Source organism: Mus caroli, chromosome 2 (genome assembly GCF_900094665.2).
Source record: "Mus caroli chromosome 2, CAROLI_EIJ_v1.1, whole genome shotgun sequence".
In the NCBI taxonomy this organism is placed as follows: Eukaryota; Metazoa; Chordata; class Mammalia; order Rodentia; family Muridae; genus Mus; species Mus caroli.
In genome coordinates this window covers 88,713,857-88,783,687 of record NC_034571.1, presented here as the reverse complement: position 1 = coordinate 88,783,687, position 69,831 = coordinate 88,713,857, and the positions used below count along the sequence as shown (strand labels likewise).

Sequence of the window (69,831 nt, the reverse complement as noted above, 5' to 3'; positions counted from 1 at the left end):
GGTAGGGAAGTGGGGGGCGCTATGGGGGACTTTTGGGATAGTATTGGAAATGTAATTGAGGAAAATATGTAATAAAAATATATAAAAAAAAATAACATACGAAACTTCTGAACTGCAAGCCATCTTCGATTAAATGTTTTCCTTTAAAAAAAAAAAAAAAAAAAAAAGAAAATACAATATAGTCATCAATACTTAAGTCATATGCTATAGGAAAAAGTAGGAATACACAGAGGCATGCACTTCCTGCTGTGTAGTCTGAGCTGCATTCTGGCTTTGGTTACCCACAGCGTTGCTACTGAGAGGGAAGGAAAGGGGGACAGCTATGGCGGCTGTTATTGCCAGACAGTATTGAATTGGAGTGGTTGACTGTGGAAGCTGTGAAGGTCAAGGATGCCATGGAGAGCATGATAAGAGTAATGGCCAACTATGAAAAGAAAGGGAATGGGAGGAACGAACGAACGAATGAACAAAGACACATAAAAGGCTGAGGAGAAAGCTCTACCAGGAAAAGTCTCACTGCATGAGTCTGAGGGCCTAAATTGAGACCAGACACTCTCATAAAAAGCTGGGCCTGGGCTGGAACTGTGACCATGAGGGGAAAAGCACTTATCCTGCAAGCATGAGGATATGAGTTGGGAACAACAGGAGGGAAATCAGGGATGGTTGAGCATGCCTTTAACCTCAGCACTGCCAGGCAAAAATGAGTGGATGCCAGATGCTTGTGGCTTGACAGTCTAGAAAAAAAAGGGTGAACTTCAAGGTTGGGAGACCCTACATCAAGGGAATACTGTAGAATGTGATAGTGAGAGTCCACTATACTTGACGCTCTTCTCTAGCCTCTGTGTGTGTGAAAACAGGGACATGCACCCCTGTGCACACACAGAAACACACGCACATACACACACACTTCTAATTTCAGCAGTGCTTAGGAAGTAAGTGTGGGCTTTCTGGCCTTACCAACCAGCCTAGCTTAATCAGTGAGCCTTGGGACAGTGAGAGATTCTGTCTCAACACACAAGGCAGATGTTTTCTGAGGAATGACACCCAAAGCTGACCTCTGGCTTCCACACACATCTCCACACATGCACACATGCACACACACAAACATGCCAACACACACAAAGAAGGGGTGAGTACACACAGCATGCTTCCAAGTTATTACCAAGAAAAATTCCAACTGGGATCATTAAAGCAAGTCTTATGATGAAGGTGGCCATATCTACTTGACCTAGAAGTTACTGATATGTGCAGAAAGACCAGAGAAAGGACATTACTGGTGAATAAAACCCTATAAACAAAAGCAAGCAAACAAAAGTGTGAGGTATGTCCCAGGATCACAAACAGCCTATGCTAACTAAAAAGCAGACATAAAAATTAAATTGGAAAGAAAGGTAGAGGTCAGTTTGTAGAGAATTTTGAACTTCAACTAAGATATTTACATTTTAGTTAGTGTAGACACTCACGAGAACCCTGGCAGCTGTCCTGACAGGAAGGTAATCTTTGCAAGAAAGGCTTAGGTCCCAAAGCAGGGTGGTAGTTTAATAAATTTCTATTACTATTATCACAGAAAAAAATCAATAACTCTACAGTGTATTCCATGCTGGAATCATGCCTGCTAACTGTCAACCATAGAGAAATGACTTCTGGCAAGCAGAAACAGAAGTTGAGGGGAAATGTGTTTATTGATGCTTGCTTTAATTTATTGCTGCTCCGGGGCTTGACAAAAGAGGAGGCAGGCTTAGAGGGAAACAGCTAGGGCGGGAAGGGACCCAGATCGTTTTAGGAAAGAGAGGAATATCAAGACACAATATCAAGTTACTACCGAAGCAAGCTCTTCAAGGATTGAGAAATTGAAAGAGATTCATGAAACCAATCCCAGGGTCACAGAATCAGGGCTTCCCATGAGCGGCTACCTAGTTATTTGCACTGCACCTAATTAAATATAAATGCTTATAAAGTGAGAGGCAGAGAGAGATTTTCTAAAACACTTCACTTATGTGCACTTCTTGTTCCAGCCAGGGCTTTCAGCTACAAGCAACAGAAGGCGATCTTCCACAGGCAGCACACGAGCTACAGCTCCTAGGGAATCAGATGTAAGTAACGCCTACTGCAAAGATAATGTCTCCCAGGATCCCCCTTTGCCATTTGCTCGGCTCTACTTTCTTCTGGGTTGGTTTCCATCCTGGGAATAATTTCTTAAGAAGCCAAGAATGGGCAAAATAATTGTAGCTTAATTTCACAGAGCAACTGGCAAGCAGAGAACAAGGCTAGAACAAGGAGCTGGACTATGACCTCTGAATACTCACTCCAAGAGTATACATACTCCTGCCAGGTAGACCCCACCCAGCAGAGGCCCCACAGCCTTCCTAAACACCAAATGGTGCCACCATCTGGAGAACTCCAGTTTAAAATATGAGTCTTTAGGGGGACTTTTCAGAATCCCTATGAGCTACTTCAACCTGTTACGTATAAGTTAGCCTCTAGCATCCATGTTTCACAGATGATAATGGCAACACCTGTGTAATGCATTGCAATAAATCAGTGTGGGGAGTGGGTTGTGCAAATTGTTAGAGGTTTGGCATAACAAGAGGCAATTTCTCACGGACTAGAACAAGGTGGCTTAGCTATGAGAGGACATGGGTCAGTCATGAACTGTGAGCACTCTTCTACTGGGAGTTCCACTGACCTCTAAGGCCTTAGGATCCTGCCAAACCAACTGTAAGCTGGATGCAAGAAACAAACTCACTCGCTCAAGGTGTACCAGTGCTACAGTCTCACTTATCACCTAGCAACAGTCCAGTGATGCAGTCATACAGCCCCAGGTAAGGGCAAAGGAGGCTAGGCATGTGATCTAATTAAGCTTTAGAGAAAAAGAGAAAATAGTTTTGTGAGCAACAAGAAACAGTGTCTGGCACAAATTACATATTATTTCTCCCCACTTTTTCTACTGTTTTTTCAATGTTTTGCTACATCAGCGTAGCTTTCAATACTGACAACTTTTCTATAGTGCTACATAAATTGACCCACAGATATGAGGCTGATTCCACATCTCTAGTGAGCAAGAAGCCTACATTATGGCCATGAAGTGGAGCTCTGATGGCTGTGTCTGTGTAAGTCAATCAGGGGCACCCATCTGGTTGCTGAATTGAGGCTCTGATCTGGAGTGGTAGCTAAGAGGGGTCACAGGTCATATACATGTCTCTTCAAATGGCCAGCAACCTAGTGTCACTATTTCAGATGCCAGATTCCTATAAATATAATGTTTACAATTAATCAGAATTCAGTTTGTTATACGCTGAACATTCAGGGAGCTCTTGCATGTATGAAAGCAATGAAGGGGAAATGGGAGAAGCAGGAGTCAGTGCTGGGGAAACTGTTTCATTTGTGTGGCTTCAGTGCTTCTAGTAATTGCCGGAGAGGCACTTGGGTAGTGATGTCACCTTTCTCAGAGGTTAGATGAATCCTGACTGACTGACGATCTAGTTTGGAGGTGAAAGCAACTACCTAGGCTTTGCTCAAATCCTTGGTCCATTTTGCTTTTAAGAGTTCTTCAAGGAAACCTTCAAGTTGCTAAGAGAGAACAGAAACCTCTTGGACGAATTCAAGTAAAATATATACTTGGGAGTAAATATTCCACCATGCCCCACCAAGGAAAGGATGCATAAACATACCTCTGTAGCAACAAAAGTGAAGAAGTCCCTGCAAGCAGTGACTGCCTCCATCACACCCTCAAAGCCCTGACTTTCTGCTTCTTTTTTGAAGCCCCCTTGCTATCCTTTCCTCTCCCAGCCACATCCCTACCCCATTACCTTGGTGTTTGGGAATCCTTATGTCCCATTGTGCCTACCTCCACTGAGATATCCTGTCTTTTAAATTCAATTGCTCTTTGTAAAGCTCTCCTGACTCCACTTCAACATTTCAGACAGAAAAATCTATTTCTATCAGTTCAGTTTTTAAAATCACTCCCCCAATCATAATACATTATCTGGGCTGCACATCCCTCAACCTGAGTTTCTTAATTCTAGTTGAAGCCACTGTGGCTAAGGGGGATGCTCTGTACTTGAAATTACAAAAAAAAAAAAAAAAAGGCTCTCCTCCTCAAATTCTATCCCATTAAGACCAGGAGAAGGTACAAAATATACTGAGGCTAGATTATCTGCTTTATTGCTGGTATACCAGGTAGAAAGCAGGACTCCACACTTACCTCAGCCCTGAATTTACCAATGTGACTGTACAGAAAGCATAAGCCAGAGAACGTACAGGCCTAAGGAGAGGCGGGCAAACACACACATTCACACACACACACACACACACACACACACACACACACACACACACTATATATATATATTTTTTTTTCAGAGTATTCAGAGACAGGATTCTCTTTCTGTAGTTTGAACTATATTTTACATTTCAGGATGCAAAGGAATTACAATCTCCTTAAAATCAAAATAACAAAAATAAGTATGGGCTCCAGAAACTTTGGGGAAAAGATGGTTAGGTCCTTCATTCATTTGCTTGTTTGTACTTCCTGAATAAGTATTAGTATGTCTCTCTAGTTAACTAAAAGGCCTCTCATCTACTGTTAAAGACATCACAGTTTGGTTCCAGGATGTGGAGAAATCAATTTTGAACCGACTGAGACTCTCTCTCCCTAATGGCTCCTTTAATGGTTGCTAGGGGTAAAACAATATCAGTGTCCTTATCCAGCACTGGACCCTGCATGCTGCACTACTGACCTGCAAAGCAAAATATGCCCACTGGTGCAATAGTGGCGAGACTGTTTATGGAGGTAACAAACTGCTTTCTTGATTGGATTTGGGGCCTACGCTATAGGAGGGAATCTGTGCCTGGTACTATAAACAAGGTCAAAACCCATGGCGCGGAAGATCCTAAGCCTTAGAGGGGAACTTGCTGGCTTTGTCTTGCTGAATGGACATGTTGTCAAACTGCCTTCTAAATATATTCAGATCCCTATATTTGTGCTACTCCCAACCGTGGTGAGACCAAGAGAAACTTCTTTCTGCTGTGGGCAATGGTTAATACAGAGACTGGTGAATGTTCAGAGGGCTGAGAGAAGTGACCAGAGTGTGCAGCTGTAGACAGGACATCCATACCAACCCCACACTACTTTCCCACCCAAGGTTCAGGGAACACCACAAAGGAAAGGGTAGAAGAAAACTGATAGGGCAGAATAATGGGGAGGGGGAGCAGCTGCCCCTGGACTAACAACACCTGTGCTGGCCTGATTACAATCACCAGCATGGGCAGAGGAAGGAGTCCAGGGGCCCACCCTTAGCTGAGAAGCAACTGAGAGTTGATTGCTACTGGGGTAGGGGTGGAAGGAACATCTTTATTTAAAGCTACTTAAAGTGCATATTTCTAACTTTTAATGTTTCTCTTAATTATTTGAGAAATTCATACAATGTATTTTTTTTTACCATATCCATCCGCCATTCCTCCCAGGACTTCTGCCTAATCTACCCCCACCTTCCTACACTCCTCCAACTTCATGTCCTCTTCCTTTTTAATTACAGAAAATGGCCACTGGTAGGTTTCCTGTACCCCAGTGGATGGCCCAATATACATGTGCATATGGACAGGACTAATGGGCCTCAGTGGATTAATAAATTTATTAATTTAAAAGGAGAGCATGAAGTTCGAAGGCAGATGTGATTAGGGGACCAAAAGGGAGTTGAGGAGAGGAGTGAACGTGAATATAATCAAGATACATTGTATACACTACGAAATTTTCAAATCGTATTTAAAATAATAATATAATAAATTTTGACTTACAAAATAAGGTCTTTCAACCCATGTAATTTGTTAGACTAAATAATATACACATGAGATTGTATATATTCAAATCACTACTTTTTTTTTCCGAAGTGAGTATGATACAGACAAATGACTCCTCTTTTGCTGGCTCTTCATCTCCCTAATTTTTCTGAAGTGGGAATGCCCACCCCATCAAACTCTTCCCAAAGTATGGTAATTCTCCAGGTGATGTAAAAACAAACCTCATGTTTTTAATGTCATCAATTTCAGATGGATCCCAAAAGTGCAACTCAAACTAAAGCCTTCCTGTTGAATTTGAGTCTAGAGCATTTCATTTTTTGACTGGCCACCCCATTCTAGTATGTATAAACAAAGTAGGCCCAAGCTTAAGTTTCTAATCTTCTGCCAAGCACGCTCTTCCATAGCTTTTCCATCTGTAGTAGCAACTCAAAGAACAAACCCACAAGCTTAGTTCCTCCTCTGGCACATACCCAGCACCTAAAATAGTCTTTGGGAAAGAATCACTGCTCAACAAATAAAACACATATGCCATTTGATATATTCATCAAAAACTAGTAGCAGAATTTCTTTTAGGAAGAAAACGGATATAGTTGTCAAAATACTCTCATTGGTATTGATACCATTGATTTTAAATTAAATTTGTTTTCACTGATATCTAAACACAAATGACGGAGTGCCTTGTGGATCTAAATGTATTTAGAAAGATATATTGTCAACATATGCCACTCCATTATATGTAATGATGTCTATTTGGGTCCCTGAGTGGCAAAGAGAATGGATAAGGTATAGGGTGGTTAGAAAATGGTGCTAACAGGAGAACAGTTAACAGGAAAGCCAAGTAGCTGGCGAAAAGTAAAACCTAGCATAACAGACTATAATATCTCCTTCAGTGTTGTTACACTGAACCTCCCAGGCTTCTGTGTGCAAGTTTATTATATATGTCTGCTTTAGCAAATAAGGTTGTGCTAAATATACGGCTGACATTTCTGCCTGGGTCAACACAGGGTAGGTAAGAACAATGAAACTTACAAAATAACTCAGAACTGCCAGAGGCTCAGACCCAGGTATGCTCCAGTTAACACAGGTGCTCTTACATGCAGACTCCTGCCGTTCAAATATGTCCTAGGAAGATTGTGCTTGCCCATGAATTTAAGCTGATTTTATCTGAACATCACAGAGATGGTATTTGGGCTCTATGGAGATTTGAGTGGAAATAGAAAAGAAGAAATGGCTTTTTAAAATCCAGATTATGACATTTGGGGCATTGAGTATTGCTCCAATTGATAAAAGCTAAAGCCATAACCATTACTTTATAGAGTTTCTGGGTTTTCCTACAATTAAAGGAGTCCTGATGTGTGAAATGTTGGGAGTCAGAGTTAGGCATAATCTGTAACTTTTAAGTAGAATAATTAGGTAATCGCCTAGGATATTAGGCTACTGCATCTTTTTATATAACACAGTCATAAAATATTTAACATTGAGCAAACTATCTTGGTGATGTTATTAACAATTTTCTCCACCCCCTCCAACCTCTCATCTGAAACACATTCCTTTCAAGGTGCAACATAGCACTAATTCATTTTTATTGATTTTGTGTGGTTGCTACCCAATTAATATCCAATTCTTAAAACAACATTGACACCACACACAATAGTACATGACTCTTAAGCAAAACACTCAAAAGGCTGAAACAGGGGCCATGAGTTCAAACCCAGCCAGGGCTCCCTTGTTGCAATCTCTAACAAACAAACAAGCAAAAAACTGGGAAGACTGGGGATGTAGCTCCATGGTAATGCACCTGCACGGCATGGGCAAAGTCCTGAGTTCGAGCCCCCGCCCTGAAAAGAACACCCTCAGTTTCTGAATGATCCTTTTTTTATAAATAATTTTGGGGAGGAAGCATGAAATATCTAGTAAACTTACTCTGCATTTCTGAAAAATAATAGTATATAAAACACACAAACAGCTTATCACTCTCTTTACTATGTCCCCCAACCAAGAAGACCTTCTAAGTGTAAAAGGATTGGATGGTTAGTGTATATGACAGCTTGACTTAGCTAAAGTGTCCCCATGTCAGGTCAGACAACTACCCAGGTGATTCTGTGGAGACATTTTTTTTTAAGATTGGGGTGAAATTTGCAATTGGTAGGCTTTATTAAGCGCATTACCCACTATAGCATGGGTGAGCCTCATTCAATCTGTTGAGCAAGGACTAAGATTTTAAGGAAGAAAGTAAGTCTGCTTCTAGACTGTAACATAGCAACCCTGGGTTTCTCAGCTGCAAGCCTGCTCTATAGGACATCAGATAGAAATGTTAATTCTCCACAATATTTCCAAAATGCTAACTGCCTTAACAAGTTTCAAACAGGCCAGTTCTCCAATTTAAAAGGTACTAATAGAAACACAGATGAATAAAACATCTGGGTCTCCTCCCACTGTTAGACCAACAAAAAGTGAACTCCATGGGTTTGTTAGTTGGTTGGTTTCGTGGGGGGGGGGGTGTGTAGTGGATTTTTGCTTCACTTTTTGTTTGTTTTGGTATTTTTTGTCTTACTGGTTTAGCTGGTTTGACTTTTATTTTTGTGTTTTGTAGTTTTGGGGGTTGTTCTTTTTTTTGAAGGAGAGAGAACATAAAGTGAATGGAAGAGGGATAGTGAGGGTCTGGAAGGTGTTTCAGGGAGGGAAAAATCAAAATATACTCTCTCTCTCTCTCTCTCACACACACACACACACACACACAGAACATCTGGGTCTAGAAACCTAGTGATCCAGATGAATGCAGAGTCAAAGTTCAAAAGGAAGAGAAACCAAACAACCATAAGGCAATCGCCCAATAAGAAAGGTCTGATGTTCCCTCTACTTGGCACTGATTTGTAACTTCCCCACTGTGTGCTACTTTCCTACTTAGTCCCAGGTGTGACACTCCTAACTGACTCCCAGTCAGTCATCAAGCTCACTGCAATTATCAGTATGTTTGACCATAACAAATGCCAGAATGGTTTCAGCTTCACTTCCTTTTGGCTTTGTGAGCTCAGCAGCTGGAATGCAGTCATTTGTAGCTCCAATTCTGTAGGTCTGTGAAAGGCAGCCTATTTTGGTTGAGTGAGGCTTACTCCTGCCACCCAGTAGAAAACTCTACAAGGGACGAAAAAGCAAACCATGTTCCCTGACACCACAGAGCCAACTCTATAATTCTGTGACTATAAGTCATGCAGACAATGTTCCAAGCTTCTGGCATTCTGGCTAGACTCCACCCCCACAGTTACCAGACTGTAGCCAGGTATGCTCCTCCCCACAGTTACCCTGCAACTGCAAGATAGCCCAGCCCACTATAAAAGGGGCTGCTTGGCCCCTCTATGCTCTCTTTTAAGCTCTCACCTTTCTTACTCTCTAGCCCTTCTTCTCTCTCTCTCCTTTCTCCCCTCTCTCCACATGGCCATGGCCGGCCTCTCTCCCTCTTTTTACCTTCTCTCTTTCCCCCTGCCTTTCTACAATAAAGCTCTAAAACCATAGACTGTCTCTGCTCATCAAGGCCCACCGTGCTTGAATGATGGGATAGGCTTTTCCCTAACGAGCCACTTCTAACTTCCTGCCACAGACCAGACCAAGAACTCTCGCCTGTTTAAGAGCCATCCAGTGCCCCCCTTTGGTCCTGCACCTCTCCTCACTTCGGCCCCTGGGCTGACTGAGCCACCCCCCCAGGACCCCCCATTCTGTTCTCAGCTCTTATGCATGGTGGTGTCTGGGATGCCTGTACTGAGAACCTGGTACCTAAGACTGCCCCTTGTCCACCACCTGCCAAGCTGGGGTCCAGTGGCTTCCCACAGCTAGATACCTACCCAGGGCTGTGTGGAAAGTGTGCGGCAGCCCTTCCGTGTCTGCCCACTCAGAGCTCCAGAACTCTGGTGGGAAGCAGGTTTTCCCCCACTCCCTTTTTTCCCCCATGCCCACTGCCCAACACAAATGTATAAAACACAGAGAAGAATTTGAGTCATTGCCTGCTCTCAATCAATCCCAATCACTAATGAAGAAACTGAAGCATTACAAGTGGCTAAGCCTGGGTCAAGTGACAGAGTATAGGACATGGGGAAAGCAGCCCTGGTGGGAGCACTTGGATAAACGGGTGCAGAAAGCTTCTCCAAGAAGGTAACTGAAAGAGAAAGATGCTGCTCTGAGCAAAGCATTTTTCTGAAGGAGAAATATTTAAAAGAGCAAAAAGAAGGAGGAAGAGGAGGATGATAGAGAAGGAGGGGGGGAAGGAAGCTGAAGAAGGAGATGGAAAAAGAAGACAAGGAGGATTAAGAAGAGGAGGAGGAAGGGGAAGGAAAAGGGAAGAAGAAAGAAAGGAGAAAAAGAAGGAGGGGTAAAGTATGGGGTCATGGAAGGGAAAGAGGAAGAGAAAGAGGAAAATAGGAGAAAGAGAAAGGAAAGATGAGGAGAAATCAGATTGAGGAGGAGGAGGATGGAGGCGAAAGAGGGGGTAGATGAAGAAAAGGAAGGGAAGAGAGGAAATGAAAGGAAATGGTGGCAGGGGTCAAAGAAAAAGGATGTTAATGACAAAGGGGCTTTCGAATGTGTGGAGTTGCAATTTTGTGAGACTTTTGCAGTGGATTTCACTATGAACATACCCAAGTCTACCTCTTCTTTTCTCTTCCAGAAAACAAACTTTGTAAGATGGCTAAATAATTATGACAATTTTAATGCCAATACCTGACTTGTGCTGTTCTAAAATGCAGTAATGAAGAAATGTTATATTTATACAAATATACGATGGGCTTTGAGACTGGCTGACAGTAGTTTTGAGAATCTTTTGTCTTTTGTTCTATCATCCCTAGCCTTAGCATGGGTCTTAAGCTCAGATGGACCTCACATTCAATCACAGTGTTATCCAGCAAAAGAAAATAGATCATTTATGCCTGTTCTCTCAGAAAAGAGGAGTTCATTCCAAAGCTCTCTTCAGACTCTCTCACATCTCAGTGAACAGAATTAAGTACACTGAGCCACCACTGGCAAGTAGAGGAACCATTTGCCCTTAGAGGTAATGTCAGCTTTTCCTGAAGTATGTGTCTACAGGAAGAAACAGAACTTTCTGTTAGGGCATTGTGAGGATTAAGATTCATTGTCAGTTTGATAGCATCTCAGATTGGCTAAGAGACAAATGCCTGGGAATTATCTGTTGAGGGAATTTCTAGAGTGGGTTGATTAAAATGGGAAGACCCACCATAAATACACGTGGTAGCATCACATGGGCTGAAGGCCTGGACTGAACAAAAAGGAGAAAGAGTGAGATAGCTCTGAAACTCACCTCTCTGCTTTTTGACTGTGGGCACAGTGTGGCCAACCACTTCAAGCTTCTGCCTTTAAGACTTCCTTCCATAATGGACTATACTCCCTCAAACTGTGAGCTGAAGGAAACCCCTCCTTCCTGAGCCTGCCTTAGTCTAATACTTTGTCAAAGTGATGAGGAGAGTTACCAATATAACTGGGAATAGAAATGGAAAACATTGAACCAACGACACATCTGACCAGGACCATCTCCCTGTGGAAGGGAGGATGGCAGAGTCCAGTCCCAATACTTCATCATTAAACTCCCATTGCCAAGAACAGTATATCAGTGTGTAAAAGACATGTTTGGAAAGAGTGAATGCTCCCAGCCAAGAAGTGTTTAGCCTTTAAGGGTAGTACATAGCATATAAAAAAATTAACAGAAAGATACATGTCAAAAAATTTTAAAAATTAAATAAAAACAGAAATTCATGTATCCCGGAGTTTTGGAAGACTGCCAATTTCTTGCATTTTATTCTTTTAAGTAAAATCTTCTTATTAAATGTATAACTAGAAATGACTGGACCTTATGGCTTCTTTGAAGTGCTTCAATTAAATAAATGCCCACACTGAGCGCACGTGTCTTTAGGGCATGAAATACACTCCTTTTCGGTGTGCATGTGTCCTCCCAGTGCCCGGGAATTTTATTCTCCTCAATCTCTTTAGTTTAATGTTCGAAGCCCAATTAAAGTACAAAAATCTCTGGGTGATGTACAGTCCTCTTTGGTGTCTTCTAGAACATCAGTACAAGGTGCATATTAACAGCCTGACACAGGTGAAAGGATGTTTGTTAAAGTAAGCACTTGATACATGATGAAGAATTTCTATTAGTGACACATGTGTATTGGTCTGTCTTACACTGTGTAGTTGAGCTCTATTTGTCTGAACTCTATAGAGAGAAATGTGCCAAAAAAAAAAAAAAACCCTGCTGGTGGTATGTTATAGTTTCTGCCACTTCTGCAGACTCAGGCTGATTGGCAGAGTGATGTCAGCTAAGACACATGTTGAGGCATGACCCATGGAGGGCACATGATGTTTGGAATGAGTATAAATAGGCCAAACAGACAGTGATGGAGGATGAACTAGGCCTGCTTATAGAACTAGTTGTACAACACTTGTTGGTCTCTCATCTTTGCTGATCATTGATTCGCTGAAAGAGGCACAGTTAAGAACTTTCCCTGGCATCCCTCCTGGTTGTTCCTCTTGAGTCTTGTTGAGGCTGAGGCATAGCTGTCTCTGCTGGGTAGCTCCACCACTGCTGATTCCTGTTTGCTATCTCAACTCTACCGAACAGGACTGTTGATATATCTGTGAAGTGTTTGCAAGTGGATGGAACTGCCAGTGCTGACTCCTGTGAACTGAACTGCTGATCTCCTGACAATTCAGATAGTATTTACTCCAAGGAACTATTTCTAAACAGGCCACTTCCTCTGAGTCCTTTCTCTTCCACTACCTCTGGTAGGTGGTGGGATAGAATGGAGATTAAAGTGTTTAAGAACCATCATTTAAAGTATGCTTTGAAAAAAATTAAAGTTACACTCAGTGGCTTTATAGCATAAATAGGACAGTTCACAAAGCCCCTCCCATATCTCAGAATCTTTAGCTGCTGGAGTGTACAGTTCATTTTCCTCAGGAATCAGGCCCCTGTTAGCTGGCCCATGCTCCAGTGAGTGGCCCCATACTCATGCACATATGAACAGCACTGGCTAGATTTAGTGGGCTAAAGGAGGACATGAAGCTATAATGGGGACATGATGGTGTGAGGAGGCATCTGGAGGAGTTGAAAGCTAAGTAGGGGTAGGTATGATTAAACTACATTGTATACATGCATGAAGTTCTCAAATAGTTAATAAAATTTTTTTTAAAAGATCTGCTGAAAGTATCCTTCTCACTTAAGGACATGGAATATAGAGTCTGATCAATCAACCAGTCTGCTGTAGTTTCTCTATTGCATCTGGCTCTCCAGCAAAGCTCTGTGGATCTACCTCTGTGGTTCTTCATTACCCCACTTCCCAGGACTACTACTGATGATTTAAGAGAGGCAAATCTCAGGCCCTTCAAAGTTATGCTCAACCAGTGATACCCCAAGTTGAGTTTTTGGCAGCTATGAGTCTATTGACCCATACCTGTGGTCCTCAGAAGGACACAGACTCGATGGCCCCACTTTTAAAGGTAGCCTCTGGCCCCAGGAGTACTAGCTCACTGTTGGTTCACCACCCTTTGCTTATCAGACCTGATATCACTCATTCTTCTTCCTCCCAGTGTTCATAAGTAAGATGGGGATTTTTAGGATTTTAAAAGCCAAAAGAGAAGTCTGAATAGGTGCTCTGCCACAAGAACATGGAGTTTCTCATCTCATCCCCCAAGAGTAGACTCTCAGATATTTGAGGAGGGAAATACTACCATTCTAAAAATTAATCAGAGCCTGGGAACTCTTCCCTTCAAATGGGTAGTGTGCTCCCTAAGTAGTGCTACAGGGATGACACCTATCCTCTCTCTGACTCCATTGTGATATCCCTGGAACCTAGAGAAAAAATATTAAAAATCTTTTATTTACTGCACGCTGATATCTCCAACTTTATTACTAAAATATCATATGCCATAATGTGAAAAATATTTCATTAATCACGGCACACTATTCTGACAGTAGTTGTAGTTCAGAAAGATGGATGAAGCAGTTTAGCCTAGTGGAAAAAAAATAAGCCATAAGATAAGGAAATTAGGAAAACAAGTCCTACCTGCAACTTATGAGCTACAACTTTTTCATGTCATTTAATATCTGCAAACTCATTTGCAAGTTGAAATGTGTGAGTGAGTGAGTGAGTGAGTGAGTGAGTGAGTGAGTGAGTGACTGACTGACTGACTGACTGACTGACTGACTGACTGAGTGACTGAGTGACTGAGTGAGTGCGAGAGAGAGGGGGGTATTTATAACAATCTCTTGGAGGTAGAATAAATCTCAATCAAAATGACATAGATAAAATATCTGCGTTGTCTCCAGGCACATAGTAGCACGTGCTCAGTGAATTAAAGCTACTATTATGGTGCTTGTAGGTTTGCCCTAGATACTGTTTTGCTGTTATAACAAAACACCTTAGGGTGGACAAATTGTAACGAATGGGACTGTTCTCTCATACTGGATGTTGTGTAGTCCATCAAGACATTTATGATTAGAAAAGGTTTAACTCATCTTTCTAATCAGCAGAAGGGACATTGGGGACCAACCACTCCCTCATACTTCTATCAATCTCATGTATAAGGGTTATATCCTCACAACTGAGTAAATTTGAAAAGACCAACCTTTTAATTTTATGATATTGGTAACACAATTTTAACAAAGATTTGGGAGGCCACACAGACACACAAACCAAGCCAATATACACTCACATGGGTGGTGAATGCAGGGACAGTGATGCACACTTACATGGGCAGTGAGTGCAGGGACAGTAATGCACACTCACATAGGTAGTGAGTCCAGGGCAGTGATGCACACTCACATGGGTAGTGAGTCCAGGGCAGTGATGCACACTCACATAGGTAGTGAGTCCAGGGCAGTGATGCACACTCACATAGGTAGTGAGTCCAGGGTAGTGATGCACACTCACATAGGTAGTGAGTCCAGGGCAGTGATGCACACTCACATGGGTAGTGAGTGCAGGGACAGTAATGCACATTGACATGGGTAGTGAGTGCACGGACATTAATGCACACTCACATGGGTAGTGAGTACAGGACAGTGATACACACTCACATGGGTAGTGAGTGCAGATGCAGTGATACACACTCATATGGGTTACTTGCTTTGATGTCATCAGTGTCAAAGTAATTACAATGCTTACTTTTCAGATAAGATACATAAGGCCTAAAAAGAGGATCGACTATCCAGAGGTCTACATGTAGACTGCAATGAAAGAACTATTTATATTCAATTGTCTACACCAGCTACATAGCAGACCACTTCTACAATCAGAGACTTACAGCATCATTTATGTCTGTCCTCCAGAACCTACAGGTAAGGTGTTTCAGCCAGTCTTGGCTTTTCTCACTTGGATAACTTTATTTCAATATCTCATCTTATGATAGGCAGGTCCTTTCCCTTGCAACTAACCAATGCACAAGAGGGCAGGCTCAACAATCAGCATATTTCAACCCTCTATTCCCATCACTTGTGCTTATATCCCCAAAAACTATTCACATAATTGAAGCCAGCATCAGGGTACAAGGGAAACCTACTGCTCATGCTGGTCTAGCGAGGAGTGGGTGGATATCCGTGGCACATGCTGCACAGAGCCTCGCTGTGTCCAATAGGTGCTTACCTACTGTCTCTCAATTGGTCTAAGATGAAACCTCACCAACCCTCCAAGATTATTAAAGCACTTCTTCACTATTAATGGGCATGAGATTGGCTCAGTCACCGGGCTCTTAGCTCTTCCACACCCCTGAGAGCACGGCTGGAGGGTAGATGTAAAGTTGATCACCCATCATCCCATGCTCATCCCAAAGGCCAGGCTGTGTAGCTCCAATAAGCAACCTGCTGGGCCTACAATTTCGCCATGCTTCGCTCCGTTAAAACTTTATTGGGCACAGTATGTTAACTCAATTAATACTGAGAATGACACGGGCAGGTGTCACCAGAATTGTTAATTTTTTTCTTAATATCTTTTAAAATCACAAGCTGTCAAGCTTAACACGAGCCGTGTCCTTTCACGCATTGTATTTAATTTGGTTCTGCCTTCCCCATTAGCTTCCACTAGCAGGGCCCCAGGATGCTGTCACCAGTTATGGGTTGCTCTCTGCTCCCAACAGTAGAGCAGTTTCCCTCCCTAGAGAAGCAAATTGAAAACACAAATCAGGCTGTTTAGTAGAGTTTTGTGTTGTTGGTAGCTTTTTAAATTTTGTTTCTTCCTTATGAATCAAAAATTTGCTGACTTAATTCCTCCACACGGTGATCCTGATTTAGAAAGCCTAGAGCCTAGACACAGAAGCAATCCCAAAGCCAGCCTGAATAATCACCTAAAAAAATGCATGAGAATGGATTCAAAGACATCCCTCCTATGCTTGCCCCAAGATGGCTTTAGCACCTGTCCTTCCAAGGTGCCCAGGACCCCAGCTGGCCTACAATACTTCCACACTTTCAGCCCAAAAATGTTACCGGGTGACTAATTTTCCCAGAGGCTTGTCCATCTGTGACCTTCAGAAAATGAAACTACATTGTATACAACATTCAACATAGAAAGAATTATCTCTTGATCGGAAGCTACACATTACTTCTTAAGCTGGCTCTTGTTCTAGCGCTTGTAAGTGAAACTCCACATGGTATGGAGTGACCCTCCATGTTCGATGTGTATCTGTCAAGGTTTGAAAGAGAAGGGTGTCACTGGGAAAAAGAAAGTAGATGCACCTGAGGACTTCTCCCTCAAAGGAACTTTCCGTGTTTTTCTCCTGCGTTTGGATTCTGAAGATTATTGATGTAAGAATAGCCGCGTGTATAAATTCAGACACACTTAGGGAGACTCCGGGGAATGCCCTAGCCTCATTCTTGATTTTTCTTGTGCCCGTGAATCCACATAAAGAGACCAAGTTCTCTGCTCCTTCTGTTCATGACACGTTTCTGGATCTGCTTTGTCTTCAGGACTAGTCCTGAAGACCAGATGTCAGGAATGACCTGTCTCACTTTGCCCGCTATCTAGTAGCACATCTCTGTAAAATCCTTAGCTGGCTCCATGGACCCTTTATTCAACCCATGGTGTACACCCAAACCCAGCACCCCAGAAAAAATTCTTGGCCCCGAATTGGTCAATGACTTCTACATTAAAGTCAGTTTTCTGGGCTCAGACTACTAAAACAGGTGCACTTTGATTCTTTCCATAGCTTGAGAGTATCTTTTGATTATCTGACTTTCTTACTTCTTTAGACCCAGTGCTTCAGCAGACACTGATATTTGCTGTCTGCACTGGCTGCAAGAGTAAAGACATCTACTGAGGTAAAGGCACTATTGGTATAGGCTGGTGTGGAAACTCACCTATCATTCATTCCAAGAGAAAATGTATATTTTTGCTGCCTCCTAAAGTTTTCTGTCCCCAGAAAGACAAGAGGTCTCTGCCTGCTGGACACATACAGTTCTAAGGCTATTCTAGATAGTATTTACATCAGAAAATGGAATCTAGGAGGGGTTTGTGAATGTAGGCATTGACCTATTTCTTATAGCTTGGCTTTCCCAATAAAATGTCAGCTATTGGATGGATCACAGGGCTCCCAATGGAGAAGCTAGAGAAAGTACCCAAGGAGCTAAAGGGATCTGCAACCCTATAGTTGGAACAACATGATGAACTAACCAGTACCCCCCAGGAGCTCTTGTCTCTAGCTGCATATGTATCGAAAGATGGCCTAGTCGGCCATCACTGGAAAGAGAGGCCCATTGGACTTGCAATCTTTATATGCCCCAATACAGGGGAATGCCAGGGCCAAAAGAATGGGAATGGATGGGTAGGGAAGGGGGGATATGGGGGACTTTTGGGATAGCATTGGAAATGTAATTGAGGAAAATACGTAATAAAAAAAAAAGAAAAAAAGAGATATTTCAAAAACCCACCTAAGCAGTGAGTGCTAATCTCAGAGATTTACTTATACACTTTTAGAAACTGCTTTTCAATGTTAGGGATTAAACCCAGGGCCTTCATACCCTATGTTAACACTGGGCTTGGACATCCCCATCTGTATTTTAATTGCTTTTTGGAGTAAGGTCTCTCTAAATTTCTCGGAATAACGTTGAGCTCACTCTGCAACCCAGGAGCCATTAACTTGCATTTCTCCTGCCTTGGTCTCATCAGTAACTGGGATTACAGGCATATATGATCATGTCTATCTTGGAAACTTTAATCTGACACCTATCACTTTAGCTCCTCAGTTTCCTTTAGAAGATCTGGTGTACTTGCTATCCAAGGCACTAAAGAGAGTTAAACCAAGGTGTCTCATTGAATGATTTAGATACTGGCTTAAGTTTGCCATAGCCCCAAAGATGTTTCTTATATTCTTTGTTTAGAAAGCAGTTTTACTGTTCACTGGTAATCAAATGGTATGCATGTGGTAACTCAAGAAACATCTATATGCTACAAATTACATAAAGTAGATTGATTGCATGGGACTGTGCAGCAAAGTACAAAGGATATCTAGGATCTGTTGTGAATATGTCCCCACAAGACTATATAAAGTTGCACAGAACAAAGGAAACTTACAATTGTGCCTGCCCCTGATGTCACAGCTTAAGGAATCTCCACTCTGGATATAAATCTTATAGGTGCAAATTATAGGCAAAGCTTTGAAGGAGATATCAACTTACAACTTACAACTTCCTCAGGAGAGGAAGGCAATGGCCAGAGTCAGTCTTGGTTTTATTTTTTCATTACTGGAAACTGTACACTCCCTGGAAAGAAACTGGGAAAAGCCTGAGCTACTTCAGGCAGTTCTTCCCTAACTCAGAATATGGTATTTCCAGTCCCTCCAATAGTTCTTAAAAACTATGCACAAGAAAGGAGAGGGAGGACTAGTCAAGTTGAACCAAGATTACCACAGAATCACCCTGTGCTTCCATAAGTGACAGCAAGCAAGTTTCACATCTGTGTGGCACTCACTCCCAGGCCAGGAACTCTTATTACCTACATTCTCTCCTCTCTAACAAAGGGTGGTGTGGGCCTTTGGCTTTTCTGTGAGGTATTTTCCTGGAGCTCCTACGGTGAGGAACTTTCTAAAATGTTATCTTCCCTGTGACCTTGGCTCTATCTCCTTCCTGATTCTCCATATCACCTACATGCAGCACCTCAAAATTTTTATGGAGGATTCTGGTCTACAAGCTACATGGCCTCATTTTAGAATGTTCTCAAGGAGTCTGAGGTGCAAGGTCAGGGAAATCTCCCACACTGCCCACTGCTTTCTGTAGAACCTTTATAACCAGGAGATTGGCAGGTTTCAGGTCTTCTGCTAATACTTGAGTCAGAGCTCTCAGGGGGCAAGGTAAAAAAAGGACCACACCCAGTCTCAAAGGCTAAGAGGAGAAGTCAGATTCTACTGCAATTTCCATGTCTCCACAACTTCCACGCCTCCATACTTGAAACGTGGCCACTCTGCCATGGGTAAAACCCCTAAGGTACCATCTGGAGGTAACAGCAGCTTTGGGCCATGGAAGTGGTCACTTCATAGAGAAGTTCTGCTTCTGGGTCCCAGGACTGCAGCCCAAAAGGTGCTTCACACTCTGGTGTACCACAGTATGTGTTCTTTGAGGCTCCTTTGGGGCAGCTCTTTTTGTTTGGCTGGCTGGGTGGGTTTTGATACAGGGTTTTGCTGTTCTACCTACCACAGGCTGACCTAGAACTTGGGTCCTCTTATCTCTGCCTCTTAAGAGCTGGAGTTACAGATTTACTCCGGCACCCCTAGTTTTGTGGGGCAATTCTTAAACAGAAGGCCAATTTAGTGACTTGTCTGACAGCAACTGAATATTTCTAGGCCTGGAAAGATATCAGTCCCTGTTTCAAGAATACTTCTGTAGTCTGTAGTGAGCTCAGGAAAAATAAAGCCCCACAGAGAGACAGCATTTTTCTTTGCATGGAGATGTCTTGAGGAAGCTGCCAAGTACTCCCATGTCCTTGTCTCAAAGTTCAACACACCTGAAAAATACACAGCTGATTTATTTTAACACAGGCCAACAGATCCTATTCCTGAGAGTCTAGTTCAGTAGATGAAGGACAGAGAATGGACTTTACCAGGTGACATGATTCTGGTCCTTCTAGGATCTAGAACTCTTTGATAACCCTGCTCTGACTACAGGATATTCAGGGGACAGAGCGTTGAGGAGCCCAAAATGGCAAGGTTTGGTGCCATCTTCCTCTTCCTTCAACCAAAGTAAGATTTTTTTTCACTTCACACATCTGATCACAGTGTGAAATTTCATTTGGATCAAGGTTTCAGTAGTAAGCACAGTTTGAAAACAGTTTCTCAGCTTGTGTCAACATGTGGGATCGTACAGATTAAAGGCAGAGAGAATAGGTAACTGAGGCAAACATCCGTTCATACAGCAAGCTAAATGGTCACTATTCTACTCAGGTCTCTGTTGTGCTAAACACCATGACCAAAGCCACTTGTGGAAGAAAGGGTTTCTTTCATTTTGCTGTTCATCACTGATGAAAGTCAGGGAACTCAAGCAGGACAAAAACTCCTCAGAGGCAGGAACTTGAAGCCGAAACTTTGGAACAATACTGCTTTCCAGGTGGCTTTCTGGCTCATAGTCAGCTGCCTGTTGTAGACAGCCCAGGCTCATCTGCCTAGGTACAGTACTGTCCACAGTGAACTGGGTCTTTCTACATCAGCTAGCAATCAAAACCATGCTCATAGGTCAGTCTGATGGAGGCAATTCTTCCACACAGGTCTCCTTTTCCCAGGTAAACCTAGGTTCTGTCAAGTTGGCAAAACTAATCTATATAGTCACTACAAGCTAAAACACTATGCAGGGCCTTGTGTGTGTGTAACAAAATAAATCTACCAACAAATTATTCTACGTAGGGTGATAGATATGCTAACTAGCTTGATTTGCTCTTTCTTTGGTGTCGATGTGTATAAGGCTTACCTTGAGCCTTCTGAGTATATATAGCTGTTCCTTAGTAGCCATGAAGAACTGGTTACAGGACATCTGAGAGTATCAAAATACTTACTTACTCAAGTCTCTTCTACAATACAGTATACCATGGTGTTTAAGCAACCTCTTCACATCTTCTCATATACTTTTAATCATTTACATATAAATACCTAAGATTTTAAAATACTTGTTATTCTATATAATTTAGAAAATAATGATAGGATATAATAATAATCCTGGTAATATATTTCTATATAATGTATTATTTTGATAATAATATAAAACATAAAATGATAATATGTTCATTCCTCAGTAGGTTGATTGCACAGGAAAGGAACCTACAATTATAAAAGACTGACTGTACAATTATTATTCATCAAATGAATAAATAACAGATGAGCATGAGTAATGTCATGAAGTTGCAGTGATGAGCCTCTTTGTTGTATGCATATTTCATATGTGGCTCACATACCATTCTCTTACCCATTTCAGGAAAGGGTTTGCTAACTTCTAATAGGTTTCAGATTTGACATCTTTCAACACACTGGGCTACACACAATCAGCTAACATCAGCATTCAAACTGAAAGCTATGTGCTATTCCTAATTCAGGTTTCAGCAGAAATTTTTAGAATTCCATCTGTGTAGGTTTAGGAAAGCATTCATAGGTGGAATAGTATTTGACAGTAACTTGAAAGGTGAATAAATGATAGAAAGGCATCAAGGGAGGTGGAAAAGCTGAAGACAGCCATGGGGTTTGTCAGAAGATAGAAAGACGTGAACCTCATTAACCTCTCTAGGGACGGGGGATCCCTAGAGAAGAGTATACCAGGATCTAAGGGATGTGAAAGAGAAATGGGAAAATCAAGGAGGGAGATTTTAACTGGGAAGTGGGATGAAGGTCAATACAAGAGGAGAGGGAGAGAGAAAGAATACATAACACAAATGATATTTGAAAACATCATAAGGAAACATTGGTTTTGTCTATTCACATTTACACAAAACTAATATAAACATATATAGTGGCTTAACATTTATGCCACTTGAACTGACATTGTCCCCTCCTCCCCCACAAGGGCTGTAGACCATCTAAGAACCTCAGGACAGGGCATCACAAACCTCTTTTCCAGTTAGTCATTAAGGAAATCCAAGAGGCTCTCAAAACAATAGAGGCTATTGCTGTTGACTTTGTTTGCCTCCCAGAGGTTGAATAAAAATCTCTATTGCTAAAGACACTGTGTAATTTGGACACAAGATTCAGAAGATATGAGGTGGATCTGACCTGAGAGCATTTGCCACTGAAAGCTGCCAATGAGGGGAAGTGTTCAATGGTCCTATCTAGCTATGACATCCTGTAAGATACTCCTAAAGATGCAATAATGGCATTCATATCTTGATGGTAATCAACAGCTGTCTAATGAACTTAAAACCTGATCAATAAGAGGGGAATTATGCTGTTATTGAAAACCTAGTCAACTATCAAGGACTAGTGAGATTATGAATCTTAAAGGAGAACCACAATTACTACTTTACTATATCAGTATAGTTACTAGCTGCATTCTAAATACTTATCTTTTTACCCATAGTTATGGGTAGCTTTCACTCCTATCAAAGAAGCTTATGTTTACAACACATGGAGACCATCATAGACAACCACACTGGTCAAAACACAGAGAACAACTTAATGTAGGCTATCCAACCCCAGAGATAGATCCACAAAACACCTTCTGCACCTAATGTTCAGGAGACATTGAAGAAGAGGAAGTGAAAAGATTTTTCCAGAAAGTAGGAGTGGGTAGATTGGGGAGCAGGATAGGGGAAGGGTATAGGGGACTTTCAGGATAACATTTGAAATGTAAATGAAGAAAATATCTAATAAAAAATAAATAATAATAATAAAAAAGATGTTGAACCAGACAGAAGTCTGATGTGAGGTTGTGTCTCCTAGAAATAACAGGGGAGCTACACTCACTTTGACAATACAGCTGTCTTAAGAAGACTCAAGCGATGACAATACCAGTAGACATGCTATCATGGAAGGGGTAGATCTTATAGTTAGACACCATTAAAGAACTATAGGCTAAGAGAAGGAGAATTGTCTTCCCCTGGGATGAGTACCCTAATTGGCTATAAATACCAAGTGGTTAACCCAGAAAACAGAACACACAGGCAACACTAAACAGACTAAAACAGCAGCAGGTTGTATTTAAATATTATGCACCTATGTGTGTGAAACATTAAGAATTAAAGAAAAGGAAGCCATGAATTTAAGAAGGAATGAGTGGGGATAACATGAGAGAGTTAAGGAAAAGAAAAAAAGAGGATAAATGAAGTAATTATATTTTAATTAAATTGTGTTATTATTATTATTAGCATTATTATTTTATTATTCACTATACATCCCACTTACTGTACCCCTACTGGTTATCCCATTTCAAAATCCTTCTCCTCAGCCCCTTCCCCTGTCCTCTGAGAGGGTGGGGATGCTCCTGGTTATCCTCCTACCCTGGCAAGTCAAGTCTCTGTGAGGCTATTTTCTAGCCCAGTTAGAAGAATATATCCCATGTACAGGGACCAGCATTTGGGATAGCCCCCACTCCAATGCTTCTTTATTGATTCTATTTCCACTTTCAGGTCTTGCATAGTTTATGATTTTCTTTCAACTGTTTAATTGTATTTTCCTGTATATCTTTGAAAGGTAATTTGTTTCCTCTTTAAAGAACTTTACCTGTTTGGTTGTATTTTCCTGTATTCCTTTAAAAGATTCATTTATTTCCTCCTTAAAGGCCTCTATCATCTTTATAAGATTGAATTTAAGTCCATTTTCTTGTGCTTTGGTTGTGTTAGGATATCTAGGGCTTGCTGTAATAGGGTAGTTGTGCTCTGAAGATGTCATATTTCCCTGGCTTTTGTTGATTGTGTTCTTTCAAGGGCCTTTAATCATCTGGATGGCTTTGGTCCCTAGATATTCCTGTTGTAGTAGGTATTGGGAGGGGAGTTGACCTTGATGGTCCTGATATGACAAGCCTCTGATGGGTAGGTATCCTTAGGCTGTATGGTTCTGGATCTTCAGGTCAGTATGGTATAGGGTTCACAGGTCTATTTGGTTCAGGATCTGTAGACAGATGAAGATGTGCAGAGAAGTGGTGGAATAATTGAAGACTGCCTAGCAGGCTGCTCAGGACAGCTTGGCTTGCCCATAGGACTCAGTGAACAAGGAAGATGTGTAAAAGAAGGGAAGCTTACTGGTATGATTCTAGGTCCATAGGTCTGATAAAGGTGGGTGGAAAGGTGAAGGGAGGAGAATAGATGTTCCCCTGAAATAACAGACTGCTCAAGGCAGCTCTGCTTGCTCCAGAGGACTCAGCAAGCAGGGAAGATAGGTGGTAGAAGGGAAGCCAATCTGTATGGTTCAAGATCCATAGGTCTGATGAATGTAGGCAGATAGGTGAGGGGTAGATTATTTTAATTAATTTTAAGATTAGAAACTGTGAAAGGAGATAGTGATCAGGTGTCAGGAGGAGGTGATGTGGGAGAGTGCTAGAAGTGAGAATGATAATTGGTAGGGGGCATCTCTGGTGACTAGCTGGAGGCCTACAACAGGGGAGAATACAGGGTGTCTATGGGGGTGACCCTAGGTGAGATTTGTTCAAGCAGGGTATATAGAGACTGAAGTGGCTACCTCCTGTAGCTAGGCAGGACTTCCAGAGGAGGGAGGGGAACATCAACCCACCCACAAAACCTTCAAATCAAAATTGTTCCTGCCTACAAGATGTGTAGGGATAAAAATGTAGCAGAGACTGAGGGAACAACCAACCAACCACTGCCCCAACTTGAGATCCATCCCCCGTGAGACAGCCAATCCCCGATATTATTAATGATATTCTGGTATACTTGCAGACAGGAATCTAGAATAACTATATCCTGCTGAGAGGTTTCATCTGGCAGTAGTTTGAGGCTTATACAGAGACCCACAGCCAAACATCAGGCAGAGCTCAGGAAGTGGTGTGGAAGAGTGGAGGATAGAAATGGGCAAGCAGGAGAGGACAGGGACACCACAATAAGACTTACAACATCAACTAACCTGGGTCCATATAGACAGGGCCACCAACCAGAGAGTATGCAGGGGCTGCACCCAGGCACCCTACACATTTGTAGCAAATGCCTTGCTTGGTCTTCATGTGGGTCCCCTAACAAGTGAAGTCTGTCTCAGTCTTTGTTCCCTGACATTGGATCGCCTTCCCCCTACTTGGACTGCCTGGTTGGGCAACAGTGGGAGAGTGTGGGGCCGTGAGAGGCAGCCTGTTTTGGTTGAATGAGGCTTGTTCCAGTGACCCAGTAGAGACCCAGTAGAAAACTCTACAAGGGACAGAACAGTGAGCCACGTTCCCAGAGACAGGTGCCTGACACCACAGAGCCCTCTGCCCAGACAGACCCTTCTAGCTTTTAGAGTCTCAGATGAGAAATCAGATATAATTCTGACAGGTCTGCCTTTATGTTACTTGGGTTTTTTTCCCTTGATGCTTTTAAAATCCCTTCTTTGCTCTGTATGTTTAGTGTTTGATTACTGTGTGATGGGAGGATTTTCTTATCTGATCCAATCTGTTTGGTGCTCTGTAAGCTTTTTGTACCTTTATAGGCATCTTTGTTTAGGTTGAGAAAATTTTATTCTATGATTTTATTGAAGATATCTTCTGGGCCTTTGAGCTGGGAATCTTCACTCTCTTCTCTTCCTGTTTCTTAGGTTTGGACTTTTCAGTGTTCTAGATTTCCTGGAAGTTTATGTCATAGGCTTTTTAGGTTTTGTGTTTTCTTTGACTGATATTGATTTATTCTATCATATTTTCACCTGAGATTTGCTCTTCCATCTCCTATATTCTGTTGGTGATGCCTATGTCTGTAGTTCCTGTTCTCTTTCCTAGGTTTTCCATCTCCAGGATTGCCTCACTTTGTGGTTATTTTTTTTATTGCTTCCATTTTCTTTTTCAGGTCTTGGACATTTTTATTCATATCCTTCACATGTTTGATTGGATCTTCCTGTATTTCTTTATATTTATTTGCTTAATTTTTTTTCCAAGACAGGGTTTCTCTGTATAGCCCTTAGCTGTCCTGGAACTCACTCTGTAGACCAGGCTGGCCTTGAACTCAGAAATCCTCCTGCCTTTGCCTCCCAATTACTAGGACTAAAGGCGTGTGCCACCACTGCCTGACTTGCTTCTTCTTTTAATGTCTCTGTTTGAATGTATTTTCCTTTTATTTTTTTTAAAGTATAGAATAGAGTTTATTCAGGGCATGGTGAGGGGAGTCAAGAGGGTGGTAGAGGCAGAGAAAGGCATACATTGAGAAAGAGTAGAGAAGTAGAGGAGTAGAGGTCAGCCCTGAGCACATGAGGGAGGGGGGGAGATGGGGGAAGGGGCAAGGGGACAAAGCAAGATCAAAAAGGTAACAGCAAGAGCTTCCTATGTTTCCTTAGGGGATTTATGTCCTCTTTAAAAGCCTCTTTCATCTTTATAAGATTATATTTAAGATCTTCTTGTGTTTCAGTTTTATTAGAATATCTAGGGTTAGTTATAGCAGGATAGCTGGGCTCTGGCAGTACCATATTGCTCTGGGTCTTGTTGATTGTGTTCTTATGCTATCCTTTAGGCATGTGGTATTCCCTAGTGTTGGCTAGGTCATCCTAATGGCAGCAGGAGTTCTCTGGAAGGTGTGTTGAGCCATGGGCCAGACACTCTGCTGGCTGTCTAAGGCAGATCAGCTGGGGTAGCAGATGGATCCAACTAGAATGGATGGTCAGGCAAGGTTCCAAGCTAGTTAGTTTTAGGGTTGCCAAAGGTTTCCATGGCTTGGGGGACAGGATGCTTTTGGGGTCCTGCAAGTTTTCTCCAGACTGGGGAGCAAGGCCAGAGTAGACAATGGGGCTCCAGGGACTCCATGCACCATTCCCTGCCTTTAATGGGAACTTACTCTGACTTCCTCTGTGGTTCCATAGCACTTTGTCCTAAAACTCCAAGTTCTCACTGCACCTGGTCATAGCCATCCACCTATTATTAGGTTGAACAAGGCAAGGGAAACCATGATTTTTGATGTTAACAAAAACTGGTACAAATTCTAGTTTTGTCTGTTCTTTTTTTTTTAAATATTTTTATTAGGTATTTTCCTCATTTACATTTCCAATGCCATCGTAAAAGTCCCCCATACCCTCCCCCCCCCACTCCCCTACCCACCCACTCCCACTTTTTGGGCCTGGCGTTCCCCTGTACTGGGGCATATAAAGTTTGCAAGTCCAATGGGCCTCACTGGAAAAGTGATGGCCAACTAGGCCATCTTTCCATACATATGCAGCTAGAGACAAGAGCTCTGAGGTACTGGTTAGTTCATAATGTTGTTCCACCTATAAGGTTGCAGATCCATTTAGCTCCTTGGGTACTTTCTCTAGCTCCTCCATTGGGAGCCCTGTGATCCATCCAATAGCTGACTATGAGCAACCACTTCTGTGTTTGCTAGGCCCCAGCATAGTCTCACAAGAGACAGCTATATCTGGATCCATCCCATAATCAGCTTCCAAACGCTGACACCATTGCACATACTAGCAATATTTTGCTGAAAGGACCCTGATATTGCTGTCTCTTGTGAAACTAGGTCGGGGCCTAGCAAACACAGAAGTGGATTCTCACAGTCAGCTAGTGGATGGATCACAGGGCTCCCAATGGAGGAGCTAGAGAAAGTATCCAAGGAGCTAAAGAGATCTGCAACCCTGTAGGTGCAACAACATTATAAACTAACCAGTACCCCGGAGCTCTTGACTCTAGCTGCATATGTATCAAAAGATGGCCTAGTCGGCCATCACTNGAAAGAGAGGCCCATTGGACATGCAAACTTTATATGCCCCAGTACAGGGGAAGGCCAGGTCCAAAAAATCAGAATGGGTGGTTAGGGAAGTAGGTGGGGAGGGTATGGGGGACTTTTGGGATAGCATTGTAAATGTAATTGAGGAAAATACATAATAAAAAATATTTTTTAAAAAACTGCATGGTAGTGGTATAGAGACAGACAAGTAGACCAATGGAATAGAATTGAAGACCCAGTAATGAACCCACACACCTATGGTCACTTGATCTTCGACAAGGGAGCTAAAACCATCCAGTGGAAAAAAGACAGCATTTTCAACAAATGGTGCTGGCACAACTGGCGGTTATCATGTAGAAGAATATGAATTGATCCATTCCTATCTCCTTGTACTAAGGTCAAATCTAAGTGGATCAAGGAACTCCACATAAAACCAGAGACAGTGAAACTTACAGAGGAAAAGGTGGGGGAAAGCCTGGAAGATATGGGCACAGGGGAAAAATTCCTGAATAGAACAGCAATGGCTTATGCTGTACTGCTTGTGGACGTTGTACATCGTGGTGCGCACTAGGCTCCGCACCACGATGTACAACGTCCACAAGCAGGAGGGCATCATCCTGAGTGAGGTAACCCAATCACAAAAGAACTCACATGATATGTACTCACTGATAAGTGGATATTAGCCCAGAAACTGAGGATACCCAAGATATAAGATACAATTTGCAAAACACATGAAACTCAAGAAGAATGAAGACCAAAGTGTGGACACTTTGCCCCTTTTTAGAATTGGGAACAAAACACCCACGGAAGGAGTTACAGAGACAAAGTTTGGAGCTGAGACAAAAGGATGGACAATCTAGAGACTGCCATACCCAGGGTTCCATCCCATAATCAGCCTCCAAACGCTGACACCAATGCATACACTAGCAAGATTTTGCTGATAGGACCCTGTTATTGTTGTCTCCTGTGAGGCTATGCCGGGGCCTAGCAAACACAGAAGTGGATGCTCACAGTCAGCTATTGGATGGATCACAGGGCCCCCAATGGAGGAGCTAGAGAAAGTACCCAAGGAGCTAAAGGGATCTGCAACCCTATAGGTGGAACAACAATATGAACTAACCAGTACCCCCCAGGAGCTCTTGACTCTAGCTGCATATGTATCAGAAGATGGCCTAGTCAGCCATCAGTGGAAAGAGAGGCCCATTGGTTTTGCAAAATTTATATGCCTCAGTACAGAGGAACACCAGGACCAAGAAGTGGGAATGGGTGTTTAGGGGAGTGGGGGAGATGGGGGACTTTTGGGATAGCATTGGAAATGTAAATGAAGAAAATACGTAAAAAATAAATAAATAAATAATTGGACACCCCTATGACTTTCTTTGTCAAGGAAAGAAAACAAAACAAAATAGAACAAAAACTTAATACATGTGCCAAAAAAAAGAAAAGAAAAAAGAAAACTCAAGATAATAAAGACTATAGTAAAAGTTTGATGAGATAATGATGAGAACTAACACATGCAGTTGTTATATAGTTTGGCAAAATTTACATAGATGTTGGGAAAATAAAAGGCAGCTTCCTCTCAAGCCATATTCACCCATTTCTTCTCACTACTTGAGGTGACTTAACTTAGTCACAATGTAAATTGTAAAGTAAAATAACACCCATTTAAGAACGACATACTTTTTACAACCATATGCTTATAGTTGGGTAAGACAACCTCCTAAATATTTCTATAGTTATAAAAACAGATCCCCAAAATGTTGGCTTTCCAATAGCTAGTTTAATTTAAGTTACTATACAGCTTTAAAAACAACAAAACTAAATTGTCTTTAAATGGCTGATTAATTTCTATTAAGTTAGATTTCAACCTCTTCTAATTAAGCTCAGTGAGTAAATTTTTATTTCGTTTATGTTTCAAGTGCAGAAGTAAAATAAACCAGACATATGAAACTAGGTGTCACTACGGAACAAAAGAAAATACTTTTATCCAGATCACCAGAAGGATAATAAGGCTTCAAAAATACACTGAGATGACCTCTGTCAACAGAATGCACATCTTCACCTAAAAACACAGATAACATAAGAACGGTCACATGGATAAAAGTAATATACATGAATTCATTGTAATACCTCTTATGGGGAATAGAGGTGTTTGAAATTTTTCATAATGAAATCTATTAAGTATGTAGGCAAGAAAGGCTCCCCTACAATTCAGTGCCTGGGCAGCTGACATAGGAGAGTTGCTTGGGAGCTCAGCTCCTGCCCACGTTGTTAACAGACCTCACCATTATGTGATGCAGGCCTACCAGCTACGTAGAATGTGCGAGTTGAGAGACCATGAAAGCTTCTTTTCTGATTTCAAAAGACTAGGGAGATCAGGCAATGAGTGACAGGCTCAGAGCTCCTTTAGGTAGCCTCTGAGAAGGACTATGTGAAAGTGACATCTAAGCTAGAGTAGAAACCCTAGGACACTGGAGATACCAGGAGCATGAAACATCCTTCCAAGGAGAGCCAAAGGAGAAGATCCAGCCCCAGAGAGAAGTTATGGGACCATTTGAAGTACACCATGATTCAGTACATAATGTGATTAAGGCTGGTTATAGAGATTGGAACATTACAGATCCAGAGACAAATTTCAAATTCTCTTGAAATATGTCCCTCCAAGTTCATTGCCTACTCCTGTGAGTAACTGAACACCTGTGACCTACCATTAGGTAAATCATTAGGTGTATATGAGCAGACTCTTGGTTTCTTCCGCCCCAAACTAAAGATAACACCAGACAGCATCTGAAGCCTCCAGCAGACTTTCCTTCACTTTACTCTAACCATCTATCTAATCTACATCCCAGTGTATTTGGAAACACTTCACTTTTGTGTTTTTCTTTATTCTACATTTATTACTACATAAATCATTATGAAAGCATACCACATTGGACCACGGGTTTTGAGGTAACTGAAATCTGTGCCTCCCAACTCATGGTCACTCATGCTTGGCCCCAGAATAAACTATCATTAAGGTAAGAGCTGTTTCTTTTACATTGACTGCTGCAAATGGCGTGGGTAAAGAGTTAAGCAGCCAGCCCTACTAGCAATTACATCATGCCATTATATGTCCCAGAGGCTAAGCATGGAGTTATTTGCCTTACTATAATTCAATCTTTCCTTGGTCCTACCCTTTTTGTTCCCCCATTTCTCCACTTTGGAATATTGATATTTATTCTGTGTCATTGTGTCTTGGAAGGGCATAACTTTTTTTTTAGCAAGGCTCATAGTGAAAAGTTTGCCTGGAGTCTCAAAAGAGACTTTGGGCTTAGAATTAAACTCTCTTAGAAAAAAAATGTTGAATATTATCAGTTTGAGGACTCTTGGGAATGGACTAAATGCATTTCTCAATAGGAGCTATCCATGAGCTTTGTGTCCCAGTGGTGTCATGTGTTTTAGGTTATATGAAATGTCCCCCACAATCTCTCATGTTGAATACTCAGAACCTAGCTAGTGGCACTATTCTGCTCTGGTCTAGCATTGCCCCTTTAAAAGCAGTTAACAACACCTAGGATAGAGCTGAAAAGTCCATAAGTGGGTTACATGCAAGGACCACAAAGTGAATGAATGAGCACTAAGTCTCAGAACAGTGTTGAGGATAGCATCTGAACAGACACCTGAAAGAGAGAGAGAAAGGAATCACAGAGGAAGTAAATGAGAAAAGACAACTACAATCAAAGTATGCATAGAAGACTTGGACTTATAAAAGAATGTTACGAAATGTGTGTCTAGTATAATGCTACATGTTAAGTAAACTTAATTTAGCACTGATAAAAAATTATGTGTCAGACATTCTTGGATATCTAGGAGAGTTTGAAGAACAGGTTCAGTGATACTATTAAAGAAGGAAAATGTAAATATAAATGTACTGGAAAGAAAGCAGAAGGGATCAGTAATTTCCAGCTTTCCCTAAGCTTAAGCTAAAAAGCCATCATCTTCAAGTAGAAGTGAAATATCAAGAATAAAAAGACCAGCCATCGTTGGTCTATAAAAATCATTGTGATGACTCTGTCTTTATATGATTTTGAAGCTAAGTTGCATATGACTTTGTACTCAAATTACTTTTACATTGGCACATTGGTATATTGGCACTTAGAGCATTGACTCTGTCCCAGGAATTAAAATTCCTGCAAAGGAGTAGCTTTGTTTGTGGGTGCCCATAACTTTGAGAGACCTAATGAGTCTTCATGGAGAGTTGTCCTTTGGTAAGATAAGCAATCAACTTGCTTTAGCTTTTCCTTCTGGGTTATATAATCCTGGAAATGCACAAATGTGTGGATCTTTCCTGCTGTACATGCACACACACACTTTACAACTGGGAAAGAACAGTGTGTGATGCCTAAAATAGATGGGGCTTGAGTCCTAACCTTGCCAGTTGTCTTCTGTATGACCTTGACTACAACATCACCATGGCCCATTTGTGTGTGGACCATACTCTATCACTTAATTATATCCCTTGATGGCAAAAGCAATGGTTTCTTTTCTTTACATCTTCATCAGCTCTTGCTGTGACTGTCACTCATCAAATAAATATTGACTGTCCTAGATGGAATAAATCAATAACATTTGCAATGTGTATTTCCTATTCACTGGGAAGTTAACCAAAACATAAACAGCAATTATAGGGGGAAAGGCATCTATAATCAAAAATATAATATATAAAAGAATGTAAAGCAAAATCATTACTCAATTTCCCCTGAGATTCCTGCCTGCTCATTCCTTCAGCTCTTTGAATAATAGGCATATATGATCATTTTCTAGTGTTTTTGTTTTGTTTTGTTTTGTTTTGTTTTGTTTTAAAGGCAGTTGTAGTTTTCCCTTTTCAGTCATACCATTTTTCCAGTTTGATACTTTCATTTGGTTCCATGTGCTAAGATCCTACTTCATTTTCTTACATATGTTCTCTCACTCCCGCTTCAGATGAGGAATGTGAAGCATCTTTGTAACAGGTCCCTTTTGAGGACATTGCATTCCCTAGTGTACACTTACCTTGGTCTGTGAGCTTGTGTTTCCCTAGAGGTCTAGCCAGTTATTCTGAACCTATGAACTGAGAAAAGTACCAACAACCAAGTTATTCATTGTCACAATATGCAGGGATTAAGGAAAAGGCAAAGGAAGAGTCCACAGAGCAGAAAATACCAACAGAGCCTGTTGATGTTTGCAACCATTTCTCCAGACTACTAGTTTCCCAGGTTCTGCGGAAGGTGTTGAGAGGAATGAATGACCAAACACCCAGCATGTTATCCCATGCCTACGTTCATGGCATCAACAGGGCGCCTTCACTTACAGATCAGCCCAGCACTAGCAGAACCGGGCCTGGATAACACTGGGGAAGGAAGCTGAGTCCATAAAGATTTCCTCTAGCTCCAGCTTTCACTGTGCCCATAGCCACAGACAGCAACCTCCTGCACTAACCCTTGAGATGGCCTTCTGCCAGAGCTCCCACTGTCTTGTTTCCTGGAGTTTACCACCCTCTATCCTTACTTCTGTAGATTCTCTAATTTGATCTTGAAGTTAGTTTCTAGTTCACTGATGATATAAATCCATACTTATGGTAATAAATTGTATACTCTGTAATTATTGAATAATTTTATAAAATAGTTCTATTTGTACAAATGAGCGGAAGGGGAAGTCTGGCTCACACACAGCAAAACATTACCGGTGATTGTCTCTGGGTATTTGGATTTAATTACTGCTGCCTTTCTCCTTTATGATTTTCTGTCTTCTTTGACATTTAAACATGCACTTTTATTAGCTTTGTGATCAGAAAGAAACATAAGGCTATTTTCCTTTTCAAAAATTAAAAAAAAATAACTATTCCTCCAATTGAAACTGAAGGTCAAACTTCGCTGATGACTTAAGTCCCCTTCCTAAAAACAGCAAGGGCTTCAGAATGATCTGCTGCAGACCTGCAATAATAATTTACTTATTTTATAACTTAATAGCCATTGCAACCCAATGGCCCAATAAAATACATATGCTAATTTCCTGGAGCTGAAAGAAGATTAATCATCCTGGGGAGAGGGCATCCCCTGATCTTAGTCCCCTGTAACCCATGGTAAGACCACCAGGGCAGAGAGCCACTACACGCTGATGAACGATCCATCTTAAAGGCCTGGGGAGGTTCACTGAAGCATTGTTTAAGCTGCAGTTTTCAGTATGGCTGAGCTGACCACTGAGCTGATGTTTGGTAAGTGAGGAGCACTGAATATAAAGGTCAAGGGTGAGTACTGAAAGCAAAAACTGAGAGTCAAGTGTCCTGACACCATGGCCTTGTGATCTCCGGAGACTTATTTTAAAGTCTGAAGTTTTAATCTAATGGAGCTATGGTCACCCCTGAAACAAAAAAGCTTTGGGTCTCAATGAAAAATAGATAAACAGCTTTGGCCTCCAGAGCCATTAGGAAAGAATCAATACTTGGGCCAAACATAATCTGGGAGTGGCTTAGCCTTCCACTCTTACCAGTGGTAAACTATATTTCTGATTATAGGAAATTTTCAACAAAAAACATGCAGCATTTCTCCCAACTTTCCAAAGATGAGTAGCTGAGAATAAAGAATCAAATTATATCACAGGGTGCTTTTCCCACTGTGTAAGGAGGCTTGGAGGAACTGTCACAGCTTTTGCAAGTGGACTAAATGACCCAAGAAAAATCATTATGCTGATGATTTCAGAGTCAATTTAGCAACTAGAAACTGAGAGAGAACGTAGATTTCCCCTGTCTTCTTTGCCAGGCACTGTGCTGGACATTTGGTGTTCATAGCCTGACTTACTGCTCATGAAATAAAAAATAACATAGAAATAATCACCAGCATACAATGAAAATAATGAGGGTCAAAGAGTAAAAGGTGGTCCCCAACTTTCCACTTTTTACCTTATAACTTGTCATCTGATTCTTAGGTTTCGTGAGATTTTTTAAATATTATAATGACGAACAAAGTGTCAACCTGGATAAAAGAAATGTGAACACAGATCTGAGAGATGGAGAAGCAAAAGGGACCAACTGCTGACTTGACTTGATTCTCATAAGACGTTGGCCTAAATTTCTTGATGTTACAGGAACATTTCAAAAACCACTGTGCCAGTCTCAGCCACGTGGACAAAACTCCTCTAGGCTTCATTTCCTTATTCTAGACTGTCCAACGGTTTATCAGAAGTCATCCCTATATTGACAACAAATGACCCATGTTTTAGGAATGCAACTCATTTGTATATGAGTCATTAGTAACCGTATCTTCTGTGTCATCTTTCAGCTGTCATTTCAACATAGGACCACCACTGAATTTTTTTCAAGGATTTTGGTTCAATTACTTTAAGGGTACATCTGCCCAAGATATATTTTTCTAATAAGTATTTATCAACTTGCAAATTCTACATAAGACTCTACTAATTTATCCCTTTTGTGGAAACTTCCTTTTTTCCTTGCTAGATATTTTTATGTGTGTATTTTGAATTTTCTGAGTACTAAAATAGATTTTTTTTAAGTAAATTAGACCATATTTAATATTTTATCAGACTTTCTAGCTAAGAATCTCTCTCTTGGCTTCTTTTCTTGGTGCTGTGGTAAAATCTCTTGATAGAGGCAACCTAGCAGAGAAAGGGTTTGTTTTAGCTCAAGGTTCAAGGGTGCACAGTCTATTATGATGGAGAAGTAGAGGTGTCAGAGGCAGGAAACAGATGGTCACATCACATGCATAGTCAGAGACCAACAGCTGTGTGCCACTATTCAGTTCTCTTTCTCCATTTGTACTATTCTGGATCCAAGTCAAGGAACAGTATAACTTATCTTTCCACCTTAATATGTGTCAGATTGTTGTTGAGTTCCAAAATTTGGTCTCAAAGTTTGTTCCTCTCTCTCGTAATAATCTACATGTGCACAAACACTCCACAGCATCTGTCATTGCAAACTTCTGTGTTTTTCCTTGACATTCCTTAAGTTATCTTGATTGGTCTAAGTACACCATGATGACTCCCTTCCTACAAAGAGTTAAAAGGGAGGACACTCATACCCTTCCCTTTAAGGATATATTTGAGAATTTATATATGCCATATCTACACCATCCCACTAACCAGAACTTAGCCATATGGACACTAGGAAATGTCTTTATTTGAAGAGAGATGACAACAAGTTAAGCTCTATGGATCTTTCAATTGAGAAATTAACTGAGGACAGAGAAGAAATGGGCTTGTCTGCCAAGAAGGCAGTTTAGTTAAGAACAAAGGCCTGGAGGCTGTGAATCTGGCTTAGTATCTAGATGAACCATCAATCATCAGATGACCTTGGCAAAGATATTTGATTCACAACATTGCAGCTGACAACACTACCATTTTCATTAGATTATTGGCAGGGCTAAAACTGCTAACACTATTTCTTATCAGAGTTCTGGGCCCCCAGTAAGTACTTTAGTGACTTCAAACCTTTGACTAACAAGAATATGGAGTTCAGTTCCTCACTAGATTTCCCTTCTGGGAAACATTCCTATGGCTTGGGTGTCCCTTGAGCCCCACTGTTATTAGAGACTTGATCCCAGAGCAGCAATACTAGAAGATAATATGGACTTCTAAAAGGCAGAACCTAATGGAAGGTCCTTTGATCATTGTACACATGTCCTTACACTGATGTAGGTGTCTTATCCTTCTGCCTCCCTTACTGTGAGTTAAATAGATTTCTCTTTATAAAGATGATTGCTTTAAGTACCCCATGGTTATCCTGTACAGTGAACAAATGCATACTCTAGACATCTTGAAGGCAATGGTGGCTCCTGTAAATTCTCTTGGAAAAGGAGTGAGTATATTCCACATTTGGAGGCTGTAGGAGCATGAAAAGTGGCTGTTTCATATATTTCTCTCTAGGTAATTCACTATCCTACACGTTATGTTTATAGAGATGTGCCCAGTCTTACAAGGTAAACAACGATTTTCTTATGTGACCTGAACATTAGCTGCCTTCCAATGAACCTTGGTAAAAATGTGTGCCTGTCTGAGCATGCTGAAATCAAAATCTTGAGGGGAAATGGCAGCAATAATTCAACAAGTTCTTAGAAAGTGATATTATGCTAACAGGTGGTGGAACCATTGCTGAATAACAACACTAATATGAATGCTAATAAGAAATGTTAATGCTGTTGATAATATCACTATATCTGTCTGTGTAGCCCTGTTGTAAGTTACTAATGCTTTTAGTCATCTGATCCTCATGATAACCTTATGATTGTTTTGATTTTGCTGATTATGAAACTGAGAGGGAGAGGGAGAGCAGCCATACTAGACCAAGAATTTGAACACAGTCTTTCTCAGAGCACACACATTAAGCTTTCTAAACACACTAAAGCACTGTGTCTCCTTTCTTTTCCAGTGACAGGAATTTGATGGATGGACTGGAGCCCCTGGACAACATCAGAGGCTGCATCATTACCACCTGAAGCCCTAACCAACTACCCACAGTATGTCACACTTGCCCCTTGCTCACTAACAGAAGGATGTAAGACACACCATTAAAAGCTTGGGTAAATGCTCATTAAGACCATAGTGATGTAAGACACAGAATTAGCAGTTCTGGTTCTAAGGATGTTAAACACCCAAAGTAGATAGAAGCTGCATTGCACCACAGGCCTGGTACTTTCTGACTGTAAAGTTAATTTTGTGTTTCCTAGAACAGATTCACAGCTGGGCTTCCAGCTGTGCCAAAATCCCTGTGGCAGGGTGTGGGGCAGTGATGCAGAGGTGATGTGAAGTCTTACTCAGAAAACTGAAAAAGTCACAACCTCCAAGAAAGCACCTGTCCTCTGAACCTACCCAGCTCCTTCCTAACAAAACCTCATGCACTGGAGGCCAAACCTGATCTCTGTGCTGCCTGGTCATCCTAGACTCCAGTGAAAGATAAGACCACTTTATCTGCAAGAAAATGGCAAAATAGCCTTCTTCCCCATATTGGGAGAACTAATAAATCATAAGTATGGTGAACTGAAAAATAGGCTGCAACAATACCTTGTCTACCACTGGGCAGTAAAATAGAATTCTCGATCCTTGAATCTAGGTAGACCAGATGACTTACCCTTGCCAGGAGGCATGGTTTGCAGGGTAGATACCTGAAGTGTACTACTGCACTCTCAGCTACCTTCTTAGTATATTTGAACCCCAACATCATCTGCTGACTAAGCCTGGAGTACCTTCCAGGGAGTCAGGGAGCCCCATCAAATGGCCAGTCAAGTTTCATATTAAGTTAGCCATCTTAGTTCGAGTTTAATAGTGAAAACAGACAACATGCTATGTAGAGATTAGAAAATAGGAATAGGCCAGAAAAATCTCTCAGTTCACACATGAGATTTAGATGGGCCACATATAACAAGTAATTACTGTTTTAAGTTATACAACAAAGGATAATCAGTACAATAAGATAAAATGCTCAAAGAAAATCTTTAGATGCAAACATGGCTGGGTTCAAATCCCATCTGTCTCTATGTACCTGTGTGCCTGTGTGCCTGTGTGTGTGTGTGTGTGTGTGTGTGTGTGTGTGTGTGTGTGTGTGTGTGAGTGTGTGTCTATGTGTATGTCTAAGTGTATCTGTGTGTGTGTGTGTGTCGGTGTGTCAGTGTGTGTGTGTGTGTGTGTGTGTATGTGTTGTCTGATTGTATATGTGAGTGTGGGAGAATATATGACTATGTGTGCCAATCTATGAGGATACCAGAGAACACTATATGCCCTTCTCCATCACTCTCCACCTTATATTTTTGAGATAGGGTGTCTCACTAAACTGGAAGCTCACAGTCTGGACAGTGCTGGCTGACCAGCAAGCTTTCATGTTCAACCAGTCTCCATCCACAAATGCTGGGGTTACAGGACATACATCCATACCTAAGTTTTCACATGGATGCTGGAGGTTTAAACTGAGGTCCTCATGCTTGCAGAGCAAGACCTCAGGCTCACTGATTCATATCACTAGCTCTTGCCATCTGTGTAGCTCTATAGAATACACTTGGTTTCTCCATAAACACAATAATAAAATTGACCGTAGTTGTTATTTAGCAGTTTGTGAAGAGCCGGTAAGATCCATATGAACTATGCTTGCTGTAGAGCAGCTATTAACATTATTGTTTACAAGAATGTTTATGATTTAGAACTGTACTGTGTACTAGAGCAGGCTAGTTCATTTTCTGGGTTCCGGAGACAAAGAAATAAATCTTATAAGGTATTGGCTTGAAAAAAGAAATCAATAAATATCTACAGGCATGAATTTCATGTTGTAGCAAACAACCAATATCTAAAGGCTTCCTTGATTGCAAATAATGTTTCATGCCAGAAAAACATCTCTAGGGTCCCTCTACTTATCAGGGTAGGAGGAAGCAAGGGAGAAGGAGGATCAGAAAGCAGCAAGAAGCCAAAAAATGGTATATCCACTGTACACAGTGGTATACAGAACAACTGGCAGATTCCTACAGCTGGTAGGGAGGGGGAGTAAAGGCTGAATAGTCACACAAGGAAAAAAGCAACCTTGTTATTGGGATTTTTAAGAAATAGAAATAAGCAATGGAGAAGTGTTCCTCTTTCTCCACATCCTCACCAGCATCTGCTATCACCTGAGTTTGAACTTAGCCATTCTGACTAATGTGAAGTGGACTGTCAGGGTTGTTTTGATTTACATTTCCCTGATGATTAAGGATATTGAACATATTTTTAGGTGATTCTCAGCCATTCAGTATTCCTCAGCTGAGAATTCTTTGTTTAGCTCTGTATGCCATTTTTAATAGGGTTATTTGGTTTTCTGGAGTCTAACTTTTTAAGTTCTTTGTATATATTGGATATTAGCCCCCTATCAGATTTAGGATTGGTAAAGATCTTTTCCCAATATGTTGAAAACTCCTCCATTGCTGGCAGGATTGCAAGCTGGTACAACCACTCTGGAAATCAGTTTGGTGGTTCCTCAGAAAATTGGACATAGTACTACGGGAGGATCCAGCAATACCTCTCCTGGGCATATACACAGAAGATGCTCCAACTTGTAATAAGGACACATGTTCCACTATGTTCATAGCAGCCTTATTCATAATAACCAGAAGCTGAAAGGAACCCAGATATCCCTCAACAGAGGAATGGATACAGAAAATGTGGTACATTTACACAATGGAGTACTACTCAGCTATTAAAAACAATGAATTTATGAAATTCTTGGGCAAATGGATGTATCTGGAGGATATCATCCTGAGTGAGGAAACCCAATCACAAAAAAGTCACTTGATATGCACTCACTGATAACTGGATATTAGCCCAGAAACTTAGAACACCCAAGATACAATTTGCAAAACACAAGAAAATCAAGAAGAAGGAAGACCAACATGTGAATACTTCATTCCTCTTTAGTATAGGGAAAAAATACCCACAGAAGGAGTTACAGAGACAAAATTTGGAGCTAAGATGAAAGGATGGACCATCCAGAGACTACCCCATCTGGTGATCCATCCCATAATCAGCCTCCAAACCCAGAAACTATTGCATATGCCAGCAAGATTTTGCTCAAAGGACCCTGTTATAGCTGTCTAGTGTGAGGTTATGCCAGTGCCTGACAAATACAGAAGTGGATGCTCACAGTCATCTATAGGATGGAACACAGGGCCCCCAATGGAGGAGTTAGAAAAAGTACCCAAGAAGCTGAAGGGGTCTGCAACCCTGTAGGTGGACCAACAATATGAACTAACCAGTACCCCCAGAGCTCATGTCTCTAACTGCAAATGTAGCAGAAGATGGCCTAGTCGGCCATCATGGGAAAAGAGGCCCCTTGGTCTTGCAAACTTTATATGCCCCAGTACAGGGGAATGCCAGGGCCAAGAATTGGGAATAGGTGGGTGGGGAGTAGGGTGGGAGGAGGGTATAGGGAACTTTCAGATAGCATTTGAAATGTAAATAAAGAAAATATATAATAATAATAAAAAAGAAATCATGCCAGCCAATCGATTCAAATAGTGATGTCAGTAACCACTTTCTGGTTGGATATGCAGCCTGCCTCACAGGAGGAATACACACCTGGTATTATAAGTCTAGTTAGAAATCCATGGCTCAGGAAGTGATAGATCTTGGGACAGAGAACTTACTCCTTTTCTAAACAATCATGTTGTCAAAATTCTTTCTGAATTTATACCCACAGATTCGTGCTGCTACTAAACCTGGTCAGAGAAGCTTCCTTTTGCACTGGGCAGTAGTCAATGACTACTAACTAGTTAATGACTCATGACTAGTCAAAAGGTGACTGAGTGCTCAGCACTAGTAGAACATCTATATCATGCTCTTCACCCCCAAAGTTTAAAGGATATCCCAGAAGAAGAGGTGGAAATAATATAAGATCAGGGGAATTTTAAAGAGTGCTGTGATAGCATCTTGTTGAGTACTTTTTTCTATGCTAGGGACTCTGCTATAGTTCTTAAATATGTTATTTTTTCTAACCTATAATGAAGATATGACTCTAATCTTGAAAAGTGTCAGCCATTTGTGAATGCCACATAGATAACCAAAGCATCTAAGTTGAGATTTAGAGTCCAGCTGGTGACCCCTACGATCAGTAGTTTATTGTTTAGAGTATGTGTCAGGCATGGTGGTACATACCTATAGTCTTAGCACTCTAGAAGTGAATGTAAGATTGGGAGTTTGAAGCTAGCCTGAGATAAAAGATGGCGCAAATACACACACACATGCATACATACTGTGAATTCAAAGTATGGCATAATAGTTGAAACCATCACCCTGGAGTAAGATGCCTAGTAACACAATGTCTTTCAACTATCTATATCTAACCTCCATGACATGAGTTACATGAGATGTATTAGGTATATAATGCTTTATGTGTAAAGAATATATGGCAAATTAAAAACTTGCATACACAAAAGAACTTTAATGGCACATAATCTCCACTCTTCTCAAAGGAAAATTGAAACAGATAGGATAGGAAATTTGTTTAAGAATCCATAGCTACTGAACAGGAGGACCGTGAATCAGACTTTGGTAACTAACCAACACAAGTCTATTTATTCCCTTGAGTACCATGTTATATAACTTGAAATAAAATATGCATAGCATTCTAATTCTTCTCTGTCTCTTTGTTATATCTTTATAAACCTCTCATTTTTTAAGGATTTTTCAGCCTTGACAGCCACAACGTCTAGGAAACAAATATGCAAGTCAGTCCCAGGATTTTTACAAAGCTCCTCTCTAGCCTAGAGGCAACATCAATTGTATCCAAAAATTCTTTCACTTGGGCAAGCATCTTACTATACAATGTGAGGGAAGCTAGGTCCTGAGGACACAGATAGCCCATCTCCATGAGTGGTGGTCATATAATGGTCTCTTTTGACTTTGGCGTTAGAGTGGGAAGAAGGACCTTCTACTCACAACCTCTGTCTATAGAAGACATTGCTACTTGTACCATGTTCAAGTCCCTTGAGATCCCCTTCATCAGTTCATCTTCCAGTATCTGCAATGCTTTCCTGATAAAACCAGTATCTATGACCACTTGAGGCTCATCCTTGAGCAGCAGAAGCAAAGAAGGTCCTGTGTGGAAGCAACTGTATAGTATCAGCTCCTTTGCCTAGAAATAAGACTCAAGAAGCCATTTTCCCAATGAATTCTGCAGGTCTGATCCAGTCTGATCCAGAGACTTGCCCTTCAATATCTAGGCCTTCTTCTTCCATGGGCAACTTCTCACTCTCTTGTCTTCTCCTGAGAGTATATTCCTAGTAAATTACTTATAAATTACTTTGACTGTGGGTCTACTTCTGAAAGAACCCCATCTTAGGTTACTTTTTTCTTTCCTTTCTTTCTTTTCTTTCTTTCTTTCTTTCTTTTGTCATAGTGAACTTTGAAGGTATTCTTCAATGCACATGTAGAGATGGATGGGAGTCAGTAGCAAGCTCTTAGTAAGTCTTGCATAGAGAAGTGATTGACAGCTTTCTTTATGAAGAAAGTGAGCATTTATCAACCAGTGTCTTCAGCTTCAGGACTCAGCAGATGCTCCAGGAAGAGAGAGATATTTTCCATTTAACGTTCCATTAGGCGATGCCTCAGCCAGTACTGTCCAGACTCTGACAAGAATAAAGCGCTTTCTTTTGTGCCAGTTTCTGAGTGGAGCTTTCTTCTCAGCTTTGACATATTTACTGGGGCTCTTACACCCCAGCTGACACGGAGATGAATTTAGCTCCATTTGGAGAACTGACAGGCAGAGAAAATGTTTATAAACCAAAAATCAAAACCAAGGCACCCAGCTGCTAGTTGGAAACCTGGCAGCCTGGATGAACACTTTCACCCACTGGCTCTCACACTAAGGAGATGCACGTTCTGATTCCTCTTTTCTCACTCACATTCGTTTCCCAGTGGCCAATAAAGTTCATTTCTGCAAGGTGAGCCTTTTCTCAGGATGGTAGTGTTCCTCCTCCTCCTCAGAGCAATAAAGCATGAAGAGTGATTGGATGGCATTGCTGAGGATGGAGAATTCTTCCTGGGACCTTCTGCCATCTCAGACCTATGAAGCAGTAGACATGATGGCAAGGGTTACTCAATAGAATTATCATCTAACCACAGTGCCCTAGGGAAGAAGTACTGATCTACAGAATGAAAAAGGTAGAAAGTGGGGAGGGCTAGAGAGGGTACAGCTGTTAAAAGCAATTGTTGCTTTATTAGATGATCCAAGTTAACTTTCCAGCATCCATATCAGGTGGTTCCAGAAGACCTAAGTGAGTCTCCAAACACCAATACCTATGTGAAAGCATGAGTGCACATGCAAGTGCGCGCTCATGCACGCGCACACACACACACACACACACACACACACGCACGCACTTTTAAAAAGTATAAGAACTAAGAAAAGCATCTTGAGAAAGGGGGATGTCTAGACATGCCAGGAACAATCTTACACGATACCCTGACTTTCTATTAATGGTATTGCTCCTCTTAAAGTAACACAGTGGAACACACAGAGAATTCTATCATGCACTGACTAACATTTCAGAGCTTTGGTCTGGTTAGGCTGATGTTTGAAAGCATGTCTTGGTATGTTTGAGACCAGACTGATGTCAAGTAATCCTCCCGCCTCCACTTCTAAGTAGTTGATATTTCAGGCATGAACCACTGTGCCCAGATACAGAGTATATATTTGAAGTCAAAGAAATCTAAACACAAAATCCTTTACTAAGATTATATCTTAGGTAAGTTGGTACCATAGAGAAGTCATATACTTTCTAAACCTTATTTTCTCCATCTATAAAACACCTCCTGCCAAAGAAGGATATTTTGAGATAAGTGAAATAAGGGATCTAAAACAAGTCCTTGGATGCAGAGAATAGAGTAGCAGTTTCCCAGGAACTAGGGAGGGCCAAGATGAAGGGGAATCAACTGACCTCTTGTTCACAATGTCAGATTTATAGAATGAATAAATTCTGAATATCTAAACTATATTTTTGCTTATTGTAATTAATAATACTGCATTGCATATTTAAAATTTGTTGCTAGGACAGACCTTAAATGTTCACACGACACAGAAAATAATTACATGGAGTGATGGATGCCTTGATTTTGCAATGTATACATACAAAACCTATCATACTGTTGAATTGGGAATGTAGCTTAATGAATGAGTGCCTGGCTTCTGTGGAGCTCTGGGTGAGACCCTCAAAACTGAAAATAAAATTCACATAGTATGCCTTAAATTTATATAATTTAAATTTGTTAATAAGACCTCTGTAAAACTGGTGCTTAAAATTTTTTTCACATCATACTGGTCTGCATGTTGTATTTCTTTACATGTATTATTTTTATATGACCAGTTTAGTCAAGCTGTAGCTACATTTCCCAGAATACTCTGATTTTAACAGTCTTGGATAAGGATGCCTTGAACAAGGAAATCTGGGTAAAGTTTGGAAAACCAAAGCAGCAAGAATTGCTGAAGGAATGGTGGTCAACGTAATGTACTGGACACTGCAGCCCATGCATGTAGCCACTGCTCTGCCAGCATCTATGTCATCAATTTTGAATCACAGGGACATGTCATCTCTTCTATAGTTCACCCACACCTCCATGGTTCTTGTTGCTCAAAGACAGACAGGGTTTGCCCCTGACTTTTTAAGTTTGTCCCACACTTTACAAACATTTATTTGTCTACCATGTTGCCTTAGTGGCTTCAGACCACCATCTGCAACAGACACAGCAGTCCCCAAGAAACTGCTTCTCTGACTCCCACCAGAGTATATAACTATGTAAATCTCTTCTTAGTAATGAGCCCTTGGTTGCATATAGCCCATGGAGGCATTGATGAAATGTGCCTAGAAGTGAATGTTCACAAGAGGGAAAGAAAAACAGACATAGTTTAAGGGCAGTATTGTGGATCAAATGTGGAATATCCCCACCCCCATAGGCTAATGTGTTGGAATATTTGGTTCCTTGCTGACACTACTGTGAGAGGTTGCATGAGCTTGGAGACTTGGGGCCTTCCTGGCAGAAAGAGGTCCCTGGGGCAGGTTTTTGAAGGTTATACTCACATCTGGTCCCAGCCTGCATCCTCTGCTTCCTAATCTGCAGTCATAGTATAAACAAGTCTTTATTGCATGTCTCTACTACCATGCCTTTCTCCTATGGCAAACTAACATCCCTCTGAATTCATGAGCAAAACAAAACAAAAAAACCTTAAGTTTCTTTTGTCAGTCATTTTGGCACAGTGACAAGAAACATGATTAATAGAGATATTGATACCATAAATAGGAGAGTTGCTGCGGTTAAAACTGGCCAAGAGGTTCTCAGGCCTTTGGAACTAGGTTGAAGGAGGGATGTGGAAGTTTGGAGATGCAGGGTAGGGAAGTCCTAGAATGCTCTAAGCAGATTCAATGAGCCTTTACAGCAGAAGTTCAGAATTCCAGAGATGGTGAAAAAGCTGACAGTGATAGCCGCGCTTGTGAGATTTCACACGGATACCAGGTCTTTATTAGAGACTGAGGTTGAATTCAAATGTCCTGACTTTGGTGGAGGAAATCACAATAGGGCTTAACAGTCAGGCTCTGGCACGGTTATTGTCTGTTGCTTCCAACAAGATTTACAGTAAGGACACAAGACAAAGGTATAGCAAAAAAAAAAAAAAAGATGTTTTCTTTTTTTGTATTAGATATTTTCTTTATTTACATTTCAAATGCTATCCCAAAAGTTCCCTATACCTTGTCCCGCCCACACCCTGCTCCCCTACCCACCCACTCCTACTTCTTGGCCCTGGCATTCCCCTGTACTGGAGCATATAAAGTTTGCAAGACCAAGGGGCTTCTCTTCCCAATGATGGCCGACTAGGCCATCTTCTAATACATATGCAGCTAGAAACATGAGCTCTGGGGGTACTGGTTAGTTCATATTGTTGTTCCACCTATAGGGTTGCAAATCCCTTCAGCTCCTTGGGTACTTTCTCTAGCTCAAATGTGCAGTTTGGGAGTGTGTTTAAAGCTGTGGACAGAACAAATGGAGATGTGGCTAAATACTCAGCACAATTAAAGATAAAGCAAACACTGTGCACTGAACAGGTAGAAGAAACCCTGCCTAACCACAGCTGGATGGGTAAAAGACATCCTGTTCATCAATGGCTCTAGGGTACAAAATGTAAAAAGCATGTGTAAGACCTTCCTCCAGAAACCCATAAAGTAGTAGAGTTGAAGTAGTGCCTTCCTGTTCCTGAAGAGACAACTTAGGCCCATGTTTTCCAAGGTTCAGATATACAGGCAGTTAGATGCCCCTGTAGCCATTGTCCAAAGGGGTGCAACTAGATCTCTGGTTTTATAAAAAATATAAAATGCAAGAACTGGGGCTGGTGAGATGGCTCAGTGGGTAAGAGCACCCGACTGCTCTTCCGAAGGTCCGGAGTTCAAATCCCAGCAACCACATGGTGGCTCACAACCATCTGTAACAAGATCTGACTCCCTCTTTTGGAGTGTCTGAAGACAGCTACAGTGTACTTACATATAATAAATAAATAAATAAATAAATAAATAAATAAATAAATAAATAAATCTTTTTTTAAAAATGCAAGAACTATGGAAGTTATGGAAACTTCACCAATGTTCAGGAAAAAAAAAAAGTCTATGCAGGTAGAAGACATTTAATAAAGTAGCACTCCCTGAATGTAGCTCCTGAATCAGCCATATGTGAATAATTAGCATAGATACACCTGTGGAGGTACATCCTAAATGGCAATAGAGATATCATGTGTTTGAAATAGCAGGAACATGGGACACCTGCCAAGTTGCAGGCACCAAACAGGGAGAAAGATACTATATGTGTTTTCAATGGCAAGGTCAAGCCCATCAGAGCTCTGATGCCACCCACCCAGAATGATGGGCAAGTAGCTATACAGATTATTGTTTTTCCTACTCTATAGCATTCTTGCTTGGTGCAAGTCATTTTTTGCTATGCCACAAATCTTCCCCTTTAGAATGGGAAGATTTATTTTTTGCCATAGTGTACTGGAAGTATAAACCTTTCTAATGATTTACTTATTTATATTCATATATATTTGTAAGAGAATATGCCTATACCAGGGCTTATAAGAAATTGTGAGCCCCCTGACATGTGTAGGAAGAACTTAGGTCTCCTGCAAGAACAGTAAGCACTATTAGCCACTGAAACATCTTTCCTATTCTTATAAGTTTTTAAAGAAAATACTTATATTTACTTGTTGAAAAATTCACATAATATAACTTAATAGTATTCACACTCTACTACCCCTGTAGCCCTGTAAATCATTCCAAACCCACCCTCTACCTCCCTATCCCTTCTTCTTTTAATAACTACTTAGTCCAATGCATCATGCCCAAAGGAAATATATAACAGGGGTTCCCTACCATGAGACTGCTGAGTCTCAGAAAGGTATCATAGTTCTGAACAATGTTAATACTGTTAAAATTGTGAAGGAAGAACAAGAGGTTAATGGGGGATAAATATAATCACAGGGCATACATATGGGAAATGTTACAATGTAAGCCATTATTTTATATAATTAATCTATGCCAATAAAGGGATGGACATGTAAAAAAAATAACTATGAGAGCCTCAAAACTAAACTAAATGCATTTTGTGTTGTCTGTGAGCATGTAGGAAACAGGGAGAAATGTTATGGTTTAAGTAGGACACATTCTCTGTAGATTCGTGTGTGAACACTTGGCTCCCAATAGGTAGCACTGGTTTTGGATATTGAGGATCCTTTGGGACATGGAGTCTAGCAGGTAGAAGTAGATCAGTAGGGGGGGGATCTTTGGAGATATACATATTTGTTCTTCCACTGGCACTTAGCTACAGTGCATCCATAGCATCCTCCACTATCATATGCCACTCACCATGCCTTCCTTGCCGTGCTGGACTGAAATTCTTCTGAAACCATGAGCAAAAATAAACCTTCCCTTCTATATGCTGCTTCTGTCAGCCATCTCACCATAGCAACAAGAAAATAAACTAATAAAGCAGGGTGTGGTGGCACACAACTTTAATTCCAGTGCTCTGGCTGCAGAGGCAGACAAAACTCTGGGAGTTTAAAGCTAGACTTGACTATAGGTTGACTTCCAGTTCTTAGACACATGGCTTAGTTTTCCTGAGGTCCAGTGTCCTCAGCAGTCAAAAATAATGATAACAATATAATGTATTTCTTGAAACTGGGGGGATGGATATTAGATCAAAGATGCAAGCACAGTGCCTTAAAGGGAATGCATTATGGAGAAAAATCTTCATTTGCTGTGTTAATTTCTGGGTTTAGCATTTTTGACTCTCTTATCAGTAGATAACCCTCCTTCAAGCTGTGTTTGTCAATAATCAAATCTTCTCCTAGCATCTGCTTTTTGGTATTTATCAGTTGGTTTCCTTTCATCTGGCATCTGTTTTGTGTTCATTACTAACTGATTCAGAACAGAACCGTGAAAGAAGAGTATGGCTAATCAGAAAATTAAAGCCTTCCTTCACACTATCAGTTAGGACTCAGTAAAAGGTAACTATTATTTTTGCTTTGTAAGGGTTTAGTGGAGCCCTTTTTATCAGCATTACCTCATAACCCAATAAAGCTATGGTGCCAACATCAGCTCCATATTACTATAATAAAATATCTGACATAATTAGCCTATGAGAGAAAACTGTTTATTTGTCTCATGGTTTTGGTATAAAACCTGGAAGAACTCATCACTCTGGGCCCCAGAAGGTGAACCAGAGCCAATTGTGGAGAGTATTCTTTCTGTAGAGCAAACTGCCCATGTTAGGATCCCAAAAGCAAAGGCATACATAGGCGTAACTTTAAACGTTTCAAGGCCTATTTTTAATGATGGTTCTTCAACGTTTTAACATACCTTTAGCCACTACCTAACAGAGGAAGTGGAAAAGAAAGGATACACATGAAATGGACCTGTTTAGAAATGATTCTTTGGAGTAACTCTCATCTGTGTTGTCTGGAAATCAGCAGTTCAGTTCACAGGTTAACAACAGCAGCTCTATCCACTCATAAACATTACATGGATATCTCAGCAGTCCAGTTCAGTAGTGTTGAGATAGTAACAGTGGTGGCACTACCTAGCAAAGATAGCCAGCCTTCAGCCTCTGCACAAGTAAACAGGAGGGACCAGGGCCAACAGAAACCAGGAAAAGTTCTCAGCTGTGCCTCTCTCCGTGATGCAAAGATCAGCAAAGATGTGAGACCAACAAGTGTTGCACAGCCAGCTCTATGAGCAAACCTAGCTCAGCCTCCGTCACTATCTGTCGAGTCCTTCTTATATTCCCTCCAAATGTTATCCTCCACCAGTCTTGCCTCCGTGTGTGTCTTGCTTCTGCACCTGAGTCTGTCTCAACTGATGTCACTCTAGCAATTAACTTAGTGAGCAGTGGTTTCCTGAGCTCTTTGAATCATTGTTTCATTGTCTGCAAAGAAAAGATTGAATGGTAGGTAAGGCGACTGAAGCAGCAAGAAACTGCAGCACACCACCAGAAGTTTTTTCAGTCTCTCTCTCTGGAGTTCTGGTAAAAACAGCTCAACTATGCAATGTAAGCTGGACCAATACATGAATGTTGTTAGCAAAGAATCCTTCATCAAATGTCCTTTAACGTGCTTGTGTTAGCAGAGCATCCTTTCACCTGTGTCTGCCTCAGTGAAACATTCCTTCACATGTCTGCCTAAGCCTCTTACCTGTATCCACTTCAGTTTAAACGTTCCTTCATGTGGCTACCCCAGTAAAACACCATCCAACTGACTTTCTCTGTAGTGGAACCCTTAAGTTTCCACTTCACATAGATAGTAGGGTCCTACTACCACTATCCTCATGAAAGACATGCTACAATGACCGGAAGACTACCCAAAAGGCTTAACACCTGCACCCTAGGGCCCAAAATTTCAACACATAGATCCTTATAGGACATTCAACAGCCAGAAAGTATTAGACACAGACAGAATGAAATAGCTGCACTAGAACTCAAATGACCAGGCTGGTTTCTACATTAACTTAGTGAGCAGTGGTTTCCTGAGCTCTTTAAATCATTGTTTCATTGTCTGCAAAGAAAAGATTGAATGGTAGGTAAGTCTTTCCAACTCCAATAGACCATATAAGCCACTTTCTTAGTATTTTCACTTTACATATGAGGCAAAAACCAAATTTTAAGGGAAAGGATGAATTAACTTGATGGTCTCTAAAGTGTGGTCCTGTGTAGCCACACTAAACTGGCTATGCACTGACACCGATGGTCTCAGGCTGTTTCTAGCCCAGTGCATAGCCTGAGACCAAGATGCATGTTTCTTCTAGTCAACACCTCTCCCACAAACGCCAGCTCTTCCTCTCCAGAGCTCCAAGATCACTCTCTCAGCCCCTATGGCCAGCTTTGGGCACTCTTGTCAGCCTGGTTACCTCTCCCCTGGAGCTCAGTCCTTTGCCCAATCTTCCCATTCCAAAGCCTGGCCAAATTCCACTCTGGCTATGTCCTTTCCCTCTGACTCACCTGCATAGCTATGAATGGAAAACACCTGACAATCTTAGTTTAAAATCAACAGATGACACAACCACTGGGCATGGAATCTATCGTCCTAAACTCATCAACTATTCTATGTTGGAAATCTTCCAGTGGTGGAAGCCTCCACCAGGTCTAACAGTCTTGCTCCTGCCTCACCTGTAAAAAAAGGTCGTTTCTTCCTCCTGAATCTCCTCTTCCTCTCTAGGACCTGAATGGCCTGCCTCCTCCCTTTTTTTTAATTAGATATTTTCTTCATTTACATTTCAAATGCTATCCCGAAAGTCCCCTATACCCTCCCCACGCCCTGTTCCCCAACCCACCCACTCCCACTTCCTGGACCCAACAGCCTCTTCCTTTTCACCCAGCACTTGGCTTCTTGTTGTTTTTATTAGTTATTCAGTTGACTAGGGGAAATTTTCCCTACAGTCCTAGACCACAGGCAGCAGCACATACAGGGAGACATTCAGACTGTTTAGACCCCATTCAGGACCCACAGAATTAGAGTAGTAAAAGGGAGGCTGAGAAGTCTTTGTTTTTACAGAATCCAAGTGAGCCTGACATGTGCCCAGGTTTGAGAAGCACCAAAAAGACAGCATCTGAGTGGGCATGGGCCTGAGGCTCCTTTCCCATCAGGCCATGAGTCTGCAGAGAAAGACACCACAGAGCAAGTACAATAAGAGGAAGCAAACCCAAGGGAACAAGTCCAAATCCCAAGTACTGTTCTGAAGATGGCACATTCTGAGGTTGAGCATCAGTAATCTCCAGAGCTATGCTGTACAGAAGTTCACATTGTACCCTCTGATAGTCATCAGGACTTACATCAGGACTTACACAGTACTATACCTTACTAGAAACATTATCAGGTGCCATCTGGGGAGTTTGAAAGTTAAATACAGGCACAGATGTAGGATGTTGCCTGTTCACATTTATCTTCTGTCCCCAGTTCTTTAATTTCTTTTAAAGCAGCATATCTGTGCAAGCGTACATAAACACAGAAGTATTCTAGTTCGATGCTTTCCTTTACCCATTTTTACTATTTCTATCTCTGTCATTCTCTCACTTAGGAAGTATGTATATATAGGCTAGTAGTCCTGTGTTTTTCTCTGTTTTTATATAACCAGATACAAATACAAATGCATCGACTATTACACACATCTTGGTTGACTACAATTTCTTGTTGATTCTTCCGCATTAAAAGACCTAGTCAGACAAGTAGTTTTTCTGTTAATGTCATGCCCAGTATTTTCTTTAAGAACTAGACAACTCTCTCTCCCTCTCCCTCTCTCTCGTTCAGATATTTTGCTTCCCAAAATCTATATAGCAATCAATCCTGCGGGGGTAACAACGGATAATAAGTTTTTACATACTTGACTGTAGGGTGAAATTTTCAGTGGCTAAATACAGATGTCCTATTGTGAAATCTTGGACTTAAATACTGTCTGTATTTGTAGTATAACATTGTCGCATGATTCTTCAAAAAAAAAAAAAAAAAAAAAAGACCATAACGTTAACAATCCCAATGCATTGCATGGGAATATTCCTCCCTCACGTATCAACCAACAATAACCATTATCTTTCCAATTATTTGAACATGGGGAAACAACCTCAGATTGCTGTTTCCATGATTTTCCTAGATGCTTTGGGTTTAACATCTTCATCTGTTTGTTGGATGCTTGAACTTGAATTATGGGCTATGTAGCCTTATTTTTATCTGCTTTCCTATTTGCATCTTTTGTACCATTTTATGCTGTTTGCTTGTTTGTTTCCTTGTTTGTGTGTTTGAGACAGAGTTTCACTATATAACCCCATTTTATTCATTTTTAAAGTTCTCAGTTGATGAAAACATGAATCTCTCATTATGACCGTTATGTTCTGTAATGTTGACATTTGTCCATTGACAAATTTTTTATTGAACTTTATGTAGTTATTTACATGTCGTCTTAAGCTTAACCAGCTCTAAGGTGAACTTATAGCCACCTAAACTTTCTTACCAATGATTTTTCAGTAGCCTGTCACCTTATTGAGGAAAACTTTATACAGTAAGAATATTAGATAGTACCCCTTTTTCTTCCTATTTCTAAAATATATTTAATATTCTTCTCTTACTGCATTTACTACTTTGAAACTACTCTATGACAATGACAAACTAGATAGATAGATAAGTAGATAGATAGATAGATAGATAGATAGATAGATAGATAGATAGATAGATAGATAGATGATAGATAGATTCCTACTTGCATGTTAGAGGAGATTCCTGCTTGCATGTTAGAGGGATTCCTGCTTGCATGTTGAAAGGTTCCTGAATAAACTGCTTTGAGAAGAACGCTGTATCGTCGCTCTTTTCTGCTGGTCAGAGACAAAAAGGACAAGTGGTGGCCCATACCGGGAACCTTCTCTTCATTCAGAACTCATCACAGTCAGGGCAGCAAGCTGATAAGGTTCCCAGTTTGGGGACAAGTTCTCGGATTAAGACTATAAGGTTCCCGGTTTTGGGACGAGTTGCATCAAGCACCATGGGGACTTGAGGTTTGCAGAGGAACAGGGGGTTTTACCAAAAGGGGTTTTGCCGGTCTGGAAGTTAGTGAGAATTGCATAGAAGATAGAGAAAGATGTGGTGCAGAACTCCAGATAGGTAATGAGGTGCTGAATCAGGTAAGAGAGGAGCGCTCTCAATTGGTTTGGGCGAGAGGGTCTGTTTGTGTGTTTCCTCAGGATCATCGTCAGCCGCTGTGGGCCCCGGAGCGGTTGACCAGAGTCCAAAATGAGCGGAGTGGGGGATGACGTGGATGTTCCTGGTGTTGAGGATACTTCCCATGGTGATGACTGAAGATCCACCTTGGGGAATCTTATCTGTGTTTCCCAAACCCATGCCGTTGATGCATTCGGCACAAGTGTTCCCTCGATTTTTCTCATCTAATGCTTCGCTGCAGTTACCCTTTTTACCATGGGATGGGGAAATAGCCTTTGTGCAGGAACCGATGCAGCTTCAGTTGAGGGGATTGCTGTGCTTTCAAATGATTCAAGATATTTCTCAGAATAGTGGCTGCATTCAAATGTATAATCAAACAGCAGCAAATGTTCATTTCAATGACTCATCCTGGTACAAGACCTCTGGCTCCTCTACCAATACTGAAACCATCACTGGGACTCCTCGCAGATATTCTATTGTAGCCCTATGTCATGGAGATCCTGTAGTTTTATATCTGTAGGACTGGCACCTTCACACTCTAGCAGTTCATTGGTGGGATAGATGGGGTGGGCCAATTCAAAGCCCTGGATCTGGGCCTGAGAAGGATCCAACCTGGTCAGCCCTTTGGCTCTTCCACTCTCACTCAGGGCTGGCTCATCCTCAAATCCCACAATCAGGGCCAGCTCTACCCTGCTGCACAGGCAAGGAGCAAAGCCTGCTCTCCCAGTTCTCTCACTCTTATGACATAGCCTTCTGTTTCTCTTTCTTTTTCCATTCTCTCGCCACTCCTTTTAGTGGAGCTAAAGGATCTCTGAGTATCTGGAATCATCTCAAGAGTGGTCTCAGGAGTGCTATGCCTCACTTGTGCATTGTGGCACCTGGCAGGAGGCATCGTGGGCATGGTCTCCACCCACCCACTCCCCAGCCCCAGATCCGAGCTGTGCTGGACTGGTTATCATCTCAGGTTAGCCCCCCCTATCTAGGGCTCCATGGTTCCAGTCTGGTGGTTGTCAAGGCTCGCTCCTCACCTGACCACCCAAGTAGCCCCTAACAAGGGTCCTCTGTCTTGGGATTGCTCCCACCTGGGCTCGAAGTCCCCCAGGTGTGGTTCTTCTAGTCTTCAGCTTGCTCCCCATCCTGGGATCGTATCCAGGCCTTCCTGGTGCTGGACTAGGGGTTACCTCAGGCTAGCTCCCTGTCAGAACCCCCTGGTGCCAGACTCGTAGTCATCTCAGGCTCACTTTTTCAGAGAACATCGTACTACTAATCATTCAGATGTCCACAGGTCAGAACACTGAGTGTAGACATAGCCTCTGACCTCTCTATCGCCTACTGATGCACACATGACACAGTATCCACTCCTTCAATGCCTCTAGGGATCAGTTAAATTAACATTTTAAATGGTATATTTTTAATATGCTTTTACTTGAAATAGAATTATCCGTTTCTTTCTTCCTTTTCTCCCTCCAGCCACTGTCAGCTACCGTCCCTAGAATCTCTCAAACCCCCACTCTCATGTGAGTTTCCTTTACTTTGACTACTATTGTTACACCTATATGTATGCACAAATAAACATAAATACAAGCTGCTGGACCCATTTTGTTGTTTGTGTATATATTGCTTCAGGGATGACCTCTCTGCACTGGGCAACTGTAGCATGCATTTTTGGGTTCAGATGTGATATGCACCCTCCTGGCCTGGAGAATGAATGAGAGTCCGGAACATGTGGGGTTCTGCAGGATTCTGGGGGTAAAAAGGCATTTTCTGAGACTCTTGGTGTTATATCTGTTTTAGGCAAAGGCCTTCTCTGACAATCTTCAATGAAACAGCTCTCTGATGATCTTAGCTAGTGTGCATACACTTTGTTCAGGATGAACAAGAGCTATATATGGACCTTGGAGAGTGGGAAAGAGTTTCCAGGGTGAGCAGAAGCTTACTGTACTTACTGTAAAAGCCTCATTGTATGGAGAGGCATTCAAGGAATTCCAGCTACTTGCTGGACAGGTTCTTATTGGGAAAGGGGAAACTGAACTTGCAGGTTTGCCAAGGGCTTTATGATCTTCTTCAGGTAGAGGTTGTAGGGGATCAGGCTTCCCAGACAAGGTCAGAGAAGGGGAAGATCTGCTGGGAAAGGGGAGTCCTCCATTTTGTGCCAAGCTCAGAGGAGCTATCCAGATATGTAGACTTTAACCTTAAGTAGCAGGGTTTCCCTACATTTTGTACCCATTTTCATGCTCACTCAGAGGGCCATGGTTAACTTCAGTGGTTCACAAACACAATAAAAAGGCACAAAAATAGAAAGGGAGGAGGGAAAATTGACAGGGTGAGAGACAGATAAGAGAGTGGTGGTGGTCATAAAAAGGATGCACCCATCATACATGCTTTGAAATTGTCAGGACAAATTTAGTTAATTTTAAAAGTTCTTCTAAGTTATGAAGAGGCATGGGTGGAGTGGAAAAAATAAGATTCTGATAACATGTTTTTTTAAACCATTGGTAGCCCTGATTCATGTAATCCCAAACTCTCAGTTTTGCTTCTGTATGCTTTCTCCTTGTGTACAAATATGTAGCAGTTGCAACATCCAAAAGCTATTGTTTGTGTGATTCAATAATAAAAGACATTTGTGTTTGTGATCTCCTTTGCATTGCCTTTTAATTGTGTTGCAATTTTTTTTTGTTTATGTAATAGTCATCCAAGACTATGCTTAATCACAGCATAAGAAATTAGACGGATGGGGTAGCTCACACCATTAATCCCCACACTCAGGAGGCAGAGGCACTCAGCTCCCTGTGAATTCAAAGGCAGCTTAACCTTTATAGCAAGTTCTAGGACAGCCATGGCATCATAGTAACACCCCATCTCAAAAAAAAAAAAATCAGTAAATAATTAAAGATTATTTTTGCTTTCAGTGTATTAAATCATGATTACGAAGGTTAAAAATATGACCTTTTCACACCTTTGATTTATAACTATTTTCTTTGTGTCTTAATTTATTATCGATTTTTGTAAACATTCCACAAATATATTGCATACCTCATTAAGTGTGTGCATTATTCATATGTTTAAATTGGGTGTCAATAAATGACTATGTTCTTGAGAAGACTTTATTGAACATACCTGTGTATTTCTGAAAGACAGAGTCTGAGTTCTTCCAATATAACTTTGTTTAACAAATCTCCCTGAAGTGTGTTAACATTTCTTTATTGTATTGTTAAGGCTCTGGCTGGAAGCCTTATAAATCATGTATTTTCCTCATGACACAGAGTGTCCCTCACACTCATGCCAGGTTCCTCTGCTCTGTCCTCCAAAGTATCTACATTTTTCCTGGTTTGCATTTATACTGTTTTTGTACATGGAGGGAAACATCTTCCACTCATTCTGGGTTTTGTTTTGTTTTGTTTTGCTTTTGTTTTTCACTCATTCTGGTAGACCAGTAGTTTTGTCTCCATTTACCTGAGGACACAAGACACACTTTTCCTTCTAAACTGTGCTGCCCTTGAATCTCTTTGAGTGGACTTCTCACTCTTCTGTCCCAGTTGTCATTGATCTGCTTCATAGATACAGTGATACTGTGCCTGTGATCTGCCTGACCTTGCCATCTCTCACGTGGACATGCTGATGTGTGGAATTTGTTGTTGTTGCTGCTGCTGTTGCGGCTGCTGCTGCTGCTGGTGGTGGTGTTTTATATAATTGGTATTCAATGTTATTGGAAAAAACATACCAGGTAGCACTCCAGGAAAAGAAAAATTGGTATTCTATAGGAAGCATCTCTGCTCTTCAAGTAATAACTAAACAGGATAATTTTGGCTATTCCTTAACATCTCGGTTGTCATAGACACCCAGAATGCATGTGCGCGCGCGCTCGCGCGCGCGCACACACACACACACACACAGCATGGAAAGGTAGAGAGAAATTTCTTTTCAGAGTTCTCAGATATCTCTGTGCCAAGCTCTTCCCAGTATCCCTATTTTATAATCCCTACCTCCAGAGTCTCATTCACTGATATGCAGACCTTCATCTAGCCCCCAATATACAAAGCTCTTTACCAGTTCTTTCCAGTAAGATGCCACAATCTCAAGGCTTTGTTTCTACTTACCAACCTGCTGGTCCATCATAGTTCTTTCCAAAGTTAAGGGTAGTTATATTAGAATTAATTGGTTCATACTGCCATCTTTCCAGACTTTCTTGCCAAACCTTGCATCCTAGTATGGATGCTATTTCCTCCATTCATTAAAACAAGTTGTACTGAAAACTAAGAGCTTTGGAGTCAGACATCTTTGATTAAACTTTCCACTTAATAATTCCACCTTTGGCACCATCTGAAGGTGTGGCCTTGTTGGAATAGGTGTGACCTGGTTGGAATGGGTGTGTCACTGTGAGTGTGGGTATAAAATCCTCACCCTAGTTGCCTGGAAGTCAGTCTTCCACTAGCAGCCTTTGGATGAAGACATAGAACTCTCAGCTCTTCCTGTGCCATGCCTGCCGGGATACTGCCATGCTCTCACCTTGATGATAATGGACGGAACTTCTGACTGAACCTGTAAGCCAGCCCCAATTAAATGTTGTTTTTATAAGACTAAAAAAAATAATAATAATTCCACCTTTGTGTATGCTAGATATTTCTTTGACCAGAGGTTTTTCATTTATGAAATGATGGTAGTTGTGGAAAGCAATTGTATATTTATATTTAATTGTTATTCAACTGTATATATTATATTTATATTGAAGTTGAAACTGTATATTTAAAGCTATTTTCCCAATGCACAGGACCTTTAGCTTTGCACAAACATTAGTCATTTTCCTCTGTAATTTTATTTTCAAGAAGTGAAGGTTGACCAGTTGGCAGCCTTCTTACTTTATGATTTCATTAACTGTCTATCTCAATCACCATTGGTTACAACTGTTCTTGCTCAATCCATCATCTTGAAGTATCTAGGTTAACAGTCAATATTCTAGCCCTCTTTGGGACTCGGGGGCGGGTGGGGGTGCCACTATGCATTATGAGCCATCAAAGATGCATGTTAAAACTGGGGAAGTTTCATCACTGACCTCAGTGAAATGAAAAAGCCAAACTGGACAGGAGTGTGCAGAAATCAGCTCTGGCAACAAAGCTGAAGGCATTAAGAACATAATTACCCTTTTAAAGGTTATCACGTAATTGAATCTCTAATTTTACTTGAATGTAGATTAATTCACTCCACTGAGGTCTCCAAGAAAAAGTGCTATCCCCAGAGCTCTACAGGAGAGGCCAAAAGAAATTTTAATTGCAACAAATTACATGAAGAGATTCTACCTTATGAAAGAGGGAAATTTATGGCATAATTTTTTATATAATTAAAGTAAAAGACATTAAAGGCCTCTTAATAAAGGCTCTAAAATCCATGCTTTGAAGAAGGATTCCAATGTCCGCAGTTTTAGAATATTCATTCTACCGCTATGTTAAGATCACATATATGTTAATTGGCATGATTATGACAATCATCTCATAGTGCAGTAAAATATCCCATTGTACATACTAAATACATATTTTATTATTTATCAACTGTACCTTAACAAAGCAGAAGACAAAAATGAAGGTAACTATTGATACTCAGGAGTGTGCTACATTAGCTTTAGAGAAATAAGCTGACTGGGAACAGCTAGCCTCTGAAGGTTACATACCGAGTTACTCCACTTGAAACCAAACATGAATTCAAAGAATGGTACACAAGGAAACAGAGTGGGTGGAGTTTAGAGAAAAGTGGGTGTGACTATGGGAGGGCAGCAGGCAGGCTCCTTATGATGATGAGATGTCTACAGCCTATTTATTGATATTACCATATTATCTTAATTTCCTGTTTTTATATTATTACTTTACTACCTGCTGTTGCTACTGGATATAAGATGCTCAGGACTTCTAGAGCTTCTCTGTACTTTTTCTTTACAATTACATATGAACCTACAATTACTTCAAATTTAAAAAGCACAGAGGCTGAAGAGATAGCTCAGCAGTCAGGAGCATGAACTGAGAGTTCAGAAAACCTGTGTTTAGTTCCAAGCACCCACACTGAGTGACTCAGAACCCGTGGTAACTCCAGTTCCAGGGGACCCCATGCATCTGGCCTCCTCAGACAGCTGCACTCATAGGTACAACAGGCAGACAGTCACGTACACATTCCCATGACTTAAAAGAATTCTTTTTAAATGAAAGGTATAGCTCTTAAAACTGCCATCTCATTTTGTGTGACGTTTCCTGGGAATGCATGTGTATTCACTCCAAATAGGGCACAGGTGACAGACCAAAGATTCCACACAAGTCAAACTCCAATGGGTTTTACTGGCATTACTTCCAGGAGCATAGGTGAAGGGTTACTTCCAGGAAGTATGGATAATTGTGGGAAGCTATACCACCAAAAACATCCCTTTCCCCACAGCAATGGTTAGCCACCTGTATGTCCTCAGGGGCTGACTCCTGCAAGGTCTGGTAAGCCACCTCTTGCCTAGTGAGCCCAAGCTTGTGAGGATTTTAGAGGATCATCATAGCTGCTCTGAACTCTGTAAGGCAACCTTCCTGTTATGCCTGCTATGCTGTGACAGAGTTCCACGGCACTCCATCCTTTCCTCTGGCTTTTAAAGTCCTAGTAGCTCCTTTTCTGTAATGTTCCATAATTCTTGGAGAGGGGGCTAGAGCTCCCTGGTTATTTTATTCCATTTATGACTGAGCATTTGGGCCACTGTGCCTCAGCAGCAATCATGTACTCTCGGCACTTTGCATCGTTATGAGTCTCCACAGTAACCACTTTCCAACGCAAAGAACCTTTTATGATCAAGGCTAAGAGCAACAATAATCAATACCTTGTAGGGAGAGAGCCCTCCCCTGCTACTGTCATTTTATTTAATAACCTACAACTTCTGAGGGAACACTTTAACCCCCTTATAAGCTACCCTCAGTCAAAGTTATTAATCATTTGTTTTGTGTTTGTTTATGTGTGTGAGTTAGAGGGGTGGAGTATGCTTGGAGGTCAGAGAGCAACTTGTGGAAGTTAGATCTCTCTTTCTAGATATATTTCCAGGGCACAAACTCAGGTTACCAGGTTGACAACAAACACCTTCACCTGCTGATCCAGCTCACTGGTCCTGCTGACCATCATTTTCACATTTACAGGCACAGGCGGCTGTAGGGCTTTCCTGAACCACAATTGGGTGTCATCTGTACTCTATCAAACCCTAAAATGCATGAGAATTTCCCAGCTGTTTTCTGCAACCTGTGTGTAATGGACTTCCCTGCCTCACCCTGTTAGTGTGCTTTCAAGCTTTCTAAATACTTCTCTAAATCAACAAAAGACAGAGAGGTAACACTGTGCCATCTATATAATGAAACATCTTTACAAAGGCCAGAAAGTGAGTGGGGTCTCCCAGCACTACCCATTTCAGGCAAGTACCAATTGGTTTTAGGATTCAGCAGCTAAAGGGATGGCAAATAAATGCATGCATGCATATATACATACATACATACATACATACATACATACATACATACATTCATACGTTTTAGTCTGTCCATAAGAACAAATAAAGCAAGAAAAGGGCCTTTACCTATATCAGTTGTCTGCTAAAAGGGGGAACATTAAATGCCATGTCATAGACATGGGTACTACTTGATTTATCTCTGTAACACATGGTTATTTTCCACAAGTCGTTGGGCTTCTTTATTGGTCATACCAGGTTGTTGAAAGGGCTTTGATCTAAGCAGATAATTTCTACCTTTTAGAATTCTTTGATGGTTTCTGTAATGTTATCTTGCCTTGGATACCAAATATGTTTGTTATTTACTATCCTCAGAGTTAGCAACTTTGCAAGCTCCACTTTACCAACCCACACATGATTGGCTCTAAAGCTTCTGCTCCCAGAAGAAACTCTCCACATATGCCTGGTATAGCCCAGCAGCAATCCACCACCAGTATATTTTCTGGCAAAAAAGAAATTTATCGGTAACAGGAATGGCAGGGCCACCTCAATGTAAACGGTAAGGAGCCACACAGCCACAAAAGCATCTCCTGCAGAAGGACCTAATGGAGGACTGCCTGAGAGACCAAGGATTGTGGGCAAAGACAATGCCAGTCAATCAGGAGCTGCTGTTTAGTAGAGATGCTTTCTTGGGACCCATGAGGCGTGAGTGGAGGATATTAAAGGAGCTTGCAGCAGTGTTCAGATGAGCTTGCTGTGTCATTCCTCACCTGCTCCTGGAGTCTGTGTTATTGACTCTGTGCCACCTCACCTCCAACCCCCAAGGACAGGTAGGGTCCGGCAGTGAGTAGTTTGGGGCACAGGCAATAGGTATCCAATAAATTCTCAGGTGATGAGAGTTACCCACCTTTAAAGACAAGCTTAGCCATTTTCATCTGCCCTGTTCTGTCCCATATCCATCCACTGCTACTCATTGCCCCTGGTGCTTTGTGAGATTGCTATGAACTAAGGAATACTCAACTTCCAGATCCACTAAGGCCAAGTCTGTTGTACACTGATAGGGAACCAATAAAGCCACACTCAGGATGGGACCTCTGGCTGCCTTGTATGATCTTTGTTTACAAGCAATCTTGGCCACTCCTTTAGAGAAGCAGCTCTTTCCTACCCTCAGCAGATTTCCTTCCATGGTAAAAGAGAACAGTGTGGACCACCTGTGTGCCCCTCTTTTCCACTCCTTCCATCCTTCTGATGAACTGTTGTTCAGCCTTTAAAAGCCTCTAGAGGCTCAGAAGCTGGGTACAGGTCTTGCCTATGAGCAACCCTGATTAACTCCTTCATCTGCTGTACCTCTTCCTCACCCCTCACTGCTTTAGCACCTCAAACTCAATTCCCATACCAGTCTAGACCTTTCAGGTCCTCAAGAGTGGCTCCTGCTTTGTAAGTATTATGAGCTGCTTAGGGACACCTCAAAGCAGCCAAGCTTGAAGTCCAAGCTAAATTAACTTCTTTCTCGGTGCTAAATTAACTTCTTTCTCAATGCTCCTTTGAAAGCAGGGCAATATAGTCAGAAGAACTGGGTATCAAACACTACCTGCCACAGGTCAAATTTCCCCATGAACACCTATCCTTTCTGTTGCTGTCTTGTGTGGTCTTTGTTCCTCTAGTCCCTGCTAAGGGAACCTCAGCTGGAGATAACCAAATCTCACTAGTGACTCTTATGAGTCATTCAATCAGGGATGGATTTTTATGGTATTGCCTGAGATTACTTAGCCTTTGTCTCAGGAAGGAAGAAGTTGTTATGATACCCAGTCTCTCGGCGTCCACAGCAGACTGGTCCCACCCACCGCATGTCTCAGGACCTCATGAAGCAGGCCATGAAAGGCTCTTTTATTCCTTGTTTTAAAACCTTTCCTAATTCAAGAAGCTTAAAGTACAGTATCACCTGTTCATCCATTTTCTGTATTTGTGCCATTTTAAAGCCCCTGTCAGCATCTGATTCATGGATTTTTTTTCTCTCTTTCCTCTGTATTAAAAGCCCTGTCTGCAGAATACCTACAACTTCTTTTTTTTTTTTTTCCACTCCAGATCTTATTCTCCTCCAGGTCCACTCTCCAACTGTTCCACATCCCATAACTCCTCCCCACCCCCTGTCTCCACGGGGATGTCTTCCCCACCCCACCGGACCTCTAAACTCCCTGAGGCCTTCAGTCTCTGGAGAGTTAGGTACATCTTCTCTAACTGAACCCAGACCTGGCAATCCTCTGCTGGATATATATTGGGGGCCTCATATCAGCAGGTGTATGCTGCCTGGTTGGTGATCCAGTGTCTAAGAGATCTCAGGGGTCCAGATTAATTGAGACTCTTGGTTCTCCTACAGGGTTGCCCTCCTCTTCAACTTCTTCCAGCTTTTCCCTAATTCAGGCACAGGGGTCAGCAACTTCTGTCCATTGGTTGGGTGCAAATATCTGCATCTGAGTCTTTCACCTGCTTGTTGGTCTTCTGGAGGGCAGTCATGATAGGTCCCTTTTTGTGAGCACTCATTAACCTCAGTAATAGCATCAGGCCTTGGGACCTCCAGTTGAGCTGGATCCCACTTTGGGCCTCTCACTACACCTTCTTTCCTCAGGCTCTTCTCCATTTCCATCCCTGCAGTTCTTTCAGATAGAAACAATTATGAGTCATAGAGTTTTGACTGTGGGATAGAAACCCCATCCTCACTCGATGTCCTGTCTTTCTGCTGGAGGTAGGCCCAGCAAGTTCCATCCCCCCACTGTAGGGCATTTCATCTAGGATCCCTCCCTTTGCGCCTGAGAGTCTCTCACCTCCCAGGTCTCTGGTCCCCCTCAACCTCCTACCTCCTGAGGTTGCCTGTTTCCATTCTTTCTGCTGGCCCTCTGGGCTTCGGTCCTTTTCCTCCACTCAATACCAGATCATGTTCCCCTCTAGACCTCCCCCATCACCTCTCCCTCCCAGATCTCTTCCTCCCTTCCCCCATGTGGTTGCTTTCTTCTCCCTCCCAAGTAGGATTGAGGCATCCTCACTTGGGCCCTTCAACTTGTTGACCTTTTTAAGTTCTGTGAACTCTATCTTGGGTATTCTGTAGTGGTTTTTTTGTTTGCCTGTCTGTTTTTTGTTTTGTTTTGCTAATATCCACTTATTAGTGAATGCATACCATGCATGTCCTTTTAGGTCTGAGTTACCTCACTCAGGATGATATTTTCTGTATCGATTCTTCTGTTGTGGGACATCTGGGTTGTTTCCAGCTTCTGGCTATCACAAATAAGGCTGCTATAAACATAGTGAAACACGTGGCCCTGTGGCATGGTGGGGCATCTTTTGGGTATATTCCCAAGACTGGTATTACTGGTCTTCGGGTGGATCTATTTCCAATTTTTTAAGGAATCTGAAGATTGATTTCCAGGATGGTTGTACCAGTTTGCAATCCTACTACCAGTGGAAGAGTGTTCCTCTTTCTCCACATGCTCGCCAACATGTGTTGTCACCTGAGGTTTTGATCTTAGCCATTCTGATTGGTGTAAGGTAGAATCTCAGGGTCGTTTTGATTAGCATTTCTCTGATCAGTAAGTACTTTGGACATTTCTTTAGGTGCTTCTCAGACATTCGAGATTCCTTTGTTGTGAATTCTCAGTTTAGTTCTATACCCCATTTTTTGATTGGGTTATTTGGGTTTTTGGTGGTTAGCTTCTTCAGTTCTTTGTATATTTTGGATATTAACCCTCTATTGGATGTGGAGTTAGTGAAGATTGTTTCCCAATCTGTAGGTTGACGATTTGTCTTCTTGACTGTGTACTTTGCCTTACAGAAGCTTTCCAGTATCATGAGGTGCCATTTATCAATTATTGATCTTAGAATGTGAGCCATTGGAGTTCTGTTTAGGAAATTTCCCACTTTGCCAATGAGTTAAAGACTCTTTCCCACTTGGGTCTATTTTCTTTTTTCTACATATAGACAGCAAGTTAGACCAGCACCATTTATTGAAGATGCTTTCTTTTTTCCATTGTGTATTTTTGGTTTCTTTGTCAAAGATCAAGTGTGTGTAAGTGTGAGGTTTTATTTCAGGGTCTTCAGTTCTATTCCATTGATCAACCTATCTGTCTCTGTACTAATACCATGCAGTTTTTAATCACTAGTAGAGCTTGAGGTCAGAGATGGTGATTTCCCCCAACTGTTCTTTTATTGTTAAGACTTGTTTTTGCTATTCTGATATTTTTGCCTTTCCACATGAATCTGAGAATTGCTTTTTCCATGTCTTTGAAGAATGTGTTGGGATTTTGATGGGGACTGCATTAAATCTATAGATTGCCTTTGGTAGGATGGCCATTTTTACTATGTTAATTCTGCCAATCCATGAGCATGGAAGATCTCTCCATTTTCTGAGATCTTCAATTTCTTTCTTGAGAGATTTGAACTCATTCATCTTTCACTTATTTGGTTAGAGTTACCCCAAGATATTTTATATTATTTGTGGCTATTGTGAATGGAGTTGTTTCTTTCTCAGCCTGTTTATCATTTGTATAAAGGAAGGCTACTGATTTATTTGAGTTAATTTTATATCCAGCCACTTTGCTGAAGTTGTTTATCAGCTGGAGAAGTTCTCTGGTAGAATTTTGGGGGTCAGTTAAGTATACTATCATATCATCTGCAAATAGTGATATTTTGACTTCTTCCTTTCCAATTTGTATCCCCTAAATCTCTTTTTGTTGTCTTATTGTTCTAGCTACCACTTGGAGTACTATATTGAATAGATATGGGGAGAGTGGACAGCCTTGTCTTGTCCCCGATTTTAGTGGGATTGCTTCAAGTATCTCTCCATTTAATTTGATATTGGCTGTTGATTTCCAGTAAATTGCTTTTATTATGTTTTGTTATGGGCCTTGGATTAATGACCTAATACTTTTAACATGTAGGGGTTTTATATTTTGTCAAATATCTAAGGAGATGATCATGTGATTTTTTCTTTGAGTTTGGTTATATAGTAGATTACACTAATGGGTTTTCATATATTGAACCAACCTTCCATCCCTGGAATGAAATCTACTTGATTGTGGTGAATGATCATTTTGATGTGTTCTTGGATTTGGTTTGCAGGAATTTTATTGAGTATTTTTGCATCGATATTCATAAGCAAGATTCATCTGAAATTTTCTTTTTTGGTTGGGTCCTTGTGTGGTTTAGGTATCAGAGTAATTGTGCCTTCATATAATGAATAGAATGTTTCTATTTTATGGAACATTTTGAGGAATATTGGTATCAGGTCTTCTTTGAATGCCTGGTAGAATTCTACACTAAATCCATCTAGCCCTAGGCTTTTATTGGTTGGGAGGTTTTTAATGACTTCTTCTATTTCCTTATGGGATATGGGCCTATTTAGGTAGTTTACCTGCTCTTGATTTAACTTTGGTGTGTGGTATCTGTCTGAAAACCATACATTTCATCTAGATTTTCCAGTTTTGTTGAGTATAAGCTTTTGTAGTAGGATCGGATGGGTTTTTTTGAATTCCCTCCATTTCTGTTGTTATGTCACCCTTTTCATTTCTGATTTTGTTAATTTGGATACTGCCTCTGGGCCTTTTAGTTAGTTTGGCTAGGGGTTTATCTATCTTCTTGATTCTCTCAAATAACCAGCTTTTGGTCTTGTTGATTCTTTGTATTGTTCTTTTTTTTCTATTTGGTTGATTTAAGCCCTGAGTTTGACTATTTCCTACTGTCTACTCCTCTACCCCTCTTGGGTGAGTTTGCTTCTTATTGTTCTAGAACTCTCAAGTGTGCTGTTAAGTTGCTAGTGTAATATCTCACCAGTTTCTTTACCATGGCACTTAGTGCTATGAATTCTTCTCTTAGCACTGCTTTCATTGTGTCCCATAAGTTTGGGTATGATGTGTCAACATTTTGATTAAATTCCCCATAAATTTGGGTATGATGTGTCAACATTTTGATTAAATTCCATGAAGCCTTTAATTTATTTCTTTATTTCTTCCTTGACCAAAGTATCATGGAGTTGTTCAGTTTCCACATGTATGTGGGCTTTCTGTTGTTTTTGCTGTTATTGAAGACCAGCCTTAGGCCAGGGTGATCTGATAGGATGCATGGGATTATTCCAATCTTCTTGTATCAGTTGAGGGTTGTTTTGTGACAAATTATATGGTCAGTTTTGGAGAAGGTACCATGAGGTGCTGAGAAGGAGGTGTATTCTTTTGTTTGGGGGTGAAATGTTCTGTAGATATCTATTAAATCCATTTGGTTCATGACCTCTACTAGTTTCACTTTGTCTCTGTTTAGTTTCTGTTTCAATGACCTGTCCATTGGTGAGATTGGGGTGTTGAGGTCTCCCACTATTATTATGTGGGGCTCAATGTGTGTTTTGAGCTTTAATAAAGTGTGTTTTATGAATGTAGGTGCCCTTGCATTTGGGGCATAGATGTTCACAATTGAGATGTTCTCTTGGTGGATTTTCCCTTTCATAAATATGAAGTGTCTTTCCTCATCATTCTTGATAACTTTTGGTAGAAAGTCTATTTTCTTGGATATTAGGATGGCAACTCCAGCTTGTTTCTTGGGACCATTTGCTTGGAAAAACTTTTTCCAACCTTTCACTCTGAGATATTGTCTCTCTTTGTTATTGAGGTATGTTTCTTGGATACAGCAAAATGCTGGATCTTGTTTGCATATCCAGTCTGTTAGTTTGTCTTTTTATAGGTGAGTTGAGTCCATTAATATGAAGAGATATTAAAGGCAGATGACTGTTGGTTCCTGTTATATATGTTTTTATCGGTGGCTTTATGTGCTTGTGGTTCTCTCCTTTTGGCTTTGTTGTGAGATGCTTAATATCTTGTCTTTTCTTTGGTGTAGCTACCTTCCTTGTTGTTGGAGTTTCCCTTCTAGGATCCTCTTTAAGACTGGGTTGGTAGATAGATACTGTTTGGATTTGGTTTTGCCCTGAAATATTTTGTTTTCTCCATCTATGTTGATTGAGAGTTTTGCTGGTTATATTAGTCTGGGCTGGCAATTGTGTTCTCTTGAAGTCTGCATGACGTCTAACCAGGCTCTTCTCATAGTCTCTGTTGAGAAGTATGGTGTAATTCTGATGGATCTACCATTGTATGTTACTTAGCCCTTTTCCCTTGAACCTTTTAGTATTCTTTCTTTGTTCTGTATGTTTAGTGTTTTGATTATTATGTGATGAGAGGATTTTCTTTTTTGGTCCCATTTATTTGGTCTTCTATAGGCTTCTTGTACCTTTATGGCCATCTCTTTCTTTTGGTTGAGGAAGTTTTCTTCTATGATTTTGTTGAAGATGTTTTCAGGTCCTATGAGCTGGGAATCTTCATTATCCTCTATTTTTAGATTTTTGTCTTTTCATTGTGTCCTGAATTTCCTGGATGTTTTGGGATAGGAGGTTTTTTTTTCGACAGTTGTGTCAATCTCTTCTATGGTATCTTCTACACCTGAGATTCTCTCTTCTGTCTCTTGTATTTTGTTGGTGATACTTACATCTGTAATTCCTGACCTCTTTCCTAGGTTTTCCATTTCCGGGTTTGCCTCCATCTGTGTTTTCTTTATTGTTTCTACTTCCATGTTGCTTATGGTCTTGCACTTGCCTCTCATCATCTGGTTATTCCTGGTGTTTGCTGGTCTGGTTGACACTGTCTAGAGTCTGCCTCTTTTGTCCCTGGGTTGCTTCAGGTCTTCTGGTAGGTCTATGGCCCTGGCTATGACCTCCTGTGGAGCCTTCCAACTAGGAGGGCCTTTAGAGGTCAGAGAAGCTGCTAATCTGTTGCCCTGACTGCAGTAGATCTTCTGGGAGGCCTTCAGACTGTTGGAAGCAGTCAGACTGTTGTCCTATGTGAAGCTGTTATCCTGGGGGGAGGGCACTATGGCCTGTGGTTTCTGTTTCCCTGTGTACAGCAGAACTCCAGGGAGGCTTTCAGTCTGTTGAGTCAGTTGCCCTGCATGCCACAGAGTCCTGGGAAGTCTTCAGACTGTTGTGCCAGTTTCCCATTTGCCCTGTGTACAGAGGAACTCCTGGGATGCCTTCAAGCTGTGGTGTCTTTGGAGGAGCAGACAAGCTGGTGATCAGTTGCCAGGTGTGCAGCAGAACTCCTAGGATACCTTAGGAGGTGGTGTCAGTTATTCTGAATGCAGTGGATCTCCTGGGATGCCTCAGGATGTGGTAACAAATGCTCTGAGTTCAGCAGATCTTCTGGGATGCTTCAGGATATAGTGTCTTCCAGGGAGCATTCTAGCTGGCAGTCTGGCCCAGCAAATAGGACCAGACAGAAAGGGAACAGTATTCGGCGGGTGGGGGTTGAGTGCAGCAGATTTTTCCGGGATGCCTCAGGATGCAGCAGGATATGGTGTCTTCCAGGGAGCAGAATACCTACCATTTCTGCCCCACTCTCCATGGTTATTGCTCAGTTGTTCCCATGAGTCCCATGTTTTTGTTGTATTTTTGTTGTTTTTCTGGGCTTTTGGGGGTGAGAGGTTGTTTTGTTCTAATCACAGAAGGGGCTATTTAGCATAGACCTAATATTTACATTCTTTCCTTTACCCCTACCCAATCTCATTCTCCTTTCTTCCATTTTCCTAACAATTCAGAGACTAAACTAGCAAATAGCACCCATATAATTTTCTCATTTTAACCACCTCCTATGATGGCAAGTTCTTTTTTTCAGCTTCAGTTTCATGAATTATCCCCCAAAGCACAGATCACACAACTGATGTCACAGCCTACTTGTGATCCCATCCTACTTTTAAGGGCTGCAATACATCCTCTAGCCCATCAGCCATTTGGAAGGCATCCCTTTACTCAACATGGTGGGCCCATTTCATATAACACAGAGAAAAAAAGCCAACCTGGTACCCAACCTGTGTCCCAACACAAACACTCCACCCTCAGAATGGTGAAGCCTCAGTAGTGTGTCCACCTACATTAGGACCAATAAATAAAAATGCTACTGCGTAGAGAACAGGATCGGCTGACACCCGCCAGCTACCCACGACCCCCGCCACAGGATTTTGAGACTGCTGGTGAGTGGAACACAGCTTCTGCTCCAGTC

At 41.3% G+C, this 69,831-nt stretch overlaps 1 non-coding gene across 1 annotated transcript; it reads right to left on the bottom strand.

Moving 5' to 3' along the window:
* Positions 1-54,560: 54,560 nt before the first annotated feature.
* Positions 54,561-54,691, bottom strand: LOC115030515. Its single transcript, XR_003836107.1, has one exon. It is a non-coding gene; the product is annotated as a small nucleolar RNA SNORA17 (small nucleolar RNA).
* Positions 54,692-69,831: the final 15,140 nt, after the last annotated feature.